Source organism: Ziziphus jujuba, chromosome 12, assembly GCF_031755915.1.
Source record: "Ziziphus jujuba cultivar Dongzao chromosome 12, ASM3175591v1".
In the NCBI taxonomy this organism is placed as follows: Eukaryota; Viridiplantae; Streptophyta; class Magnoliopsida; order Rosales; family Rhamnaceae; genus Ziziphus; species Ziziphus jujuba.
The window spans coordinates 18,404,748-18,476,836 of NC_083390.1; the positions used below are offsets into that span (position 1 = coordinate 18,404,748).

General features: G+C 30.9%; 5 protein-coding genes across 5 annotated transcripts; 4 read left to right on the plus strand and 1 right to left on the minus strand.

Annotated features, from left to right (window-relative positions):
• The first annotated feature begins 2,637 nt into the window (after positions 1-2,637).
• On the plus strand, positions 2,638-6,917 carry LOC107434447 (receptor protein kinase TMK1). Its single transcript, XM_016045919.4, has 2 exons — positions 2,638-5,274; positions 6,037-6,917. Exons 1-2 carry the CDS (start codon positions 2,976-2,978, stop codon positions 6,576-6,578), a joined length of 2,841 nt encoding a protein of 946 aa, XP_015901405.2. The 5' UTR covers positions 2,638-2,975; the 3' UTR covers positions 6,579-6,917.
• Positions 6,918-18,064: 11,147 nt separating this feature from the next.
• On the plus strand, positions 18,065-19,828 carry LOC107434444 (U-box domain-containing protein 21). The gene has a single exon (XM_016045915.4). The coding sequence runs from the start codon at positions 18,217-18,219 to the stop codon at positions 19,603-19,605; it is 1,389 nt and encodes a 462-aa protein (XP_015901401.2). The 5' UTR covers positions 18,065-18,216; the 3' UTR covers positions 19,606-19,828.
• A 15,676-nt stretch (positions 19,829-35,504) lies between these two features.
• LOC107434442 (THO complex subunit 2) lies at positions 35,505-56,144 on the plus strand. The gene is made up of 32 exons (XM_048462672.2): positions 35,505-35,857; positions 36,030-36,155; positions 37,015-37,056; positions 37,619-37,678; positions 37,802-37,864; positions 38,291-38,371; positions 38,978-39,049; positions 39,158-39,205; positions 39,306-39,374; positions 39,477-39,610; positions 40,192-40,267; positions 40,659-40,852; positions 41,208-41,288; positions 41,453-41,663; positions 41,804-42,046; positions 42,140-42,220; positions 42,350-42,469; positions 42,579-42,638; positions 43,808-43,935; positions 47,136-47,232; positions 47,316-47,444; positions 47,986-48,089; positions 48,543-48,723; positions 48,993-49,174; positions 49,512-50,118; positions 50,270-50,374; positions 51,399-51,554; positions 51,641-51,721; positions 51,797-52,234; positions 52,868-54,028; positions 55,050-55,372; positions 55,753-56,144. The coding sequence occupies exons 1-32, from the start codon at positions 35,723-35,725 to the stop codon at positions 55,820-55,822; spliced, it is 5,658 nt and encodes a 1,885-aa protein (XP_048318629.2). The 5' UTR covers positions 35,505-35,722; the 3' UTR covers positions 55,823-56,144.
• A 1,949-nt stretch (positions 56,145-58,093) lies between these two features.
• LOC107434441 (putative clathrin assembly protein At2g25430) lies at positions 58,094-59,500 on the minus strand. Its single transcript, XM_016045910.3, has one exon. It carries the CDS (start codon positions 59,498-59,500, stop codon positions 58,094-58,096), a length of 1,407 nt encoding a protein of 468 aa, XP_015901396.3.
• A 5,705-nt stretch (positions 59,501-65,205) lies between these two features.
• On the plus strand, positions 65,206-68,081 carry LOC107434448 (G-type lectin S-receptor-like serine/threonine-protein kinase At1g34300). Its single transcript, XM_016045920.4, has one exon. It carries the CDS (start codon positions 65,306-65,308, stop codon positions 67,913-67,915), a length of 2,610 nt encoding a protein of 869 aa, XP_015901406.3. The 5' UTR covers positions 65,206-65,305; the 3' UTR covers positions 67,916-68,081.
• Positions 68,082-72,089: the final 4,008 nt, after the last annotated feature.

The window sequence follows — 72,089 nt, forward strand, 5'->3', positions numbered from 1 at the left end:
ACAAAATAATCTTCTCTTATTTTTTTTTTTGTTTTTTGGTTTTAAGAACACAAAATAATGATTGGGGTCTAAAAAAATAGGTCTTTGCATCATAAAAAAAAAAAAAAGGCTAATTGATTAGTAACTGGGGGAATTTCATTTACAACATTTTAGTTTTATCATAATTATATTTAAATTTGATGATTTTGAAAAAATCATTATGTAAGTATTTCTAAGTAATTTTAACTATTACAATTTTTTACATATGTAAAAACTGACAAAATCAAAAAATAAAAATTTGTTCTGATAAGTATGTAAAACTGAAATATGGTTAATAATAATTAATTTAAAGTTAATTATGATAAAACTAAAAAAGATCTGTATAAAATTTGGGCAACATTATTTTTTATACTTTTTAAATAATTGATAACCTACGAACACTTTTTTTTTTTCTTTTTATCATTGTTTGGGAAACAATTCCCCCAAAAAAATAAAAATAAAATTATTATATCGGGAGATTGTCATTTTACTAGTGGGATATCCCTTATGATATTATAGGCTACAAACATGAATCATTTAAAAAAAAAAAAAAGAAAAAAAGCAAAGAAACAAAATTTATGCCAATACTCGTTTATTTTCAAGTAAATTTATTTAAAGGAGATTTTTTTTTTCTTTTTTTTTTTTTTTTTTTTTTGGTCATTCAACAATATTGATTTTTTTTTTTTAAAGCAAATTACTAACCATTATGTTGTAATCTGGTATATCATCGATATTCGGACATAAAAGCAACTCTCTGAATGCCAAGAAAAAGAATAATAATAATAAGAGTAATGAGTAATGCTCTTATTTTTACTATTATTATTATTATCTTTTTTTTAGAATAACTCATAGCACTTTTTTTTTTTTGGGGGACAAAACATAACACACATTACACTTGTATTTGGATTTATGACCATATATATTCAATTACCATAGATTTTTAAAAACAGAAAAAAACTACATTACATATATTTATCACTTATGGTTATAAATAATAGAAAAATTTTTATTTACATTTTTCAACTTTGTTTTTATTACAGTTAGAATCCATATTTTTAAAAAGTTATTATGTGAATATTATTTTTCAATTTTTATCTACTATAGTTATATTTGCACAATATTTTTACTTTCTTTTGATAAATTGTAAAATTAAAAAAAAAAGTTAAAAGGGGGTTAAATAAAATTTATTTTAAATAATATATTTGTAAGTACGATATTTGACATCATTAATAGTCAGCATGGTTAGTGTTACTATAATATATCATATATTATTTAAAATAAAATGTAATTTTTGATCATTAATTAGCAAAAATAGAAATACGTATTGTGGGAAAACAGCTAGAACAATTATATATGGCATTGCAGAGATGTCAGGCACTGATTAATGGCATTTGTCAGATGTTGTGTTGGCGGGCAGCGAGCGACCTTTCATACTAAAATTATAAAATAAGGAAAATGGTCAATTCATTTTGCAAATTGATTTATAATATTCTATTTAAATATGTACTGAGATAACTTAAAAAAAAAAAACAGTTTTATTATTATTATTTTACAAGTTTTCATATAAAATTATTATTCATAACTTTTTTTGGACACAAATTATTTCATTACTTTTTTTGGACAAATATTATTTTATTTTATAAGTTAGAAGTGAAAAAAATTACGGGAAAAGTGGAGTTGTAAAAGTCATTACTTGGCAACAATCCATTAATTTGAGTTACCCGATATTAAAAAAAAATTACAAGTATGTTTGTTCTTGTGCTTTTTATTTTTATTTTTAATGAAAATCTTGTGAGTAATTCATAGAATTTTTTTTTTTTAACCATAATCATGAAGATTCACCATTCAATTAAGTCATTACTTATTTGGGATTTAATCAAAAACAATATAACGTATCAGATTTTATCTTCTAATACTTTCTTAAAATACAAAATTTGATGTTATGCAAAAGATATTTATGATATGTATATATACACCAAATCAAAAAAGTAAGAAAAAATCCGAATCCTAATTTTAGAAAATCAAAACCAAATCAAAATTTCTTTGAAAAGGATTTTTCCCGATTTTCTATTTTTTTAGGGTATAGTTTAATTTTTATTTTTATTTTTTAAGAAAAACAGTTCAAAATACAAAAGATGCTGAGCTGTATGAGATTGAAATAAAAGAAAGAAAACAAAAAGATAATTTATCAAAAAAAATAAAAAATCATGAATATAATATACCCTGTTTGGCTTTGAAGAATTTAGAAATCGAAATCAAAGACAGCAAATTCTTATCCCAAAAAAAAAAAAAGAAAACTCAAGACTCATCTGTTAAGTGCCATGCTCTCCACAAAAAAACAATTGGTCATAAACTATCCAAGTGTAACCCCTCCACAATTGAATTTCTTTTCAAATTTTAAAAAACAAAAACACTTTCGTTTTTTAATTTGTTTCTGGCTTTGTTTTTGTTTTTGTTTTTGTTTTTTGGTTTTTGTTTTGTTTTATTTTATTTTTTTTAGTTTTAACCCGATGGACCCCACACGTTAACGTTGCCAACTATGTTTTTTCTGTTTCCAAACACTGACACACAGTCAATGGAAACCCCCGCCTCTACTCTTTCCCAATTGGATTTTTAGGGGGAAAAAAAATAAAAATAAATTCCAACTTTTTTCATTTCCTTTTCTTTTTCCTTCTTTTTTCCTTTACATTCCGTTTTTACTTCCTCCACCATCTCCGCCGTTTCTTCTGCCTTTCTCTTTTCCAATTCTTTTTCTTATTCTCAATCTCTCTCTCTCTCTCTCTTTCTCTCTCTCTCTCTCTGTCTCATTACCCTCTTGTTTTCCATGATCACAGAATGTGATACCATTGTTGAAAGTTTTAGTTTTTTTCCATCATCATCACAGAGGGACTTCTGAGAACTTTTTGTTTTTTTTTTTTTTTTTTTTTTTTCTTGCTGAATTTTCCTTAGAAAATCCAATGAACGAACCCCAACCCCATCTGGGTTTATGGGGTTCTGGTGTTTTAACCCCTTTCTTTATCATCCTTCTCGTTTTCCTTTCCTCTGTTCCAGTGGAGTCTCAGTCCGATGCAGCAGCCATGAATGCTCTGAAGAAGAGCATTGGAACGGACAGTCTCGGGTGGACGGATTCCGATTACTGTAAGTGGCCAAAAGTAACCTGTAATTCGGATGGTCAGGTCACGAAGATACAACTGGGTAACCAGAACCTTAAAGGCACACTACCACCGGAAATCGGAAAACTCACCCAGTTGCAACAGTTCGAGGTGCAGAACAACCAACTCACCGGGTCGTTCCCGAGTTTCTCTGGGTTGGCTTCGTTTCGTGTTCTGATAGCCCACACCAACAACTTCACTTCTTTCCCTCCTGATTTCTTCACTGGAATGACCGCCGTCGAGAGCATCACCATCGACAAGAACCAATTTGCGAAGTGGTCAATTCCCGACAGCCTCAAAGAATGTTCGACTCTTAAGGAATTCTCAGCCGTCAGTGCTAACCTTGTCGGGGAAATCCCAGACTTCTTTGGGGTTACCAATTTCCCAGCTCTTACTGATTTGCATTTGTCTTTCAATAGCCTTGAAGGTGGGTTGCCTTCGAATTTCTCTGGCTCTTCGATTCGATCACTCTGGTTGAATGGTAACAAGCTTAATGGTTCAATCGAGGTGTTGAAGGATATGACCGAGTTGAATGATGTTTGGCTCCACGGAAACTCTTTCACCGGACCTTTACCGGATTTTTCCAACTCGCAAAAATTGAAGCAATTGAGTCTCAGAGATAACCAGTTCACAGGTATTGTACCTCCTTCTTTGACGAGTCTTAAAGGGCTTACCGTTGTCAATCTCACAAATAATTTGCTACAAGGACCAACTCCTGAGTTTGGTGGTACTGTTGCTGTGGATAATGGAGGTCGTAATAGCTTTTGTTTGCCTACACCTGGTGTTCCTTGTGATACCCGTGTAGGTATTCTGCTTTCAATTGTGGAAGCCATGGATTATCCAGCTGATTTTGCTAGTGCCTGGCAAGGAAACGATCCTTGTGCTGATTGGAGAGGTGTTACTTGTGGAGATAAAGATATTACAGTTATTAATTTTCCTAAGATGCATCTTGTGGGTACCATCTCCCCTAATTTTTCCAAGCTTACTGCTTTGAAAACGTTGAACCTCGCTGATAATAATCTCACTGGTACAATACCTGTAGAGCTTACAAAACTGAATGAACTTATTACTGTTGATGTTTCGAACAACCAGCTTCATGGTAAAATACCACCTTTTAAGAGTAATGTTGTTGTTAAGACGGAAGGGAATCCGGATATCGGTAAGGATTTCGTGACCCCTCCACCGGGAACTCCTAGTGGTGGTGATACACCTGGATCACCCCCGGGTACGGACTCTCCCTCTGGTGCTAATAAGAAATCTAAGACTGGCGTATATGTTGGAGTTGTCATTGCCGGTGTTGGTGGGCTTCTTGTCATTGGGGCTATAGCATTTTTCCTGATAACTAGAAAAAGGAAGTATTCTAGCAGGGTGCAAAGTCCAAATGCGGTGGTGGTTCATCCTCGTTACTCTGGTGACCAAGATGCGGTGAAGATTACAGTTGCAAATAGGGTTAATGCAAGCAGCAGTGAACCTTATAGTCCGACGAGTAGTGGACAGAATGACATTCAAGTGGTTGAGGCTGGGAACATGGTCATTTCTATTCAATTGTTAAGGAATGTGACAAATAATTTCAGCCAAGAAAAAGTGTTGGGACAAGGGGGTTTCGGAACTGTTTACAAAGGAGAATTGCATGATGGAACGCAAATTGCGGTGAAGAGGATGGAATCCATAGGAGTGGTTGAGAAAGGTCTGACTGAGTTCACGTCTGAGATTAATGTTCTTTCCAAGGTTCGGCATCGACATTTGGTTGCACTTCTTGGATACTGCTTGGAAGGAAATGAGAGGCTCCTTGTTTATGAGTACATGCCTCAGGGGACTCTTAGTAGGTATCTGTTTAGCTGGGAAGAGGAAGGGCTTAAGCCACTTGAATGGACTAGAAGGCTTTCCATAGCCTTGGATGTTGCAAGAGGTGTTGAATATCTCCATGGTTTAGCCCATCAGAGTTTTATCCATAGAGATCTTAAGCCATCAAATATTCTTCTTGGAGATGATATGCGGGCTAAAGTTGCAGACTTTGGACTTGTTCGCCTTGCTCCGGAAGGGAAACACTCAATTGAGACAAGGCTTGCGGGAACTTTTGGCTATCTTGCCCCAGAATATGCAGGTAAGTCTTTTCTATATGTACTTCATTTGACATTATAAGCTTTGTTTGTGCCTTTCTTTTATGCGTGATTAGAAAAACTGTATTTGGCTGTGCTCAATCTACAAGTATGCCGATTAGTATTCCATTGTTTGTCCCTGAACAATTTGCTAATTTTATATTACTAAGGGAATTTAGTGAGGGAGTCGGAACACTAGAGAAAAATTGGAGATAATTGAGAAACAACACTAAAGCCATCTGCGATGTTTAACTGATCACATTTGATGTTCATTCATTGGATCGTTTTTTGTCAGATGATTGTTTCCTTCTTTGGATTCATGTGAGTTACATGAATTGTATGTGAAATAATTGAATGAGATTATTCATTTCTTTTTATGCTGCTTGCTTACTATTGTTTTAAAATTTTGAATTCATTTTTACTTAGCAAGACTGAAAGGGACAAGGCATATGTTTTTATCTGTCACAAAAATTGAGCAACCATGTTATCAAATTTTTGTTTGGATGTCTCTTCCATATTTCTTTTGCTTAGAAGCTGTAGTTTTTTCTCTTTTTTTCGTTTTGTATTTGAAAGGTTAGTTTTTCATTTTTCTTAAGAATGAACAGAAAATCTTTCTTTAGAAGCATTCTTTACAACATTGTTATTAAATGACAAAAATCTGAGTATGTCCTGTTTTTTAAGCAAATTGGTACATGTTAATTTTTTCTATCTCATTAATTGGTCAATCTTCAAGTAACTAAAATAAAATTTTGTGGATTATGGATCAGTTACTGGACGAGTGACTACTAAGGTTGATGTATATAGCTTCGGAGTGATTTTAATGGAGCTGATCACTGGAAGAAAAGCACTAGATGAGAGCCAGCCTGAAGAAAGCTTGCACCTTGTCACATGGTTCCGTAGAGTTCTGATGAGCAAGGATTCACTCCAGAAGGTCATTGACCAGACAATTGATCTGAACGAGGAAACTCTTGCTAGTATTAGCACCGTTGCTGAGCTAGCCGGCCATTGTACTGCTAGAGAGCCCTACCAGAGGCCTGACATGGGTCATGCAGTCAATGCGCTTTCATCTCTCATTGATGTCTGGAAACCGTCCGAAGCAGAAGAGTCAGAAGACATATATGGAATCAACGGAATCAGTCTGGACATGAGCTTGCCGCAAGTACTCAAGAAATGGCAGGCTTTCGAGGGCAGTGGCACCCTGGATGATTCTAGTTCTTCATCATTTTTTGCCAGTGATAATACACAGACCAGCATCCCTGCTAGGCCAAATGGGTTCGCAACCAGCTTCGAATCATCTGATGGAAGATGAAGTTATAGAGAGATAAAGTTTTGAGTCCCCATTTGAAGACTCCAGGTGGCTTGTTTTGTTAATACCCAGACCTTTGTGTCTTTCTATATTTTTTATTTTTAGTGTTTTTTTCTTTTTTAAAGGTTTCTGCTTAAGTTTCCATACCTAGTTGGAGTTACGTTTTAGTAGTTCTCATATCTCTGGTATTTTAGAAGTGTTATGAATTGTGCAAATAGGCAGTTATATTTAAAAAGTAAAAAAAAAAAGGATTTTCTTTAAGTTTCATCTTTCAAGAGCTTGGTGATTTGGTTGCTTTGTATTTATTTTACCAAAGCCTATGGATAATGATTTGGTTTACCATGATGGTGCTTTTATTTAATTTTTACTTTTCAAGTGTATCAAGCTCCAGTAGATTTTTGTGTGAGATGTTTTCTGCCTTGCCAAATGATATTTTGTGTGAGATGTTTTCTGCCTTGCCAAATGATATTTTGTGATGATATTTCCTTCATTAGACAAACTTTTTAGTAATACTAACGTTGTGGGCACAAATACATTTACCAACTATGGTAGCCAAATAATGGCATTATTTAGTTTATGTTGTTTTTTTTTTTAATTAATAAAGTAGTGCTACATCATATTCTCACATTGGTTGGTAAATTATTCATTGCGTGTAGCATTATTCTTTTAGCATTGAACAACTTTTCTAGATTCGCCTTGGTGATACATTTGGTTCATGCAATAAATTTCTCAAATTTAGGAACAACTTCTAGTAATATGTCACTTCTTCATTCTCCATCTACTTGTTTGTTACTTTTTCTTTTCTTATTTTTTGTTTTGTTTTACACATGTTGAGGATGTGTTTCCCATATTTTTAAAAAACAAAAATGAAATGGGCAAAAAATTATATTCCATATTTTTAATTCTTCAATTATTTAAGTTGCCGAGAGCAATTTATTTTATTTGTCTTTCATTAAACTACATATTTGGAAGATATGTGGTGGTTAATTTATCAAATTTGAAAACAAAAAAAACAAAATTGCATTAAGAGAGATAGGTTTAAGTTAAACATTGTTTAAAAAAAAAAAACCAACTAAAAGATTCAAATTGATCGATTTAATTATTCTAAAAGATTAAAGAAATATATAAGGGATTAAAAAAATTTAACTTGGGAAGAATGACGAAATAAAAATTAAAAAAAAAAAAACAAACAAATAAATAAAGATAAAAGGAGATTGAGATAGCCCATGCCCCCACGAATGTCTTAAAATCTATGTTGTTTAGAGGCAGAGACAGACACGTGTGAGACATGGAATAGGTGTCTGAAATGCTTGCCAGCTTGCATTTTCTTTGTCTCCTCCGAATATTCTCCAACCACTCTGACACTGACTACGTGGACATATCATTTCTCTCTCTATGATTATTTTTTCCCCTTTTTTACTCATTTTTTTTTCTCCTTCTTCTTCTGTTGACTTTTTCTTTTTCTTTTTCTTTTTTTTTTCAGCAAAATTATAAACTAATTTAATTCTTTGCTTTTGCAGGAGTTCAGCCCTGATTTCTGGTTCTGGATTTTCTTAAATCCATGGTTGAATTATTTTTGTCAGCATCTGTTTTCTTCTTCTTCTTCTTCTTTCTGTTTTTTTTTTTTTTTTTTTTAATTAAACTAATTTAATTCTTTGCTTTTGCAGCAGTTTAGCCATGATTTCTGGCTTTGGATTTTCTTAAATCGATGTTTGAATTATTTTTGTCACCATCTGTTTTCTTCTTCTTCTTCTTTCTTTTATTTTTTTTTTAAATTTTTTATTAGAGTATCTAGCATCTCTACTCTTTCAATTATTAAATTTTTACATTTAATTAATATCTGATTATTTTTTCTTTAATATTATAATTTTTAAACTTTTTCTCTTTGGGACTTTATTCTTTAATCATTTTTTTATTTATTTTTAGTAGTTTTAAAACATGCAACGCATTAAACGCAACTTACCCATCTTTTTTTTTTAGGTTATGTAATTTTATTATTTTATTATTACAATAAATGCATTATATATGCTTCCTTGTCAAAAAAACAAATAATTAAATAAAGTGCATTACAATATGCCTTGTAACAATAAAAAGTAGATCAAAAGTGGTTAAATGTCTAAAATGCAAAATCTTTTAAATTTAAAGACCAAAATGCTACAAAAAATATAATCAAGAATTAAAGTGTAAAAATTTAATAATCGAAGGGGTATAGGTGTTAGAAACGGTTTTTACAATTAATTTTAGGGAGTGTTATTTTATGCTAATAATGATGATGATAATAATAATAATAATAATAATAAAAGCCACTTGTTAATATATTTTGCTTTTCCCAACTGTGTTTGAGGTAAGCATTTAAAAAAAAAAAAAAAAAAAAAACCAACTAAAGCGTTATTTCTATTTTATCCTAAGGGGATTTTCCTAAATAACAAAAGCATTAGAACTACTGATTCACTAAAATAAAAATAAAAAAAGCAATACAGTGAATTATTATTATTATTTTAAAAAGAAAAAAAGATATTTATAACTACTATGTAGTATATATTATAATAAGATTATATGAAATGGATAACGTTAAATTCAATTGGGTGGATAATAATGAATGGCTGAGAGACTGTGATGGTTGAATTTAAGATCATCAATAGAATATATTTTGGCCCACAAATTAAACCGCAACATGTAGTTAGGCATAGATGGTAATTGTTCGGAAACAAGAAATATCAAAATAGAATAATATTACATTATTTCATTGGTCATCAACAAATTTTATCATCAATATTCCATAGACAATAAGGCCACATGTTTTGGTTGAGAGGTAGGGTCCATGTTCAGATACATCGTGAGGCCTTTTAATTAGATGTGATTGCCAACACTAAATTCTTATTTGGGTCTCACATGCCAACTCTTCAAACTCTATGAAACAAAAAACATTGTCACTATCAATGGATTTTGATATTTCATATATGATATACTCCAAATTTTACGTTTGGAATTTTCTATTAATTAAATTAGTACTCCAGCTTTATACACTGTACACAAAATTTAGCAGGTCAAATGTGGACTTGTGATTTTTTTTTTTTTTTAATTTCTCTTTTACATGGTATCAAAAAATAGGTTTCAATAATTGATTCATGTGAACCTTAGAATGGTTTGTGTCATTTGAATTGTTCTTTTTTTTTTTTTTTTTTTTTTTTTTGGGTCGAGCATTTTAATTGTTCTGTGTAGACAGCTAATGGTCATGATTTTGACTACTATTTTATCAAAAAATAAAAATGAATACTATTGATTCCATTGGACGGTCGAAGGGAATTGTTGCTATAGAAAAATATCTCCTACCTTGTAACGGGTATATGACACCTTAATTAATAATTGAAATAAAAAATCTAATACAGAATGTAAAAATTTTAGTATTTGTCTCGTTGTCATTTTTTTTAACTGTAAATTGGGAATAATTTCAAAAAGATGAAATCTAGGTGATTGAAAGTTTTTTTTTTTTTTTTCTTTCCTTAATAATGTTTTCTGTTTCTTTCCCTTGTTCCCTTTACCAATCTTATTATATATATATATATATATATATATATATCTTCTGTTTTAGGAAAAGGTTAGAGTCAATAAGCTTTTACTACAGCTGTACAAAGTGTTCCGAATAATATTTGAGTTATCAAATTTGTTTATCAAATTTATTTTCTTTGGTCCAATGTTTATCAAAATTTAAATATTAAATAATGTGGTAGTTTGTTATCAATTTGAGTAATTAACTATAGAAAATAAACCCAATATTATAATGTCATATCATTTGGTAAGCAAGTTTTTTATTAAAAAAAATTGCTAATTACAGTATAATGGAACTCACTCCTTGTCCTTAGAATCTGATTAACAAAGAAAATTGCACTTTCCTTCTATTTTAACCAAGAAGGTTTTCTGTTTTTAAGGCATTCCTCAGCCTAAAGAGTCCAGGAATATTCAAGTCTATACATATACACATATACATATATGCTATTTTGTAATTCATGAAAAAGTTTGTTCATTGTAATTTCCATCTATTTTGACTAAGAAGGTTTCTTGTTTTTTATTATTTGGCTAAAAAGGTAGGTGAAAGGGCGTGTAGGAGTTATCCCATGTCTTTCTTTGGTGGCTAAAAGAGTAAGGTATTCCTCTGCCTATATAGGTCATGAATATAAATGCTTTAATTTTTTTTTTCTTTTAAAAAAAAAAGTCCATGTAAGTAAATATTGTAGCTCGACATGTAGTTAAGAAGATCAAATATATTTTGGGTAGTAGCAGATGAACTACAGTATATAGCTTTATATCTTTCACGTAAACAATATTTGACAACATTACATTAAATTTGTGTTCACCATCTCTCTGCTAGCCGACTTGTTTTATACGAAACACAAACATTAAATAATATATACATGCATATTATACATATACATATATATATATATATATATAGAGAGAGAGAGAGAGAGAGAGAGAGAGAGAGAGAAGAGCTTAGGAGGATTCAAACGAAGAGTATGCAATGCCTATATAACTTGCTTAAAGGACAAGAGCCAGCCACATGTATTACTGTCAGAGAGAACAAACCAAACAACTCACTCTCTTTGACGCTCTTTTTTCCTTGTTAGCTAATATCTCTGTTGACTTGGTAATATATATGTATACATATATATTGGCTAAACTTGCATAAAGCTTAGAAATAAATAAATAAAATAAGATGCCAAACTGTCAATCAATGAGCTGTAAATAATAAATATATGCATATGGTCCATATTGGTCCAAGATTTGAGTACGCTATTGGTCGATCTTGAAAAATATCTCTCTCTTTTTATAAAAATAAAAAATAAAAGAAAAATCGATTGAATTAGTCTTTAGTCACCTCTTTAATCTCATTTTCATGGTTAATTTGCAAGTTTATTAAGAAAAATTAAAAGAAAAAAACCATGCATTAATTGGTTTCTCTGATGAAGTTCGTTTTTCTTATTTTATTTTATTTGTTCTCTTTTCTTCTGTAAATTACTATTTTTTCAAATTCTAAACATATTTTGAAAGATACATAATAAATAGCAAGTGGAAAGCTGGTGGTGACAACTATATGCATACATGTTATCATCTTCCAGACTCCACAACAAAATCATATCTCCGTTTGCTTAACGTTATTGCATATTCTATGCGAAGATTGAAAATTGTGTTTTTCAACTAAAATCCCTTTTAATATTATTCCTACAAGTCCCTCTCAAACTTTTTATTGTGTACTCCAGTCCATATGGATGGAATTTTGGTGTGTACTGGTAATCTTAAAGGAATATTATTTACTTCTATTACTCCCAGAATCTTTTTCCAGCAACAAAGAAATTGATGGATTCGAAATACGACATACTTTCACTTTGATTGATGGATCTCTTCAACTTTGTGCCTTTTTATGGTTCTTTTTCAAGAAAATTGTTTTTGAGGTTAAAATATATGTCATATTATTGGATATTGCGTATGATTGGTATTATTCTAAACCTTATTTATTTATTTATTTATTTATTTTATTTTTTTGTGAATAATAATATTTGTCTCTACACCGGTATGGAAGCAGTCCTCTTTATTTCCATGTGGTGTTAATTTTTTATTTGTCTAAATCTTATGGTGCTGGATCCCATACAATTAGATAATTAACAATTATTATTCAATAAGATCTTAATTAGAGGAACCACACTGGTCAATTAAAGAGTTTAAAATGGTTACAAAATTTAAAAGACAGATAAAAATTTGATGCAGAGAAGAGTGACTCAATGCTAGTATGGATGCAAATATCATCTAATTTAGAATACCAAGTTGGGCCCTCATTTTTGAAAGAATGAAATTCACTCTACTATCTACCTTAAAAGGCCTTTTATTTGGACCTTTTGGTGAGCTACATGGGTTCACTCTTTTGTTCAAAACTATGTATCCAACACTAAACTAATTGTCTAGAAGGAGCTTGTTTCTCCATTCAACTGAAAAAAATGTTCATATGGTTTTTGTGGAAAGTTGTTCCAAATTATATATATTATATCTATTACAATTATAATTTGAGATATAGTTCCTAGAATATCAAATTGTTCTTATATATAGTTCTACTATGGCAGGTTTACAAGTTTATCTTAAAGTAGATATCTCAACTTCTATCAAATGTGGTCCAACGAAGAAAAAAATTGCAGAAATTATAAGGTTTCACCAGTTGTGATAGGACGTGATATGTCCACCATAAAATAAACGTGTTAGTCCACTTTTATGGAAACGGTATATACAGCCTATTTTGCGATGTATTTAGAAATTTCCTAGTTTGCTTAATGAGTTTTAAGGGAGCATCTATATGCCAAAATAAACTGTAACACAAACTGGTCCAACCCTGAAGCAGTCAACATGATAGGACAGTGGTCAATGGCCCATTTTGAATCTACGCTCAACACACTGTGCTAGCCCAATTTCCTAGCCCATATATGCAGATAGCTTAGCAAAAAAAAGGCCTGTAGTTTTCAAGAACCACATTTCGGAGGGATTTTTTTATTATTATTATTATTTTTCCTCTTACGTTTTTTTTTTTAAATCTTATTAAATTTTCTTAAAAAAAGTTTTTCTTTATGTTTTTCCAACCTGTTATTTAAATTGGTGATTGAATCTGTCATTTTAGAACTATATATTTGTCATCATTATAAGTACTCAAATCAAAAACCTCACAAAAGAACGTTGTCCAAAACCAATGACTGTCTTCTGGAGAACTTTCCTTCTTTTACCGTACACATGTTGAATCACATATGATAAAAGTACAACCAAAATATTTTCCAGGTAAATAAATTAATGTGGTCAAAAACCGCCATCTTAAATATTTGAATACGAAATTACCCTAAAAAAAAAAAAAAAAAACAAGATTTGAATACGAAAATAAATAGTCTCCTATACAAAAGAATCACATAGATTTTTTTTTTAATTATGAAAAAATGACAATTTCTTTCGGTGACATATAAAATACAAGGAAAATTTAATTTAAATCTCTTCATTTTTTTATTTATTCTTAAATTTCATATTTCTTAAAAATCATCATTTATTTTTTAAAAATTTTTATAGCTATCAAAATATATTCATTTTTTATTTTTTACTAATTAATTTTGCAAATGAAAGTCAAAATTATATTTTTACTATATTAATCAAATATAAAAATATTAATTGTTAATTTTTATTTTGACTTTAACCGTTAAAATTAACAGATAAAAACTTATTAAAATTGATAGATACATTTGTTTTAATGGATATAGTAAGGTAAATGAAGGTTAATAATGATTTTTCAAACATCATGTATAAATGTAATTATCGAAAAATTTAAATTGTCTAAATAAAATTTATCCTAAAATATATAAGTTGAGTATATCACCCACGAAATCAAGGATATAACTTTTATTCAAAAAAAAAAATCAAGGATATAACCAAGATTTAATACTTGGGAGGGCTTGATTTTTTTTTTTTTCAAGTGAAAATCAATAATAAAAATTTGTATTAATTTGTCAACCAAAAAATTTAAAATAAAAATAAGCTATATATTAAGCTTTACCTTTAAATATGCATGTATATACGGATATTTACACACACAGAGATTAATTTTTTTATTGGGAAAAAAAAATGCAATGCAAATATACGAGATAGTGTAAACAGAAATAGATGACCCAACCCACTAAAAAAATAGTGTTATTACTTTTTAATTTCAACCAACAATCATATATTTGGAGAACAAGAACAATATTATGAAAACCATGCGAGTGCAACGAAATATATCAAAGCTTATTATTTTCTCATTTATCTTAATAGGAACTTTCTTTTCGTCCCCCCCCAAAAAAAAAAAAAAAAAAAAAACAGTGTTATTAGGTTCTCACTGTAACAAAAAATAAAAGTTATGGGGCGTGGGAGAAAAATGGAGTAGAAAAAGCCTTTAGGAAAAAACAAAAAGTTTCTAACTTTCAAAGAAGAAGAAAAAGTATATGAATAAAGAAGCAAAAACAAAAAAAAGGGCCTATTGGCCATGTGAGGGAGATAAAACCGAGAGGTAGCCTTTTTTGGAGTAAAAATAAATAAATAAATAAAAATATAATCCCTAAACATTTTAATGAAACTGTTAGTGGAGTAAAAGAAATAAAAATAAGATGGAATTTTAAATGATGCATCTATTTGTAATTACTAGGAAAAATTTAAGATACAAATAAAAGAACAGAATATCTATATCCTTGTTCTTACTTTCTTTTGTTTTTCTTTTCCTTTGAAGAAGTTAAATTAATTTCTCATCAAGATACAAACTAATCTATACTTTTAAATTTTCACCCCACCCCCTTTTTCTTTTTTCTTCTTTTTCTCTTTCTTTTTTTTTTTTTCTTTACATTATTGTTATATCTTCTTTATTTAATTAATTGTTTTATTTTATATTTATATGGTAATTAATAATATATATATATATATATATATGCACATATATATTTTCTTAAATATGTTGGGTGGGCTTGAGCTCCCAATTGAGCAAATGCTTTACTGCACTAAATACGTTAATAAACTTTCACGCAAGTTAAATTGTTTTTATTTAATTTCTTTTTTCTAAAAAGAAATTTTTTACTACCTAAGACAGCAAAAATATATGGATAGTTTGTCAATTTTTATATCCATTATCTCTTATTGTTTTGGCAGAATTAGGGAAAGTGAAAATAAAGTTAATTAACAAGTCATATCAGATAATATCGATTAACGTAATTTGGCAACATCATGGTTTTTTGATTTTGTTTTTTCCAATTTAATTTGTGTAATTTATTTAGTTCAAATATTTATTAGTGTTAATTAAGACATTTCAATTAATTATAAACTTGAATAAAAATAAAAGAAAGGTAAAATATCAACACAATTTGAAATTATATTTTGTTCAATTTAGAATATACATATATTTTATGTTCTTTTAACTTTATAATTAATTGAAATACTTAATAAATTTTATTATCAAAAGCAAACAAATATATAAATCAAAATCAAAAAATTATTACGTTATCAAACAACATTTTAAACATGCCGAACTCAAATTTCTAAAACGAATTATAACAAATCGTCTCAAACCCAGGTGGACCCAGGTGGTTCAAATTTGAAGAAGTGGAATTAAACACAATGCATTGCTAGATATCGTAATATCAACATGACAAAAATGCTTTTGTAGTGACAATTTCTTGTAGCAAAGGTGGATTTTTCTTGTTTGGTTGTTACAGCAGTGTGGCCGCTATGAAACCTGACAACTTCAAATGGATAATATATTTCATTGGTACACAATAGTTCCAATATATACTTATAGCCGAAAAAATTACAATCCGTATTACTACAAAAAAGAAAATTGAAGGAGCCTATTCAAACTTTATAAGATCCAAACAAACACATAAGCTTTTCCTACATAGCAGTATCTCTTTTTTTCTTTTTTTTTGGCCATATTGGAAATGTCATTTCAATTTTTGGGGTTGTTAAGCAACTGTCACATAAAGGCAATTTTTTTTTTCCTAATAGTTGTCCCCTTGATTGATTTGCACAAAGAAATTTGGTCCTACATCTTTTATTTTGGGCACAACATTTGCGTGGTTATATGTATATGGATATATATAATAAGACATCGGAGGAATTTATTCTACTCTTAAAATATTAAAGTTTGGTCCAGTTTCACTTTCTTTAAACTATCACATTTAATTATTTTGTCTTCTTCCTCCCTATTTAGGCCTCAAACTGCACATGGCTCTCGAGGTGTTCTTCTTCAATTTTGGCAATCCAATTAAATGAACCAAAAAAAGAGAAAAAAAAAAAATCCGAGATTCCATACAAGGCAAATATAGTATGTAAGGTTAATCACTGTTGATTGATTTGGACCAAAACCAATATTCTTTTACTATCTTATAAAATCCTCTTTCACGTTATTAATTTTTAATTCTAAGCTCCAAAACAAATGGCATTTAAAATTTGATGATTGTTTTTTAGTTTTGGTTTTCAATTTTTTTAATGGTTTTATTTAAATTTTGATATCTCAAATTCAAAATTTTTTATGTATGGGCGTGGGAATCTACCAATTAAGTCAAATAAACTTATATTTTAAATGATAATTAAGGTCCATCTGAAATATTTTATACAAAAAGGATTTTTAACTGTACAGCTTTTTATAATAAAATTTAGATAAAAAAAACTTTTATTGTAAATATAATAAGTGTTTAATTATCAATTAAGAAAATGTTTATGATAATTCATTTAATACTCTTTTGATCTTTTTATATGAATTCAAAGTAGAGTTTCTTTTTTTGGAAAAAGCCTAAAATTTTATTTCTTTAGTTTATTTTTAAAAAGCTTTTGATTTGTAGTCAAAAATATTTAAAAAAAAAAAAACTTATTACAATCAAATAAGTGCTTTCAACAATAAATTAATTTAAATAATCTACTTAACATTAAAAAAGTAGTTATGATTTTTATTTTTTTTTGGGGAGAAAAGAAACACCAAATTAATGAACTTTTTTTTTTCTTTTCATTTTTTTTTTTTTTGAAACCTTCTTTTCATTATTATAAATGAAATATCATAATAATCACTATAAACGTTGCCAACAACGTTAATTAATTTGGTAGACTAAAAAGACATTAAAATCTATGAGTGTTGAGCTGTTGATTTCTTGACTAAAATCGCATTCACAAAAAATCCTTCTAAATAAATTTTTTTTTTTAAAATAAAGGTGGTCACAAAAAGACTGCCTTTTGCCGTGGTGAGCTAGCCAAGTTATTTAAAATTCAACAATCAGTCCTCCTGGGCCAAAAAATATATAAAAATAAAAAGTATATAACAAAATTGTATTCGTGGGCGCGTCCATTGCACGTATGGTCCAGTTTGCAAATATTAATTGAAACAAAAATAAATAAATAAATAAAAGGGGTTTTAACGAAATTACGGAGCACGGCGATTGGTTAAACGTTGAAAGAGTCCCGTCCGTGTCATGTGAGCCAGCCGAGCTTCATACGAGTCGGTCAGTCCACCGACCCGGTTGACTGACTTTTCGTCAAACAGTTTGATTTTCTTTTTTGTTGATTTGATCCATTCTTTCCTCTCATTAATTATTTTTTCCCCTTTTATTATTATTATTATTTTTCAAATAACACCTCCCCTTCTATCCATAATCTCTCTCTTTGGCCTTTTATACCTATTATTATCTCTACTAATACTACTACTCAACCACACGGCGCTCCCATTTTTACCATTTCAAATTTTCAACGGTCAAATATTCAAAACCACCACCCATCTCTCCCACACCACAACTCCACCTATTTTTCTCTTTCTTTTCTAAAACCCAAAAATAATAATAATAAATAAATATAATTATATTTAATTCGATTTGTTGCCTAAGTTTTTTTTATTTTATAATTTATTTATTTTTCAAAGTTGAACCGCGTTCAACACCCGGCTTATTACATATATAGAAAACACAAACCCAATTCATTCCAAAAAAAAGAGCTTTCACCAAATACAACACCAAACACTTCCGAACATTAAATTTCCTTTTAGGACCAAAATCACATACATTCTTTGAACACCTTTGGACCATTTTTTTTTTTTTTTTGGGTTTGATACATATTAACAATGATCTTTCCATGGAGAAGGAGGAGAGCCTTCCGGAGAGCCGGCAAGGAAAGGAGGGGTGAGATCATGGGAGATAACGGCTGCGACATGGAGCTCACGATACCGAACCATTACCGGTGTCCGATATCGTTGGATTTGATGAAAGATCCGGTGACTTTGCCCACCGGGATTACTTACGACCGTGAGAGCATAGAGAAATGGATTGAAGCTGGGAATTCTACGTGTCCGATCACCAATCAGGTACTGAGAAGTATCGAGCCTATTCCCAATCATACCATTAGGAAGATGATACAGAATTGGTGTGTGCAGAACCAGTCCTACGGCATCGAGCGAATCCCCACTCCTCGTATCCCCATAAGCTCCATCGAGGTCTCCCAGATTCTCGAAATGATTGCCATGGCTACTAGGAGTGGAGATGGAGCAGCGTGCCGAGATTCGCTGGCCAAGATCAAGGTTTTGGCCAAAGAAAGCGAGCGCAACAAGCGCTGCATTGTCAACAGTGGAGCCGGAAACGCTTTGTCTTTGGCTTTCGAGGCGTTCTCGAAAGCCGACGGCGGTTTCGATAAAAACGGTGTCGTTTTGGAGGAGATTTTGTCGGCTTTGACGTTGGTTTCGCCTCTAGATGGCGAAGCCAAGTCGAGCTTGGGATCGGCTTCTTCGTTGCATTGCATGGTTTGGTTTCTACAAGGTGGAGATTTATCTGCAAGAGGGAACGCAGTTTTGGTGCTAAAAGAAGTTGTTTCATCAGATAAAGAAAAGCTAGAAGCTTTCGCTGAGATTGAAGGAGCTTTAGCGGCCATTTTTAAGCTTGTTAAAGAGCCCATTTTCCCAACTGCTACAAAAGCCTCTTTAATGATGATTTATCACATGGTTAGATCATCATCACCATCACCATCATCATCATCATCATCATCATCGCTATCATCATCATCATCATCATCACAAATCGTAGAAAGATTTGTGGAAATGGGATTGGTCTCATTGCTATTGGAAATACTTGTGGATTCAGAAAAAAGCATTTGTGAGAAAGCTTTGGGAGTTCTTGATGGGATTTGCAGCACTGAAAAAGGTAGAGAAAAGGCTTATAACCATGCTTTGACCATGCCGGTTTTGGTGAAGAAGATACTGAGGGTTTCAGATTTGGCAACTGAGTTCTCGGTTTCTATACTTTGGAAGCTGTGCAAGAATGAGAGTAGGGAAGAAGGGACCGCCATGATTGAGGCTCTTCAAGTTGGAGCTTTTCAGAAGCTTTTGTTGCTCTTGCAGGTTGGTTGTGTGGAGAGGATAAAGGAGAAGATTACCGAATTGTTGAAAATTTTGAACGCCTATAGGAATTCTTTGGAGTGCATAGATTCTATGGATTTTAAGGAGCTTAAGAGGCCCTTTTGATTCATGATCGTCAAAAATGTTCTTTAATTTTCATGATGTAGTTAGTTTTTAGGAGAAAAGAGCATAAGGGTCACAGTCATTGTTTTCTGTTTTTTTTTTAATTTTTGGGGGGCAATTTTTTGCGATGTACAAAATTGAAAATGATACACCTTTGGTATGTGCCATAAATAATGCCAAGGATTAAGTTATATACAGATCATAGATGTCAGAAAATTTTGAAGTATTTTCCTGTGTGATTTTTTGATTGTTGTGAAGAGTTTGTCAACATATTTGGTTTCGTGATTTCCGAACCCCACCATGAATTTTTGCTTAATGATCTAAAATCACAAGTGTTTTAAGTAGTAATTTGCATTACGAATTACCATTAACAACTATATATAGCTATTTTTAAGTGGTTTTGGTAGAGTTGAGAATCATGTAATTACCTTCTAAATACCTAGAATATTAAAAACAAAACTATATGCTTTAAACAAATGGAAAAAGTCCATTACTGTTTAAGCCTGCAGGAACAAATTTAATTGATTGGTCACACCATATGGTAGCAAATAGAAGAACCAAATTAAAGGCATAATCTTTATTGGCGTAGTTCTTAAGTGATAACCAATATTTTCAAAGTTTCCATCTGTTTCATGGTCATGATTTAGATATGAACCACTTCAATAGTGTATATAATTTTTTATTAAAAAAAAAAAAAAAAAAAAAAACTCATCAAACAATCTCAAGCGATCTGATGGCCGGTCATGGTCATTACTAATTAAAATTTAATTTGAACAAGTTTACGGCTAGGTTGATTTACTTATTTTTTCTCTTTAGTTTTTACCCGATTAATTTATAGATTAAATCAGCTCTCTAAATATGTTTCTCTAGCAAATTAATGCAAATAATAAATATATTCAATTCTTTGTTTTGGAAAAAGTTTTTTTTTTTATAAAATTGTTTTGGAAAAAGTTGGGATGGTCAATGGTTAAAAGTTGTCATCAAGTGCCAATAATTGAGTTAGTTCAGCATAGATTAGGTCCAAACTTCAAAATGAAGAGTTGGGTACCACTGTTTAATTAAGAACAGTTTCTCGTAATTAGAATAATGCATGAAAAAATTAGGTAGGGTCCACTAATATAAGCTTAGCTGCCTTTTCTTTTCTTTTTTTTTTTTTTTTTTTTTTTTTTTGGGTAATGGATCTCATCTAACCAAGACTATCATGTCAAGTTTGGCACCAAACTTTGCAAAAGCTAATTCAAAGGACTACGCATCTCTGTCATTGCTCTTAAATTGTGATTGACCAGCTTCCTTTTCTGAACATTTTTTTTGGCATGGATTTTTATTTGGAAAACCAAACTGAATATTACAAATATTGATTTTATTTTCTTGCAAGTTCTTACATTGGTAAAAAATTAGCACTTCAATGTAGCAATTGTTCTTTTGCGAACAATGATGACGATAATAACCGTTAATATTATATTAACCTACAGATAACAAGTTCAATAGGTGTGGAGCTGAAAAAAAATCTCTTCAAATGGAGAATTTGTAGCAAGTGGGTTTTGGTTTTTTAAGATTTTATTATAAAAACTGTAGCATTTTTAATAAATGGAAGTGAATGATTTGACATCAATAAGTTTTATGGGTTTTAATGGGAATTGATGGCTTGTCTTTTATACATTTGATTTTTAACAAAATAAGCATTTTTTGAAAACAAAGTAAGATACATTCTTTTTCAATACAGAGAAAAAATTTGAGGAAACGTTTCGCCTTTGAGGTAATGCTAGTTCGTAGTGAAATATTTTGATGGTGTCGTATCAAATATTTTAGTCATCTATATCAATGGGGTAAAATTTGTACTGCATCGTTCACTTAATCTCGTATAGGTTCTGAAATTATTTATTTATTTTATTTTCTATTTTTTTTTTTAGCAGCAACAACAACATTTTAGATCACGTATATGTCGGAAAGATTGAGACATCTGCAATAATATTTTTTTTTTCAAGCCCAAAAACATCAAAACAGAGTTTAGTCAAAATGAGGCATTGTCATTAAACAATTTAAGGGGTTTCCGAACTCTTTTTTTTCTTTTTCTTTTTTTTTCTTTTTTTTTTTTTTTCCTTTCAGTCAGAGAATTCACACCAAAAATTCAGGCCACTGCCTTAAACGGGGTGAAACATAAATGACATATGAGGCATATGACCCATGAATGTGAACATTATTGTTCGATCAATAATGTTACTTAAATTAACACAAAACTAATATTAATTTAATTACGAAATAAAGTCACAGTTTGAACTGATCAAAGATCACTCAGTTTGGAAATCTGTCCATTTGCACTATACAAAACCAATTATATTTTTTTTTCCTTTTTCTTTTTGACAAATTTTATAATTTAATTTTGAGCCATTAGTTTAAATTAACCGCTACATTTTAATAACCATATCAAGGAAACTGATATAAACTAGTCAATAATTCATATATATATATATATATATATACATATAAATATGTTAATTTAAAACAACATGTTTGACCATCTGATTTGCAAAATACAGATTTTTCGTGGAAAAATTTACCACTGCCAGTTGGAATCCATTGGAACACTAATCAATCTTGGGTCTTCGATTCTTTCCAGCTGATTAAAAATTAACTAGAAGGATATAGCAGTGGTCCTCATCGACAAATTCGTAACAAAGCTCATACGTAAACCAACGATTTTAACAGACAAAATTACAAATTTTTCAAAATTCTCAGAAGATTTTGTCATAGTAGTAGATAACGACTTCATTAATTTTCCAGAGACGGACTTTCGTTTTTGCTCCGAGATTTTATTCTGCTTTTGCTGGCAGGATCATATATCAATGTTTCACATTTAGCCAACCATCCAGAAATTAATTAATTCGGTTTTGAGTCTTTCACATTTGCATATGATAGAAACTATTCCATAATATGGACCGTTCCCATTGCCAACAGTTTAATTTTTTTTTTAATATATATATATATATATATATATATGTATATACTTTAAATTATCACAAACCCAAGTCTTTTTTTATTTTTTTTTATTTTACAAATTATCACAAACCCTTCATCTAATATAACCGGACGGTACAAAAATATGTATTTAAAGACACTGATATTTTGTTTTCATTTTAAAAACAAACAAATCTCCAATATTTCTTGTCCTTATCCCATAAATTATACCAAATATATATACAATGTGCAAAAAAATAAAAAAACAAAAATTATTTATAATTTTGCTATCAAGGGTGATTTCATATGCACATGTAATTTCAGTAATATAATTTACAAATCATATGTAAATTGGATATTCATTGTAAACTGAAGAACTGTCTATCATAATATAATTGAGAATGAATTAAGTGATATACATTAAAATTTTGAACTTTAACTTAAATCTATGATTGCGTTAGAAACTTTTTGTACAAAATATACAATATAACATAGGAATTATTTCATTTACACTTTTGAGATTTGAGATAAACATAAAAGTCATATACACTTCTCCAATTGGTCTCAATTTACAAATTTACTCTTATACCATTACTAAAGTTAAAATGTTTTTAAATTCCTTTTGCTTCTTTTTCTTCTTGTTCTTTTTTTTTTTTTCCTGGCAATAATTAATTTGAAGATTTCAATTATTTATTTTTTATTAAATTTTATTTAAACTATGCGGTAACTTTTTATTTTTTAAAAAACTATATGAAAATTTTAATTATATAAGCGTTTTTAAACAAATAAGTTATATATTTGACAAATACATTTAGTTAAATATATCGAGAAAACTATCATATATTTTGTTAAATATATTTAATAAATTATGGTATATTTTAATACATTTAGTTAAATATATTTGATAAATTATCACTTTAAAAATCTTATTTGATTAAAATCATCATATAATTTTTATTAAGAAAATTAAAAAGACTATTACATAGTTTGAATAAAATTAATTAAAAAATATAGATTAATAAAAATTTCAAATCTTCAAATTAATTTTTACAAAATCATCAAGAAAATTAACTTTTTGCAAAAACAAGAAAAAAGAAGAAGAAGGCATTTAAAAGCAAATTTGATTTTAATAAGGGTAATTTAAATAGCCATAAGGTTATGTCAATGGTTTATTAGAAGCCTGAATCGTTGTTGTATTATTCCAATTGTTGGAATGTGTAAATGAAATATTCCCTTATATATAATCATTTTTTTATTATAATGTTTTTAGATCTTTATTATCAATTTTTTTGAATTAATTTAAAAGTTATAGTTTAAAAATATATTTACATAATACATTGATTCATTGATATATTAACGGGAAAGTGAACTAACCTCAATTAAAGTCTCAATTTTTTAAACTCTAGGAAGCTATTGATGGTATGCTATCAATTAAGATGGTTATTATTAAAATATTTATAATTTATCTATAACTAGACTCAAATAGTGTTTATTTTATTTTACTAAATTAAAAACTATTTTAATAAATATTAAATTTTTATTTAAAGATAAGAGTTGTTCATTGATAGAATTGAATAATTATCAAAAGTAAATTCTTATTTAATAAAATAAAGATTTTCTTCACAACTCAAGCAATAATCACAGGAACTGATATGAACGTAAAAAGCCAACGGGAACAATCAATATATGTGTTTATTTTTCTCTTGATATGACAACTAATTAAAGTATGCTTACATCTTATTTACCAAAATAATAATAATAATAATAATGTATGCTTTACATCTGTATATATTTTTTGATAATAATTACGTATTTTTTTTGGGTAATATGATAATAAATATGCATACACCTATGTATTTAATTTATATAAATAGACATAAAAGTATGTGGGTACTGTCACCCATCAATTTACGCCGTTGAACACAGAGAAGACTTTCTAGAGAGCTAAGCAAATCAAACCCTTAGATAATCCTAAAATAGTACTAGCAATTGAGCAAAAAAAAGACTTTCTAGAGAGCCAAACAAATCAAACCCTTAGATAATCCTAAAATAGTACTAGCAATTGAGCAAAAACATATATTATTTTTTCTTTTTCGGTAACCGCAAAAGCATTTGTTTATTACGTCAAACATGGAAGAATTGTATTTTTCCTGCTTTTTTTTAATTTTTTTTTTAAGATTTGTTTTCTCATTGACTATCTGACCCAAGAATACTTATGTGCGGCTGGTTTGAAAGTATTCAATTTCATATTTTCATATATGTATAAAAATGTATATTAGTCAAAAACATGAAACAGAATACTTCTCAGAGAAGAAAAGGATGTTTCTAAATAAAATAATAATAGAATTATTGGAAGAGAATTAAAAATTAGCAAAAATTATGCAAGTAGACCTTTTGGTCTTTGCCTACTTGCTGGAGATTGATGTATATGATTTGTACTACAATATTTTAAGGTAAATATTGCATTAAAAAAATAATAGTGATTAAATTACTACTTTTGGAATTCAAACCTTGCGGATTGATGAAATTATTTCTAAGACGTACATGTCATCGTTGCTTGTGTCTTTTTTTTTGGGTAAACTTATTAATTTCAAGGTAGGTGGTAAAAAGATAAGGTCTCGGTAAAAGTGATGAGGCTTTGAACAAATGGTAATGTCCAACGATCAGTGTATGCATCTTAAAACCTTATTATATTTATGCTTAGTACCATTTTTAAACATAGCCTACTTTTTGATAACTCTTTCTGTGTTTCATATATTTGAATTTATTTGTATCATCTTATTTTTCGTACAAAATTATGCATACTCATTAATTTATCTATGTAATATAAAATTATAATTGGGATGTTGGATTGAACATGACTAATTCAAATTATTTTTTATTTAAAATAGCCTAGTTCAATTTAGCATTCAGTAAAGTAAACTCTGAATAGTCTTAATATATTTTTAATTTTCTCATTTGTAATATGGATGAAAAAATATTTCCAATGACAATTACCATTTTATCATTAGCATTTATAAAATTTAGCATTGACATAAACCTTTCAATGATTAATACCAATATCAATGTCAAATTTTAACATTATCTCTCCATTAATATGTGTTAAAAAATAGCATTGTCAAATTATAAATATTATTAAATAGTAACGAAATCACTTTTGCCAATAAAAAATAAAATTATAATAATTTCAGTATTAAATGGTGATGAATCTCACTCATTTTTGTTTTATCAATTAAAAAATAATTAAAAATTAAAATTCTTATTAATAAATAGTATGAACTCCACAAACTTTATTATATAGGAGCCATTACCAAGTTTATCAATTGCAAATTTGTTGCCACAATAATGGCATTAACAAATTTTGCAACTTGCTATTCAAGAAAGGAAAAAAAGGCTTCTATATTATAATTTAGCAATGCAATACCAAAATAGTATCCCTTTACATATGCTTCAAGCCACTTTAAGAAAGGAATTTTAAATTCAAGTCATTTATTAAAAAAAAAAAATTTAAAGGATTAATTTTTAAATAATATGTCTTTATTTTTTTGGACAATGATTTCAGCATTTCATCTCTAACACCCAAAAAAAAAAAAAAAAAAAAGCCACTCTTGATGTATAAATAAATTATATACATTAAAAATATATATGAACAAATTGTAAATGTGTGTATGAGTGTTCTTAGTAATTTTTTTTGTATGAAGTGTTTGTTGTCTTTATTCAATATATAATGGTCAAGAATCTAATCGTGTGGGTTTGACTTGGGAATTCACACTGGTCAACGCTGCTATAAAATTTGCGATGTTGAGCTCTACAGGGGCAGAGCTTAGATCACATTATTTTCATTTGGAAATTGGGGCTGGCTTGGCCGGTGACCATAACGAGTCAAAGCAATATGTTGACTGATTCTTTTTTTTATGTAAATTTATATGTGTATATATATATATATATTAATATATATGATTTTCTTTTTTCACATGTAAAAAAAATTTCAACCACTTTTATCTAGAATATCTATATAGATGATTTTTTTTCGAATATAAATTATTGCTTTATCAGTGTTTGAGAAAAAATATTCAAAAAATTTTGTAGAAGAAACTCTCTCTGTATGTATATATGCTTTTTTTTTTTTTTTTGCTTTTATATATATTAGTATTTATTTCCGTGTGATGCACAATATATATAATCATAATAAATTATATAATAATGATAGATGATATTAAATATAATTTATAATAATTAATAATATTTGAAATTTTATTTAAAATTTTTATTGTTAATAAGTATATTTGAATCCTTTATTTTTTTCAATCTATACTATAAAAGTTTGTTAAAAATTATAAATTTGACATCTATATATAATACTATTCAATTATTAAATTTAAATTCAAAAATTACCTATAAAAATTACCAATATAATTTTTTCCATATATGAAATTTTTCTATTTAATTTTTCCATCTATGAAATTTAAATGCATTTATATAATTTAATTTAAATGTATTTAAATAATATTTTTCATCTATAGAATTCAAATTCCAATTCAAATATATTTTTTAGTTTATTGGAAATAATTAATTGCCATATATCAAATACTCATAATGTAATTTAATTATTTATTATTATTATTATTATTATTATTATTATTTATCCTATAAATATTTTTTTTACCTTATAAAATAAATTATTTATGGAGTTCAATTAAAAAATATTTATTTATTTAGTTTTTTCATATATAAAAATTCAAATTAAAATTCAAATCCAAATATGTTTATATGATTTAATTCAAATTCAAATGTATTTATATAATATTTTTTTATCTATGAGATTAAAATTCAAATTCAAATATATTTTTTGGTTTTTTGTAAATAATTAATTTTCCTATGTTAAATAATTAAAAATCCAATTTAAATGAAATAATAACATCATCTATATCTCTTCTATTATCTAATATATCCGTATATATTAATTTAAGAGATATTTTTTTTATATATATTTTAAAATGTTTTTGATAAAATAATTATTTTCATTAAATTTTATAACTCATTGTTTCTATTTACAATTATCTATATCATATATAGAATATTTTATCTTGTAAATATTAGTCAAATTATGTACAAATATGTATATTTATGATTAATAAAAATATGGAAAAATCTTCAATTTTGTTTTATATTAAATATTAGATATTAGATAATTTAATATTGAATATTAAATATTAAAATTATAGATACTTATTAATTTTTAGTTTAAATTTAAATTTAATAATTATGAATTTATCTATTTTTATATTTAAGAATATAATAATATAATTATAAAAAATAATTAAATGGTAGAATAATTATTTAATAATATGATAATTCTTGTTGATAAAATAAAATCAACACGGGATAGCAATTAAGATTTGAGATAGAATAAGATCACAAAAATCAACTCAGTCATAATCACAAATCAAATTAATGGTAATTAGTCTTATACAATTTTCATTACATCGTAAGTATTCAGTTATACTTTTAAAATACGAAATCCACTTTTATATAAAATTAATTTTATAGTGATATATATTAATTAAATATTGCGATATGTATACATATATATATATATATATAAGTACATTTTGAGCATTTTTTGAAAATATTGAAAAAAATGCATCATCCATTTTTAATTTTTGATAAAAAAATCAATTTCATTAGTAATTACTATATATTAATATTATTATTTTATAATAAAATATTATTTATTGCATATCCACATATAAATACATCATAATTTCATTTAAATTAATGTATTAATATATATAATGCCCATGCATTATCCTTTAAGCAAACAAAAAAAAACAAAAAAAAAAAAGAGGAAAAAAAAAAGCCCATGCATTATGAAAATTTTCAAAAAATCAAGATCAAATTATTCCTTTCAAGTTTTATTAAGATTGTGTAATTTTTTAAACAATTTGATTTCTGAGTTTTAATTATTTATAATGCTTTTTGGAATGAAATAAAATAAACATAAGTAAATATGTGGCAATGATTTTAAGATTGTAGAATTTTTAAAGTAATTTTTTTAATGTTTTTGAAAGAAACAGAATGATCATAAGGATGACACATGAAAAAAGTTTTACTAACTCTTTTACTTTTATATGTTATATAGATGTATATATTTACTTTATGATTTCGTTATAATATATATTAGGCCACATATAGGTATAATTTCATTATAATATATGTATATATATTAGGCCATATATATGTATAATTGCTTTATAATATATATGTATACTAATTAGGTCATAAATATATATTTGGTAAATAAGATAAAATTAAATATTTTATTTATTTCAAAATTATTATCATATGTAATTTTATCAATTGTTTGATATTTATGGATATTTATATTAAAAACTAATTTTTATATATATTTGCTTATATTGTTTTATAAAAAATAAAATAATGAATAATAAATAACAAGTAATAATAAATAAAATAAATAAAATATTTTTGAAAGAAATTTAGAATAATAATATGTTAATACATAGCGGATATGCTTCTTTTTTTATATATTATATATATACTCTATTTATAATCATTCATTATCCAGGTGGTTAATTAATTATATATTCCAATTTTTGCATTATATTCATGAGTAGCATGTCTTTAATTTTCTAATAATATTGGCAACTTGTACAAAGACTTTTTTGGTTTTTTCTTATTTGTATATATTTTTTTCATGGCCCCACTACAATGAACTTTTTTTACTTTTTTTTTTTTTTTTTTTTTCTTCTACGAGGACGTTCTAGAATTTCCAAGGAAACTTTATGTATGTAATACTACAACACTTCAAGCAAAACGTCTTTCCATATATACATAAATTATAATCATGGGCTAGTCCTACGTACCATGACAGTCTCTTAATGCTTAAAATCTCTATTGGTTAAATAAGTTTTTAGTGGTTGAGGGATGGATAATTCTTGACTGATAATTAAACTCTTTTTTTTTTTTTAGTTTTTATTCTTTTCCTTTTTGTCCATTTATTTACGTCATTTGTAATGTTTGGATTTTGGTTTTTTTAACCCAATTATGGTATAATTTGCTTATTTCAAATGTATATTAGTATTATTATTCTTTTTTACATGACTGCGGTGTAATTTACTTATTTCAAATACTTATTAGTATTAATTAATGGTAGTTTAAATTTATTAGATATTTCAAATAACTATAAATTTACAAAAAATAAAAATAAATATCAAATTAAAAATCATTTAAAATTTTTTTAATTTATTTTTTTATTTTTCTCTCTTAAATTAAGTAAGTTGATTGTGATCTATGTAATAACTCTAATTATTAATTGACTTATGTTTAAAGCAGTGTCAAGGTAAGGCCATCAAGGTGTGGTCTTGGCCCCAATTAAAATTTTTATATATATATATATATATATTAGAAACATAGAAATAAAAGTATGTTATAATAATAAATAAGGTAATTTTATTTTAATCTTAAAATATGGAATTAAAAACAATACAAATATTCTAATCAATAATAACAATGTACTAATGTACTAAACAATAATTGAAGTTAAAGTATATATTTTATAAATAAATGGCTATAACAATCTTACCCGTGCTTGAAAGTGTAAATTGTAATTCCATTATCCATAGTTGATAATCCTAATTTTAGCTAATATATCTTCCTTATTTTTACAGATACTTAAATTTCAGTTTTAAAACCCTTCAATATTCATTAATTTCTCCTTCTCCATCTCTTTTGAAGCGAAAGCACTGATTTAAAAAATCATTCTGGTACAAACATTATATTCTTGATTTTTTTAGAAATAATTTTCGAGAACCAAACTTGGCACAACTTGAATAAGTGCTTAATCAAATATTATATTTTTATAAAGATTCTATTATTAAAAAAGAAAGAAAGACAACAACAACAACAACAAATATATATATAAAAAAAAATCATTTTCTAATGTTTTTAAGTATTTTTATTTCGATTATATATTTTATTATTTTGAGTTTTGTGTATGATTGTTATTTATTTTTAAGTATTTTAGTCTTAAGCATTACATTGTCTTGAAAAAAATATATATATATTAAAGAGCTAGTTAAACAAGGTTGAACCGGCCATGGTCAGCATGCAGTAGAAATTGATGCTCAAAAAAAAAAAGCATGCAGCCGAAAAATGTAAAGCAAAGAAAAGAACACGTTACTGATGTGTTAATCAATAAAATAAGAATACACATATATTAAATATATATTAAGTAAATATTTTGCTAGAGTTCCGTTAATATTACATTTAAAAAAAATAAATCCGTAAGCTAAAAATAATAATAATAATAAATCCGTAAACTTTGAATTCAAAGCCACATCTTTCGGTTATTGTCATGTACATAACGAGCTTTTACTCTTCCTGTGTATTTATAATACAAACACACCGAAAGGAACAAGTATAATTTATTCTTCAAAAGTATTTTGACTGTATAACTAATGCGTGGTCTTTCTTCATTACCAAAAAAATAAACATTTCGTGGTCTTTCTTCTCTATATAACATATGAATTTATTTGTTGGGGGATAATTTTCAATTTATCTTTGGAGACAATGCTAATATGATTTTAAAAATGGAACCCATATTATTTTATAAAAATTTAATTAGTTACCTCATGATTTCACTTTCTCATTTTTATTATTAATAAATTAAATAAAAATAAAATATTATCATATAGAACCAAGTTGGCCCAAAGCATTTGGGTTTCATTTTTAATATTCACAACAACATGTTAAAAGGATATTATCATATAAATCACTACAAAAAAAAAAAATAATAATTAACTAAAGAACTTCTAATTATGTCACGAAGAGAATCTAAGTTTATTTTAAAATTCTAGCTATCGAAAAAGATAATTTTTTTATAAGTTTATTTAATACTACATTCAATGAAAAATTCTCATCTACTCCAAAAGTGAAAGTGGGGCTTTAAAATCAATTTCAAAACACAACACTAAGTGGAAGAGGAAGACAGCTGCTTTGATTGTATACTACATTGAATCGGTGTTGGGATAAGATCTCAAGTACATGCATATATATTGCCACGCATGCGTTGTCATTTTAGTTTCTTTTTCTTTTAGAGATTAAATCATGATTGTTTGCAATCTCTCTTTTCAAGGCCAAAAAAATTAAACGCAGTTCCTTTATATTAATAGAGAGTTGGGACAAATTTCAAAGGTTTCTTACCGGACATCAATAATTGAGAGAAATCTCATAGGTTGAGAGGCTCAACAGTTGAGAGTTTAGGACCACAAATGCCGTCTTACAAAACTATTAGAATGATGACCAAATAAATGGTTGTTGGATGGATACTTTGGGCATGAGCCGCCATTAAAGGTTGGTTCCATCTCAACTCGTACAAAGATTTTCTCCATATTCTTTGCCTTCCATTTTTGGACTTATACATAGATCTACTCCACAAAATCATGCACTATATGAAACACTAGCCCAGATTTCTTACAAGCAACCATCTTTTCAATAAAAATACAAAAATAGAGGAAAATGATTGATAACTACCACAAATCTTAGAGCTACAAGAAGGTATTACTACAATACTTATACTATGTTATTTTGTATATAATTTTTAGTAATCATATACAGTATAAATCAAATATTGCATAATTCGTATAATTATATATAAATTGTTAGTGATTGATTATAAATAATTTGTTATATTAAATCACACTCATGTAACAGTTAGATTTTGATTTTTTTTTTCTTTCTAGAGCTTTATTTTTTTTATTTTATTTTTAAATTTCTTCTGCATGAGAACCACAAAATTGTACATAAATAAGAATTAATTCCCGTGACTCAAAACCGTACCCAGTTGGAAATATCAATATTTCCAAATTTGACCAAATGTGTAAGTGGGCGAAAGGGAGTGTTCATTGGACAAAAGCTAATTGAACTAGAATTAATGGATAAGTCAGAGAATTGGAATGAACTCGCAAGTCAGTCCACCAAACGTGGTTACGTGATTCTGGGAATCACTCTTCATTCAAAGTCACAAAATCACTCTTTATTATTCCCATGCACAATAATGCTTTCATTATCAAAAATATTCAAAGTCTGCTTATATATATGTATTACCGAACATGAATGCTGATGATGATATCAAACACCTAATAATTCAAACAAAACGTTTAATCCAAAGGGTGAAAAATTTGCAACTGAGTTGGACAATTTCAATTACGAAAGATAAAAAGCTATTAAATATTATTGTGCACAGGAAAATAAAGATTGAGGATTTTTGGTCATTTTTTGGAACTTGAGTGAAAGCTACTATGTATAGGGGAATTTTTATTTATACCTTCGACTTCTATTCTAATTACATTTAGACTTCAAATTTTTGCAAAAATCATTATTTGGCTTTTATTTGTTAATTTTAACAGTTAAAAGATATAATTGCATTTTCACAATATCAATTAAATCAAAAAATTAATTTGAAAAAATTAACAAATTGGTTTATTATGATAAATATGGAAAATTAAAAAAAAATGATGATTTTTTAAAAATTAAAATTAAAATATAATTATAGCAAAATTAAAAGACTTAAACGAAACTTTTCCCTATATATAGAAAAGACAAGATCAAAGTAATTTGTGGGCGTGGCTTTGAATTCAGTAAAAAAGTTTCCTGTATGGTGTATATTTGTCTCGAGTCTCAAACAAAGTACATATTTGATAATTAATCATGATACTATGTTACATAGAAACAAACAAATGTGTGAAAAAAAAAAAAAAACAAAGGTTTCACATTGAATCTGGAAAAACTGGAAAAAAAAAAAAAACAAAATCTGGAAAAACTAAAAATGTATACTTTTCTCCAATAAAAATGTGATAAATTTTCTAGGATAAATTTTCCACACTTTCACACCCATTTATGCGGTCCATAATCCAATCAAAACGATAAATTTATAAAACACATATAATTTTGACCAAAGAGTATATATGGTATGAGAAATTATAATGTGGAATATATAATGTAAATTTAATTTGTGAAGAATTGGTCATGCTGATCCAGCAGATTAAGATATATAAAAGACTTTGAAGAATTAAACGACTTGTTTTTCACGCAGCATGCATGTGAGAAATATTGCTTAGAGAGATATCCTTTTACATTTAGACTTAGACAACCACTCTAGAACAGCAGTTTTTAGAAACCCATTAGCCAATAAGAGCTTTTTTCCAAAAGTTAAAACTCACAAGAAAAAAGAGAAATCAGTGATGGAAGAAAACTATTGAAATATTGAATTCGCAAAAATTATGCATCATCAAATTTGGTTCCTTTGCTGTGATCACATATTTTGGTTGACTTTGAACAATTTACAGATTTTTGCTGCTTTTTTTTTTTGGTAAATTATTTTTGTTGCATTTGAATCTACCCTCTCATGCATCTTTTATTCAATATCCTTTTTGCCTTTGATTGCTTTTGTAAAACTTATGAAGACTTTGTAGCCAATAAAGTAACCCCTACCATGTAGCCTGCCATTGGAGCATTCATTATTATTATTATTATTATCTTTTCCTCCTAGTGCTTCAAGCATGTTTCTCAACAAAAAGAGTCTACATTAGGTTCTCTCACATGGTTTTGCTCCTTTTTGCTTGGGATGTTTCAACTACATATAATCATTAATTCTCAATTTGTTAATTTTTTCAAATTAATTTTTTGATTTAATTGATATTGTGAAAATGCAATTATATCTTTTAACTGTTAAAATTAACAAATAAAAGTCAAATAATGATTTTTGCAAAAATTTGAAATCTAAATGTAATTAGAATAGAAGTCGAAGGTATAAATAAAAATTCCCTATACATAGCAGCTTTCACTTTTCAAGTTCCAAAAAATGCCCAAAAATCCTCAATCTTTATTTTCCTGTGCACAATAATATTTAATAGCTTTTTATCTTTCGTAATTGAAATTGTCCAACTCAGTTGCAAATTTTTCACCCTTTGGATTAAACGTTTTGTTTGAATTATTAGGTGTTTGAATTCCCTATACATAGCAGCTACATGTATAATTGTAGGCTACTAATTATTTAGCAAAGAGGTCTAAAGTTTGAATCCCCACTGTCAATATATATATATATATGTATGTATATAAGAAAAAAGAAAAGTTGTGTTACAAACACAAACTTTTCAAAAAAATCCCAAAAAAAAAAAAAAAAAGGGTAAAGTAAAAAGACAACGACAACAACAACAACTTATATGCCATGAAAACGTTAGAGTCATTTGGCTTGGAGTTGCCATAAGCCAGTTTCTGGTAGCAGTTTCAATATTTTTACCTCTTTAACAGTTTTGAATTAGCACTAACATCTCTTAAAGTTTGTAAACACTTTTTAATGGCTTAATTATATTCAGCATAATATAAGCTTCGTTCATCCTGATTATAAGCCCACTTAGAAAAGGAGGATTTCTTTTGTGATATGTACATGCACTTTAATAGTTAAATAGCCACCATATGAAGGTTTTGGATTGATGTTACATTATCTATAAATTTCAAATGATGTTAGTACTAATTCGATATTATAAAAGGGTAAACTGCAAAAATATGAAAACTAAAGGGGAAATTTGAGCTTAAAACCCTAATATATATTTTTTATATATATCAAAGACGGAAAATAACCTTTTGGAGAATTGAAAATGACACATTCAAAAATTTAAAGAGAAAAAATATTAAAAATTTTTCAGATAAATTAAGATCCTTGGGCAGAGTATCGACCTGGCTTGTATATGGGCTTGGCTACCCACTAGACAAAGATTAGAGGCCCATATATATAAGCCCAAAAAAGAACGTTTGGGCTTTTCTAAACGGGCTTTCAAACCTTCCATTGAAGCCCAAAGAATTCCTGAAAGCCCGGTCCAAAGAACCAATGGAGATAGAACAGGAATATTCACTCTCCAATTTCTCCCAAACCCCTAGCCAAAGCCTATAGCTTCGCACAGATCCTCAAGAAAACCCTAATGTCTCTGCAATTTTGCTTTTTTTTTTTTTCATCATTTTTACCGATGAAATCCCCTTCTAATCCAAACCTATCACTCTCTCATCTTTCTATTTGATTCCTTTAAAACCCATAGGTTTTTTTTTTTTCCCCTTTAGGGTTTGTGAGTCTACCCTGTGAATAACAATGTCTTTACCACCTGTAGAGTGTGCGTACATTACGGAGGATTGCCTTCGGGAATGGAAAAACGGAAACCCTAACTTCAAGCTCCCCGAACCTGTACCCGTGCTTCGCTTCCTCTACGAGCTCTGCTCTATTATGGTTCGTCGTACTTCTGTTGATTTTTATATATGAACACTTCTGTTGATTTTTAAGGATGAACATATATATATATATATATATATATATATTCATGCATGCTTATGCATATTTGTAATTTTGTGTTATTTTAGGGTTTTCGAGTGACTTTTTTTGCTTTGTGTTTGACTGATAGGTTCGGGGTGAATTGCCGTTCCAGAAGTGTAAAACGGTGTTGGAATCGGTTGTGTTCTCGGAGAGGGTTTCAGACGAAGTATTGGGTTCAAGTTTAGCGGATATTGTGACTCAAATGGCTCAAGATGTGAGCTTTTATTACTTGCTATTTGTTCTTCTTAACTTTGTTGTTATTGTTAATTTTTTTCCCTTTTAATTTTTTTATATTTCAATTATGATTAATTGTTTTGTTTGGTCCATAAGAAAAGGGTGTTGTTTTTGGTTTTTTGAGTGTATGGAAGTGGAAGAAACAGAAATAAATTTTTTAAACTTTGTTTTTTATCATATGAGGCAGTTTTCTTAACTACTCAAGTAAGAAGGGGAGCTTTTTTGAAACGAGCATCGTGTAACTATTGGGAACCTCTCACTGGAAATGGATTTTAGGACCTTTTTCATCAATAGGGGTCAAGTTTTCGTTTTGTTCTTTATGCAAGTAAAATGTGTTTGTGATCATTTAATTGTCTTCTTATCCAGAAAGTGAAGAAGACATGATTATTTAATTGTCATATCCTGGAAGGGGACATGCTAGAAAAGAGTTTTAGGGTGGGCATTGTAATATAGTTTGTTTAGGGTAGACTTTCATCCTTAAGGAGCCAAGTGAGTGGTGCTGCTCATATCAAGTTACAAGTTTGGTTCTTGTCATATTGATCGGTTTTTGAATTTTGACAAATTTATTTTTTAAGCTACTGACCCTATGTTCCTCCATTTAGGGTCAGTTTGACTGATGATGGAAATACTATTATTTTTGCTGTACCCTTTTTGAATGAGTTTTTAAAATTCTTAGGCTATTTTAGGGATGAACTGGTGGTATGTACTTATTTTTTCTTTATTCAGATTTTTTAGCATCGTTATAAATGCTTTCTTAGCATGATTTTATTATCAATCACTAGCTGGTTGATTTTTAGCTATTTGTTTTTATTTACATGTGGACATTTACTACTTTGCAGCTTACAATGACGGGAGAGAACCGTGCTCGTCTCATAAAATGGGTCAGTAGCTTCTTAATACATCCTTCTAGTACCAAATGCAATATTAGATAATTATATGATATGGCATATGGTAGATATTGATACTTTACTTTTTTCTTCTTCCTTGGCTTGTTGATTGGAAAGTGTCATTGTTTTGATAATTCCAACTTAAATTTTGTTCACTTGCTATTTTAGCTACCTCTTGCCTTTTGTAACTTGTCAGTTTGCTTCAAATTTGGTTCTGGACCTATTATTTCAGAACTGTTAGTTTTGTATTTGTAGAATGTAGATTTGGTATTACATATATATGGTGATTGGTGAAAAGATCAACTCAAGAGTGCAGGTACTTGTAGATTTGGTACCTCAGGCATATTTTTCTTCTGAACGTTTGTCGTATTTTTAGTAAACATTGGTCGTTAGTAGATTAGAGACCATTGAGCATATTCTATTTTATACCATCTTGGTAATTTCTATCTCTTATACATTTATGTATATTTGTTTCCTTTGACTTAGTTTGCTTGAACTTATAGTCCATTTTATTTGTATTTTACTCATCAAAAGAGAAATTTGGTATCTTCCTTAGGCAAAATGGCTGGTGGACTCTACATTAGTTCCACTGAGGCTTTTCCAGGAGCGTTGTGAGGTGAATTTTTTAGTCTCATGTGAAATTTTTTCACATTGGTTATTTGGTCATTTGGTCATTGTTTCTTGCTTTCTGCTTTTAGACATGATAAATTTTATTAGATATGTTGTTTATACAATGCAGGAAGAGTTTCTTTGGGATGCTGAAATGATCAAGATAAAGGCTCAGGAATTAAAGAGTAAAGAGGTTAACAGATTTTTTACAGCTGTGTAGTTATATCATGGTGGCCTCTGAAATAAGAACCAACATGGAGTTCGAAATAAGAACCAACATAAAGTGTGAACTCCATGTTGAATTGTTTAATCCTTTTATCATGTCAAGTGAAATAATTCCTTTATCAACATTGAGTTTGTATTTACTTTGTAATATCTTCTTTCAACTATTAATGCAATCAGTTACATTGGACATTTGAACTTTGGATGAATTGATTGCAGTTTTGATTATTATTGAGATCTAAATGAAATACTTGTTTAATTAAACCAGTTTAGGACTTATATATAATAACATATATTCCTTTTACCATTATAAGATCAATTTGTATGTCAATTAGCTGAAACGATCATGTATCTACTATGCAATTGGCAATTGATGAATATTTATTATTGTTTACAGGTCCGAGTAAACACGCGTCTTCTTTATCAGCAGACAAAATTTAATCTTCTCCGAGAAGAGAGTGAGGGCTATGCTAAGCTGGTAAGGTTGTGATTGAAATAATTATTGTTGGTAGTTGTTTCATGTGTTATCTTCATAATGCTTAGTTTCAATACTGTGGAACCATTTTTATGTTTTTTCCTTTTTTAGCTATATATCTTATTTGTGATGTGGTTTTAGTTTTCCCTCTTTTAGATGGTTTAGGGGTGTGAAAGGATTAAGCATCTGTGCAATTTGTTACTTAAACTTTTAGAACACATATGTGGTTCTCTTTTACTTTGTTCAAGTTTCTTATGAAACTTCTATTTCATGTTGATAACTAAAATTTATTCTCTCTCGAATTTTGGGAGTCCTTTTATTTCTGGTTGGACATCTTTCATATTGCTTTTGTTGTTTTGGGTGGTGGGTGGATTTGGTCTTATCTTCTGTGTAATAACCCCCAAGTAATCTAGCAAGTTAATATCTGTTGTTTACTTTAAACTGCTCTGGTTGTAAAGTTGTTATTTAGGTTGAATACTGTTGGATGCCTATGTTATTGTAACTGATGATCTTACCTACATTCTAGTTAAAAGGCATAGTGTTTGAACCATGCAACTGGTGTAGGCTGGTTTGATACATATTTTTTGGTCTTCATTGTTTTGTATGTAGGTTACCCTTCTTTGCAGAAATTTGGAAACTTCATCACAAAATGTATCAGGAGCAATGATTGGAATTATTAAGGTTTTGTTGGGCTTGATTTTGTTCAGAGTTCTTGATTTTAGTTTTTATTTTATTTTATTCTTTATTTTTAATTTTTTCAATTATTTATGATTTGGTTGATCCTTGCAGTCATTGATTGGACATTTTGATCTGGATCCAAATCGTGTTTTTGACATTGTAAGTCGTGTGGGTTTATGTAGTTTTTTGTTGTTTTCTGCTTTTTTTATGTTTGTGAACAGTATCATTTGGGATTCTCTTGTTGTTTTTATTTGATTAGGTACTGGAGTGTTTTGAGCTTCAGCCAGATGATAATGTCTTTCTGGAGCTTATCCCAATATTTCCCAAGGTAAAAAATCTATTCAACTCTTAGTTGTATGGTATATTTGGTTGATGTTTCATTTACTGTAACATCTTCTAGTTTTCTCATTACTTTATTCTTTTTTGGCAGTCTCATGCTTCCCAGATTCTTGGTTTTAAATTTCAATATTATCAGCGGATGGAAGTAAATTTTCCTGTACCTTTTGGACTCTATAAGCTTACAGCTTTACTGGTGAAGGAAGATTTTATAGATCTTGACAGCATGTGAGCTATTTGTTATGCTTTTCCTAGAATTGTTTTCTTTTATTTGGTCCTACTTTTGTTGTATAGTCTGTAGCATTTGGGATGTTGATTTAATTCAGGTTTTGGTTTCTTCAACATTTTATAGGCCCACTTTTAAAAGTTGTCCTGGCACATTTTTCTTTTGGGTGGTCTTGAGTGGATTAACTTGGTCATCAAACTTATAGATGGCATGCTTCATATTTAGGGTTTTGGTTATGATCTTTGAGGGTTTCTTGTCCTCTATTTATGTACTGTATGACTATTATTTTAACAGTTAATTGTGACATAAATGGTAAGAACTATAGTTACGCTTGCCCTAATTATGTTATTGGTAGAGTATGCTACATTCCAACCTTACCATGCAGAAAATCAACCATATTAGCCTCATAACTGGCTAGAACATATTTCTTTATTTATTCTTGACATGTTGCTATATTATGAAGGTTAAATAAGTTTTTACATATTTAACATATTTTGGTGTCTGCCACTTAACTTTAGTGTTTTCTTTCTTGATTGTCTGAATAAATGTTCCATTTCTGCTGGCAACTTTTGGTTTGTTACAGATATGCACATTTACTTCCAAGGGATGATGAGGCATTTGAGCATTATAATTCATTTTCAACAAAACGTCTTGATGAGGTATTTGATGCTGATATGTCATGTTACTGTTTGATTTTTACTGCCCGGTTGTTGATTTATCCAAGGAGGACTTCTTGCCATTGTTTATAAATAGGTCTTTACTTGTTTTAAGCTGACTGCTATACATGTTCTTTCTTGCTTCTTTTTTCTTGCCGTATGATTTTTAACGCATTGGTGGATATTTATATCTTTATGTTCTACTTGGTGCGAACTATTGCATTTGATTGGCACTGTTCTTTACTGCTAGAGGATTCTTTTCTCTGTTGTTGTTTTTGTGATGATGGTTAGGGTTTATGTTTGACATATGGTTTGAAGTCATTACCTCTTATTAGACTGCAGTAACTAATGAATTTTGCATTGTTTGTTTGGATCTTTTTGTTAATTTGTACAGGCCAGAAAAATTGGGAAAATAAACCTTGCTGCTACTGGAAAGGATCTAATGGATGATGAGAAGCAAGGAGATGTGACAATAGATCTTTTTACTGCTTTAGACATAGAAACCGAGGCAGCTGTTGAGCGGTCTCCAGAGCTTGAAAATAATCAAACTTTGGGCTTGCTAACTGGTTTCCTTTCTGTGGATGATTGGTAGGTTTAGTGGCACTTGCACTTCTGGTTTTGATTGTTGGATATTTCCCTTACTATGTTTGTACATCACTTCTGCTTTTTCTTCATATGATTTACCAATACAATGTGGTGTTTCATTGCCTTGTTTCGCTATTCTTTACTTGATTATTGGATACACATGTATCTAATTACCATTCTTACTGTGGATAGGGTAATTAAAGTTCTGTTTATTTTCATGTATTCAATACTCATTGTGGAGGGGTTTATTAATGATCTAGTGCTAAGATCTCTGAATTTATCCTATTTGAGCTGGAGTTATGCTTTGTAATAGTCTCATTATTTTGTGTCTATTTATAAGATATCACTTGTTTATCAGGTACCATGCAAATACACTTTTTGATCGTCTCTCACCTCTAAATCCTGTGGAGCATGTTGAAATTTGTAACAGCTTATTCGGGTATAAATTTAGTTTTCATTTCTTCTTATGTTTTAACTGTAACTAAGGATGCCAACCAAATTATTTTTGTACTTAGCATCTATTATTGTGCTTTGTCATCGTGCACTTAGGTGTGGGAAGAGCATATACCTATGATTTCCATAATTATTTGGTACTTTTGCCAGGCTTATTGAAAAGTCAATCAGTTCCGCTTATGACACTGTTCATCGAGCAAATTATCAGAGCTTTGGGTCTTCTTCTGGAGCTAGTGTTGATGCAATGGATGTAGAAGCTTCATCAACCCATGGATCTTTAATAGATCTTCCTAAAGAACTTTTTCAGATGCTTGCTTGTGCTGGACCATATCTTTACCGTGATACTTTATTGCTGCAGAAGGTACCCTTTTTTTCATTTTTTCCAGCACTCTGCTAATTTTCTCCTTCTAATATGATTTTCTCTTAAAACTGCAAGGTATGAACCTAATGAACGATTTTTATTTTTATTTTTTCTATTTTCTTTTCAACTCTTTTGAATAGGTGTGTCGAGTGTTGAGAGGTTACTACAGGTCTGCACTTCAGCTTGTAAGTAGTGGTGAAGGTATTCCAAATTCTGGAACGGTTAGTGGCGTGAATCGAGCTCCTCGTTTGCACCTAAAGGAAGCTAGGTCAAGGATAGAGGAAGCTTTAGGAACATGTTTGCTTCCTTCTTTACAACTGATACCTGCAAATCCGGCTGTTGGACAAGAGATTTGGGAAGTGATGAATCTCCTTCCATATGAGGTTGGCTTTACATCAGTGTTTTATTTGTTTCTTCCATTTGAGAATTTATATGGCACGGTGGACAGTCTTGCTAGATGAATCTCATCTGCTTAGGTGCGATATCGCTTATACGGTGAATGGGAAAAAGAAGATGAGCGGAATCCTATGCTTTTGGCTGCAAGGCAAACAGCGAAGGTTTGAGAATATTTCTGCTCATTGTGTTTGGAAAAGAATGAAAAGAAGCAAAATATATATTATGTTGCATTCTTCTATGCTTCAAGTTTGTTATCTAAAAACTTTTAGTTTTATTTTATTATATTGTAGTTGGACACTAGAAGGATTTTGAAGAGGCTTGCAAAGGAAAACTTGAAGCAACTGGGTCGGATGGTTGCAAAATTAGCTCATGCCAACCCTATGACTGTACTTCGGACCATTGTTCATCAGGTACTGTTTCGTACATCCATTTGAGTATGGCCTGTTTGTTCCTTTTTTGTTATTGTTTCCAATTTTTTTCTTTTACGTACTATCAATTGTTATCTACTCTTTTTTGCAGATTGAAGCATATAGGGATATGATAACTCCTGTTGTAGATGCATTTAAGTATCTCACACAGGTGTGCCTTTCTTCTGCATTATTCCTCAGAATTCTTACTTGTCTATCAGCACTTGTAATCATTATTATATATCTAATGTGCATCATGGAACTACACCAAGTTTTGTCAGATGAGCTTTGTTCTATTTAGAGGGGCAATGGAGCAAATTTCTCCATAATACCCTGACTGATGAGCATAAGTTTCCTATTTCTGTGTCTAGAAATCCATAAAATTGCTTGATAACAAACTTACAACAGAGAAAATGGTTAAAGACTACAGTTTATCCCAAGCGTCATTATAATGAAAAATTTTGGATGAATGCTGAGGAGATGCTGTTAAGATGATCATTATGTTTCAGTAAGAAAAAGACACCCAAAAAAGTTATTTGCTTCATAATTTGACAGAAGTGCATAGAATCCTATAGAATTGCATATGAATCCCTTTTGTTCTGTGAGTAAAATGGAATGCAAAGAGCAGTTCTTTTAAAAATGAAGGGGACTTAGTTTTAAAGTATGTAGATTCTATGAATGAGACCTAAAAGAAAATCAGAGAGAGAAAAATAGCCAGAGGAACAGCTTCTCTCCTTGTTTTTATTGGCATTTATTGGTTTAGTGGGCAAAATTGTCCTAACAAATTAGTTCAATAGTGCATAAAGGCGTAAGCTGTCTGGTACTGGGCTTATCAGCTTATATCAGGCTAACACAATGGATAGTTAACAAAAGCTTACATAGAAATGTGATGTAAATAGCACACTTCATTTTTTAGATCCAGTAAATTGAACATGATTGAAAAGCATGTGATCGTTCAGACTCCTTTTCCTTAAGTTATTAAATCCGCATGGTAATTGGTTAGTTTATGTTGTGTTTTGACGTCATGTACACGCACACATATTTATTGGGTCCACTTCCTATTAGTTTAAGCATTTGCTATATATGGTAGATTATCATGGTACTAGAGCCCAGTTGCAATGTTCTATCATGCTGGTTGTTAACATGTTTCTCGTATTGACATTATATATGTTAATGTTCACTTGCAAGGTTAATAGAATTGTGGGTCATCATATGGTCTGTCCTTGTAAAATTCTTTTTATTTCTTATGTTTTAATTTTTAGTGTATATTTCTTTCTGAGGTTATTATACTATTAAATAGAGCATTGGTGGTTGACGGTAACTGCATATCGTTCTTTCCAGCTTGAGTATGATGTTTTGGAGTATGTCGTGATTGAACGCTTGGCACAAGGAGGACGTGATAAGCTGAAGGATGATGGCCTTAATTTATCAGACTGGCTTCAGTCACTGGCTTCATTTTGGGGTCACCTGTATGTATTTCTTTTAGCAAGACTATTGCTTCTAATATTATTTGATTCCACAATAATATGCTTTGTATGGTGAAGTTCTATTAAGTTTTTTATTTTCGTTTGAGTATTGTGTGGGTTATTTTTTAACAAAGTTTTATGCTAGTTTGCATATTTATTGATGTTCAGTGGCATGTTGACAAATTATATTATTACTGGTCTTAAAATGATAAGACTTAGATTAATCTTAAACCTGAATGCTAGGTCAGTATCTATTTTGGATGCATAGAAAACTTCTCAATCATGGGTGTAAAACTTTTGTTAACTATTCTGCTAATCAAACATTTTTGGTTTTCCTCTTCGTTTCTTTCTTTTTCTATCTTTGTGTATTGATGTGAATGATAGTCATTTTTCTATACTTACCCCATTCTATAGAATTTAGATGTATCCTTGGAAACTACACTCCAGTTTCCGGGTTGCGGTGTAGCCTCATCGAAGGCAGGATTACTGGAGCTGGGGATGTTGTGGACTGGACATTGAAGAATTACTGAGGACCTGTTTTTATTGTCATATCAGTTTCTTCAACTTGCTTGCCATGGTGCAGGCATGAGGAGTTGTGTATGAGACTCAACCACCGAATTTAATGTCAGATTGTCAGAATGTTAAGTGCATATGAAAATATGAAATGAATGAGGGCCAGTCAGAATCGCAGTTTGACATTTTTATTACTTTTGTTTATCTCTTTCCAACTTCAGTAGGAGATTAGACGGGTAAGAAGACACTTTTGCTAGTTCGAATGTGATACATGATGTGGGCACTACCTTTTTAGATGAAAGAATATCTGAATCAAAAGTGAATTGTGTCCAAGGAATTTGGTCATTGATCCTACTCAAAAAGGTTGGTGTTAGTTAATAAAGTATGTATGAGAGCTTCTAACAAATTGGATATTTATACCACCTTATCTGGTGAAAGATTATCTGAATCAAAGGCAAGTTGTGTCTTGGAAATTTGGTCGGTGATCCTTCTCAAAAAGGTCAGTGGCAGTTATTAAGAATGCAAGAGCTTGTAAAGTTGCGGAGGAGTCAAGTTGGATGTTTGCATTGAATAGTATAGCGAGTGCTGCATGAATATATGTTTTGGTTACCATTCAGAAGTTTTTTGGTTTTTAAAGTACATGAGGCATGGAGTGATATAAAATCAAATCTTGTTGAACTGCTGTAAAAAATTTGTATGAAGGCTTGCAGTACTTGGCACCCAATAAGCCAACCTGCCTGACCTGGAGTCATGCAACTTGATGCTTATGTTCAGCTAGCTTCTTTGTAATTATGAATTGGTGTCATTACATTCATTTTGTTGGCATTGTGAAGAGCTTAGTCTTTGGTGTGGGGCTGAAGATAGAAAGGGCTTTTCCTGTGTGTTGAAGATTTTATTCAATGGTCTTGTTCAACTTGGTGCTTCTTCCTTTTAGTGATTCCTTCACCTCTGAGTGTCCTGGAAACATTCGTGGAAGTATTTCTGGTCAAATCAGATAAAAAAGAAGATTCTTCTTAAGTAAACGATGCATTCTTTAAAAGAAGAGGTGCGTCAACTGAGCACTCTATTGTTTTGTTTCTTTCTGCATTAGCTAGATTTGATGTCAGGTTTATTGTAGTTCAGGATATCTTGGTTCTTCATGATCATATGGTCTATGAGTAGCTGAGCTCCTTTTTGGTAATAAAGAGATGTACTGATTTACTCACCCTTAATATAAGAAGCTAGAAGGGTGATTGAAGCTAAACTCATAACCTATAGAGAGCGCACAATCAGAAGTTTGCAGCCACAGCTTTTGTTGAGCTTCATCTCTCAAAGGTCTCGAGGTTTCTGGGGCCTTTCATTTGTACATTTAGTGGGGAGGTTCTTTTTCATCAAACAACTGAATTTAATTATCCTACATGTTTTACATCTATATATTTGGTTTTTTTAGATATCTGTATTATGAATCTGCTAGGGTTAATGCTTTTAACATATAAAATTAACTTACAATGTAGATGCTGAGATGGCTGTTATTAATATATGGATATTTAGAAATAACTTTGTTGCTTGCACATTACGATGCAGTGAGCAATATTTCGTTTTATTTTGTTCGTATGGTTCTTATTTTTCTCTACATTCCTTCGATTATCTGGGGGTTCACCATACAATGTCAGCCCTTGAATCAACTATCCCCTCTCTCTTGTGATATATCCCCCTGCATCCATCAAATGTTGTGCAAAGCCAACATTTTTAATTTCTTTGAATGAAATGAGAAATAAATTTGTCCAGGTTTGGTTTATCTCTTTCGTCAGTCTGACTGGTTGACTACTTTTAGACACACAATAGACCTGGCTTAACCAAAACACAAGAGACCGCCTCTCTTATTTTTACTCCAGGAGGACTATTTGTTAGTAATAATTTACCTTAAAGAAAATTGTATGCTGATTTTATGTTTGACTTTTACCAAGCGGTTATATTTACATCTATGTTAAAGTGGCAGAACAAAAGGTTCAGACTGTACAGTGTTTCCATTACATGTTATAACTTAAAACCATTATGGATTTTAACCACATATTCCTTTGTTATGTTCCTTATTATTGGTATTCATGTTGGCCGAAAACTTGAAACTACGATTTTCCATTTTGTGAATAATTCAACCACACACTTAGGAATTTGAAGTAATAGTCTAGATGAGTGGTAAATTCATGAATAGCTTCTATGGAAAACTGTGAATTATTGCGGTAGTTTCTATCTAATTTTATTATACATGGACCATTGACTTTGGAGAGAAAAGTAATTGTATCGTGTCATAAAGATAGTAGTGCTATGTGTTGGTAGTAAATCTGATAAAAAGAATGTTCCAATTGTACCTGTATTACATGGGAAATTCTATGGACTGATGAATCAAGAGTGACCATAGCCAGTTGGCTACTTGTGAAATAACATGATTTCTGATTGGTTGTGATTGAAAAGAGACCAAGTGGATTGAAAGTATAGATGTCAAGTAAATTTCAGTACAAATTGTTGAGTTGTTTAAATGGTGCTTTGTCTGTTGAATGTTGTAGTGGTTATGTCAGGTCATGAGAAGTAGGCGCATTTGCTATTGTGTCCATAATTGTGATAATTTATGTGTGTATGTGTGGAGAGGAGAGTTTAATATATGCTTTTAGCTTATAGAAAGACATGAAACCTCTAATTTTGATGTTCTTTAGGTGCAAGAAGTATCCATCCATGGAATTGAGGGGCCTTTTCCAATATCTTGTAAATCAATTAAAAAAGGGACAAGGTATTGAGCTTGTTCTCCTGCAGGTAATTTTCCATTGCTGAGATTATGAAATTTGTGACAGTGTGTGCCTATTATGAATTCATATTATGATTTATGATTGTTTCAGGAGCTTATTCAACAAATGGCAAATGTCCAGTACACCGAGAACTTAACTGAAGAGCAGCTGGATGCCATGGCAGGGAGTGAGACTCTCCGGTATCAAGCAACTTCATTTGGTGTAACTCGAAATAACAAGGTTCTTTTATATTTTGATCTTATATTGCTATTGAGCATGTTTGAAAAACTGAATTAGAGAATAGAGGAGAAAAACATGTCTACCATTCAGATCTTTTATCAGTTAGGACATATGCAAACTCTGTGACAGTTATTATAGGACAATCTAATGTGTCAGACTGCAACTGCATATTTATGAGTAATAAGGCCAAACAATGTGTACATTCCGAGGCCAAAATTTCAATGTTGGTGTAAATGAATAAAAATTAAATTACAAAAGCAGACAGCCTCTCTGGGTTCTTAATCGCGAGCACTCCATTTTCGTTTGTATGAAGCACGGCAGGAAGTTAAATAATTTATAAGTTGAAGAAATAGAGTAGGCATTTTCTAGTGTTTCCCCTCATAGGAACGTTCTTAAGTGCTATGCCGTCAAAGGAGGGCTTTGTTGGTGTGCTGTTTTTGCTTGAAGTGTTTTTGACCCCAGCTTAAGCGTTAATGAGTTTCATTTTGTTTGCCATGTTTGGCATAAAGTTGCAAAGTTTAACATTTGACTTCGTTTTCAGGCATTGGTCAAGTCTACTAACAGGTTACGGGACTCATTGCTTTCAAAGGATGAACCAAAGCTGGCTATCCCCCTTTTGCTACTTATTGCTCAGCATCGTTCTGTGTAAGCTTTTTGGAACTTGATTTGTAAATTTTTACTAAGCGATGGAAGTTGTCAAGGAATTTGATTCGTTTGAGATGAAAGCCTAGATGGGTGTGTGTGTGCTGTATCTTGAAGTTCTCAGGCTGGCTGCTTGTGTAGCTGGATCTGTACTCTAATCTTTTTGTTTGTTCCTTTTAGTTTTTCATTTGGGAGGCTATTTAGAGGTTTAAAAACCAGGCATTTATGGAAGTATTTCTTGTGTGAAAGCTTATATATCGAAGCATTTCTTTTGTGAAAGCTTATTTAGCGAAGCATTTCTTGTGTGAAAGCTTATATAGTGAATTATTTCTTGCGGGAAAGCTTATATAGTGAAGCATTTCTTTTGTTGGTCATGAAACAGCTCAGAGTTAGTACGTTCTTTATGATAATAATGATCAGTGGATTCTGAGTTCGATATGCATCATTTTTGTGCAGGGTTCTAATTAATGCAAATGCACCGTATATCAAGATGGTCAGCGAGCAGTTCGATAGATGTCATGGAACTCTTCTTCAGTATGTGGAATTCCTTTCTAGTGCTGTGACTCCAGCATCAGCTTATGCTCAGCTGATTCCCTCACTTGATGATCTTGTCCACCTATACCACCTTGACCCTGAGGTTTAACCGACTCTCTTTCTCTCTCCATCTAATGCTGAAAGTATCATATTTCTGTTTATCTTCTTCCCACTCAACTTTCTTAAATCGCCCGCCATTTAATTTAATATGGCTAGCAGTGTACTTGTAGCTATTGATAATCATATCTCCACTTACTAACAGGTTTTTTATATGCTAGGAAAAACTGTTTTTTTGTCGCTCTCATGCAGTGTTTGCTGAGTTTGTTGTTGCCTGAACATCCCTTAATACAAGTACTTTGTTCCTTTACTCAGGTTGCGTTCTTAATATATCGTCCTGTAATGAGACTTTTCAAGTGCCAGGGAAGTTCTGAGGTCTTTTGGCCTTTAGACGGCAATGAGGCATCAAGTATCACTACTGCAAATTCAGAGTCTGAACCTACAGAGCCTTCTGCCACTCTGGTTTTGGATCTTGGTTCTCTGCGGAAACCTATAATGTGATTTTCCTTTCCTTTATTTGTATTCCGTTTGATTTCTTCATCGGTAAAAATACTTGGTGTGGAATTTTTTTTTATGTTCTTTGTTCAGTCAAATGACTGTTATACTTGATATCTATAAGCTTCTGTATAACTAAATTCTATCTTTGTACCGGGCAGTGCATATCTTTACACTTTGAGTTTGCTTCTATTTTATCATTATTTGGCATGGAATTTTTGTATGTCCTATTCAAAATATATGAATGATACAAATATATCTTTTAGGTAAAAAAAATGCTTAAATGCCAACTTTGGTTGCTTTTTTTCTAGACAATGATGTGTGTCCCATTGTCTGCAGATGGTCAGATCTTCTCAACACTGTGAAAACCATGTTGCCTTCAAAAGCCTGGAATAGCTTGTCCCCTGATCTCTATGCAACATTTTGGGGGCTCACACTCTATGACCTTTATGTTCCTAGAAATCGTTATGAATCTGAAATTGCCAAGCAGCACGCTGCTCTTAAAGCCTTGGAAGAGCTCTCTGACAATTCAAGTTCAGCAATCACCAAAAGGAAAAAGGACAAGGAAAGGATTCAAGAATCTCTAGATCGCCTAACAAGTGAGCTTCGTAAACACGAGGAAAATGTTGCATCTGTTCACAGACGGTTATCTCGTGAAAAGGACAGATGGTTGAGTTCCTGCCCTGATACTCTAAAGATCAATATGGAGTTTCTTCAGCGTTGCATATTTCCCCGCTGCACTTTCAGTATGCCAGATGCTGTCTATTGTGCCGAGTTTGTGCACACTCTTCATTCCCTTGGGACTCCATTTTTCAACACTGTCAACCATATTGACGTTCTGATATGTAAAACCTTGCAACCTATGATATGCTGTTGCACCGAATATGAAGCTGGTAGACTGGGGAGGTTCTTGTATGAGACATTGAAGATTGCTTATTATTGGAAGGTTAGCTTATTATGATGTAGTTGTAAAAGGATATTATTTTTGCACTTGAAACTGTGTTTTTATTATTTTTATTATTATTATTGGTATTTCTATGATTTTTACTTTTGCTAGAAGTGTTGTTTTTTGATGTGGAGCTGTACTTTGTTTCCAGAGTGATGAATCTATTTATGAACGTGAATGTGGAAACATGCCAGGCTTTGCTGTGTATTATAGATATCCAAATAGCCAACGAGTTACATATGGTCAGTTCATTAAGGTGAGTTCTTGGGCATTTTAATTGGCTTGGTAATACTTCTTTGTACTGCTAAAGCACAAATTAAACTTCAGTATATTTGTATGTCATATCTATAGATTTTTTTCTTTATTACTAATTTATCTGGTGTTATTATCTGTAGCAGTTTGAAACTTCCCTAAGGGTTTCTATCTTAATTTTTTATATTAGGTTAAGCTTAAGTGTTTCAAAGATATGCTGATTTGACACTTCTTGAAATTTAGTGAACTCTAATCTAGATTGAGTTAGCATGTGCCTTGTGAATTATTAAATTCTCTTAAGTGTGATAAATATCTTAACATTCTGATATATATATATATATATATATATATATATGAAAATGTGTTTTAAATGACATTTTGTCTATTAAACTAGGGTTTAAAATCTCTGTTTGTATAATTTTATTGTTGCACTACAATAAATCATCCATCACTGCAAGCTATTTAAACAAATATTTATATGTCAGGACCATGGATAAGACAAATTAGTTTATTTCTAAAACACTGTTAATATATGGGGGTATCCTTTTGATTCATTACTGGAATTTCTTTCTAGGGATTGGCAAAAGTTTTAGCTTGATTCGCGCTGTCTTGAACTTCCATGACATGAGGGATAATTATAGATTTTATGCTAGGATTTTGTGAAAGCTAACTCCCAGCATTCATCTCAGCATAATAATGTGAAAGCTAGATTTTATGCTAGGATTTTGTCTCCTTAGATTTATTATTGAGTAATCTTCTTGAAAGTTTAATGTTCATGTTAGCATTATGTATGTTTCTGTTTACACTCTATAAAGTATTTCCTTTAGTAGTTTTAATTAGATAAGAATTTAGATGAGGGTGGTGATAAAGTCCAATGACTTATTGATTACATAAAGTTATTTCTTGCCGCATCTATTCTTATACAATTTGATTCATTGTTTCCCTGATTTGTGCCGGGAGTTTTGGATTGGAATGGCCTCTGATCCATTTAATTTTCATTCTGATCTCATTTGTCTTGTTGCTTATAGGTGCACTGGAAATGGAGTCAACGGATAACACGGCTATTGATTCAGTGTCTAGAATCTACTGAGTATATGGAAATTCGAAATGCCCTCATAATGCTGACAAAAATCTCCAGTGTTTTCCCAGTTACTCGAAAAAGTGGGATTAACCTTGAAAAACGGGTAAGAATATTCTGAATGGTCAACTTTGTTTGGTTTTTGTGTCTGCTGGCACTATACTTAGTTCCATTTTTCCACCTTCAATGCAGGTAACCAAGATTAAAAGTGATGAGAGAGAAGATCTCAAGGTGTTAGCTACAGGTGTTGCTGCTGCTTTGGCTGCTAGAAAGGTTTGTTGCAAATTTTGGGTGCTTGCTTTACTTGAGAAGTTTCAATTTTCTTATAATTTTTCTTTGAACTTGCAGCCATCATGGGTTACAGATGAAGAATTTGGCATGGGCTATCTTGAATTAAAGCCTGCGCCATCTCTTGCTGCAAAGTCTTCAGTTCCTAATTCTGTAGCTTTACAAAGTAGTTCTGCTATAAGTATTTCACTGAGTGAACCTGCTGGTGGAAAAGCAAGTCTTACAGATGCTGCTAATCCCATAAAAGACCAGATGCTAAAAACAAAACCTGCTGATGGAAGATTGGAAAGAGCAGAAGGAGTCTCAAATGTGAAATCTGATTCAGGAAATATTAAGCTTAAAGGTGGCTCAACGGCCAATGGGTCAGATGCTTTGGCTGTCTTACAATCTGGAACATCAAGATCAATTGAAAATCAAAAACAAGTGGATGAATTCTCAAATAGAACAGTGGATGACAATGTCACAAGAGTTGGCCCGAAGAATTCCTTGGAATCTGAGGTATTTGAAACCATTTTTCAGAATCTTTAATGGTTCAGCATGCTTCATTAATCTATCATCAATTCACCCAAATAAAAAAATTAAATAAATAAAAAAAAGCGGTCAACAGACCTATTGGCATCATAGCATTTTGTTCTGCATGTTGGCATTGAGGCACTTGCACCCCTTCTTTTTCCACAACTAGTAGTTAAGGAATATTAGAATAAAAGAATTTTTGTTAAGTTATGAACACAAACAATTAGGTTTTGACTTAATACGTTACCATCACTCCAAAAGCTTAAACCACTAAGAAGTGATCCTACTTTTAGTATTTTAAGCCAATACCACACACTAACAAAGTGCTAGAAGATGGAGAAAGTAAAATATATATATAATGAAAAGGAAGAGGAGGCTAGTTGTTTTTTTTTTTTCTCTTCATTTTTTCCCTATGGTTAAATGGGTATAAAATGATGATGGATTCCCTGTTACAGCATTTGCAGTGTGCAAGTTGAATTTAAGTTGCTAAATTTTCATGTGAGAAGCTCCACCGCTTACATAGTGCTCAACTCTATTAAGATATTGAATCTTTCATCTTTTCCTTTTTTGTTTCTTGTGGGGATTTTATCTTATAATATTCTATTTTACTGTTGACAGTCAAGAGCCCAACCAAAACGATCTACAGCTGCTGGATCACTTTCTAAGCCACCAAAACAAGATATCGCAAAAGATGATGCTAGATCTGGAAAAGCTATTGGCAGAACTTCTGGTTCTTTGACAGTTGACAGAGATAACACATCTCATACATCAGAAGGAAGGCTTGCTGGGCCTACTAATGTTGCTTCTGCAGTCACAGCCAATGGGAACTCAGTTTCAGCTTCAGCTAAAAGCTCAGCTATGTCCATGAGAACATCATCAGATGGTCATGGTAATGAATCGAAGGTAGAGAATACAGCTGCCAAGTCTTCTGACACTAGAATCTCTACTTTGAAGGATGATAGCACTGAAATTTTAGATGCACCGCGGCTTCCTTCTTCTCGACTTCATTCTCCTCGGCATGATAGTTCAGCTTCTGCTTCAAAATCCAGTGATAAGATGCAAAAGAGAGCTAGTCCTGCCGAAGATGCTGACAGACTAAGTAAACGACGGAAAGGTGATGCTGAGATGAGAGATTTTGAAGGTGATGTTCGATTCTCTGACCGAGAGAGGTCTGTTGATGCTCGGTCTGGGGATCTTGACAAGTCGGGAACTGATGAACAAAATGCCTATAGGGGTGCTGATAAATCTTTGGATCGTTCAAAAGATAAGGGCAATGATAGACATGACAAGGATTATAGAGATAGAATGGAGCGACCTGACAAGTCTCGCGCTGATGATTTAGCTGAAAAAACCAGAGATCGGTCAATGGAAAGATATGGAAGAGAGCGTTCTGTTGAGAGAGGTCAAGACAGAGGTACTGATAGGAATTTTGATAGACTCCCTGAGAAAGCTAAGGATGATAGAGGAAAAGTAAGGCATAGTGACACATCAACAGAAAAATCTCATGGTGATGATAGGTTTCATGGTCAAAGCTTGCCTCCCCCGCCACCTTTGCCTCCGCACATGGTTCCCCAATCTGTTAATGCTGGTAGAAGAGATGAAGATGCTGACAGAAGATTCGGAACTACAAGACATACACAAAGGCTTTCTCCAAGACATGAGGAGAAGGAGCGAAGACGGTCTGAGGAATCCTTGGTTTCACAAGACGATTCAAAACGTAGAAGGGAAGATGATTTTCGTGAGAGAAAGCGAGATGATCGAGAAGGGTTGTCAATGAAGGTATGTATTAGCACTTGTTTTTTTTTCCCCATGATATGTTTCTAGGTTGTTGATAATGTCTTTTTTGTATATATTCACTTAGTTATTCCTTTTAGTTTCAATTTAGATATTTTAGTACATCATTGTTTGTGTTTTATTGGTGAAACACTAATTGTGCATCACTACTTAATGCGGACATGGAAACTTTTGATTGTCATCTGATCATACAGATCATAAAAGACCTAGTAAAAAAACATGACACCTAAAAACCAATGAGTTTATTTATCTCATGGAAATAATTTTAATAAAGGTTTTGATTACAATCTGTTAATTTGTACCGCTATGAACTTCCTATGTCCATTCTGAATGTATAAATACTTGATTCATTTGGTTGTCAAAGGCCAAGCGCAATAACATGGAACCATATAAGGGAAACTCCTATGTATAAATACTTGATTCACTTGGCTGTCAAAGGCCAAGCGCAATAACACGGAACCATATAAGGGAAACTCCTATCTTTCTGAAACCTTGTAAAATACCATCTAGAAACTTCATAATGATCGTTTTTCAATTTTTACGTGCTTCCATGATAAGTTGTCATTGATCTGGTTTTTGAGGTGGATTATTCTTTCTTCATTATCAGTAGTGCTAACTGAAAGGAACCAAAACAAGTCTATTTATTTTTCATTGTTTCAGAACTCTGGCATCATGGACCTTCAGTCTAGCTTTGTTATAGCTAAAATGACATAAATAATGCAGGTTGATGGTAACTTGGTTCTGTTTTTTTCTTATTAGATTTGCCTTCCGAACTATGAAATGAAGCAACTTTTTTCTAGATCTTCAATTGCATAATTGCACTTAATTGGTCGCTGGTTGCTTATTTGATTGTCATTTGGGTTGGCTAATATAGAATTGAGTATGTCTTCTCTTGGTGATTTGAGCATATGTTCAATATGAATTACTAGCTCTTGCTGCATTTTCAATAATTTTGGAAATTTTAGGTTGCAATTTCTTCAATATTTTTGTTACATCTCATATGCAGGTAGAAGAAAGGGATAGAGAGAGGGAGAGGGATAGAGAGAGAGAAAGGGAGAAAGCAAACCTTTTGAAGGAAGATATAGATGCAACTGCAGCTTCGAAGAGGCGGAAACTTAAAAGGGAGCACCTGCCAACAGGTGAAGCTGGTGAGTATTCACCAGTTGCCCCTCCACCTCCCCCCGTTGGTATGACGACACAGTCATATGATGGAAGAGATAGGGTAGACCGCAAGGGAGCTATGGTCCAACGTACGGGCTACTTGGAAGAACCAAGCAGGATTCATGGAAAAGAAGTAGCCAGCAAAATGACTCGTCGTGACCTTGATCCGTATCCTCAAAAATTTATCTTCCTTATATGATGCTTTTCATCGTATGCATGATTTACATGATCAACTTGCATAAAATCATCATATAGATTGTGAAAAAAAATTGGTATCAGAATCTGTCACTGTTTGCATATTTTCTTTGTTTTCACTACATGTGCCAAGTTTTTCCAAACCAAGCTTTTAAATTATAATTTAGTGAGGCGGATGAAGTAGTGAAGCCAAGCTTGGTACATTCTGTATATAGTGGTTTGGTGCAATTTGATTGGTTACATAATGAAACCATAATGGAGAAAACAAATGGAACCTTATTGACATATGATTTGAAGTTTTACGAAAATGGTACATGCATTAGACATTGCAACTCCTTGACCATGTGTTACAGGATGTACGAGCGCGAATGGGATGATGAGAAGAGGCCAAGAGCTGAGCAGAAGCGGAGACATCGCAAGTAATGTAAGCGAGAAACCCTGGTCATTCCTACTGCTTGCCTTGGGCAAGATTCATGCATCCTTGTGCTGTTATGTTGTGGTTCTCAACCCTATTTCAGTTTTGTAACAAATGATCTGTAGTAAATTTTCTATACCCACACTTAGGTCCATTGATTGGGTAATGATAGTTGCTCAAACCCAATGTACAGTATTGTAAGCCTCCAGTGCGCCACTTTCAGCATTTATTTCATTGGATATTAATTCTTCAAATGTTAAATTTGGCCACAAATGAAAGTGTATAGGTGAAAAAAAGTTCTCAAAGCATACTGTTTTCTAGCCTAGTAAATTTCTTTTGGAAAGAGATCTGGTAAGGATGTTAAGGTCTCTGTTAAGAGCCGAATGTGGGGTTTTTTTTTCCACTGCGTTTCCTCTGGCATTGTAAGAGTGAGTATAATTTGTGCTTTGGCACATATGCTTTGGTGTATTTTGTTTATTAACTTGAGAAGATTGTGCACTAGAAAGTAGGGTGATCGCTAACAGTATGATATTAATTGTGATACTCCTATTTTGGGAGTGATAGAGAGAGAGTTCCACTGATATAACCAAATTATGAAAATGAAAATATAATTTTGAGTTCTGCAATTTGCAGATTGGTGGTTATAATAAAGGTTAAAATTTCGGTATCAGTGAAAAGATCAAGGGTTTAAAATATGGAAATATCAATGGAAATATTGAAAATTATTAAATATCTATTAAAATTTATAAAAAAATTGATGAAAATTTAATTTGAAAAATAATTTTTGTTATTGAAAATGTAGGATTAGTTTATTTAATTTATTAATTATCAAATTAAATGTTAAAATTGTAAAAATATTAAATGAATATTATAGTTTTCTTAATCAATCGATTTATAGTAAGTGTGAAACAGTAAAAAAAAAAAACTAATATTAATAAAAAATATAAAAAAATACAGATTTAATAAAATTATTTATTAATTAAAATATATAGAATAATTATTATAATTACATTATATTTTATAAATGTTATTTTAATACTATAAAAAAATTTTGGTTAATTGAGAATTGTTTATATCTATCTCATTCTTACTTTAAAATGTAAAATGAAAAAAGTAATTATTAAAAAATATATCTACTTGATATTTTTATATGTAATTGTTAATATATTATCGATGTTGAAATTTTAAACCTTGGTTTATAGAAAAATAAATTTCTTGTATATCTTTTAATTTTTATCTATGTTCTTATTTTTATTTATTTTATAATGAATATTTTTATTTACTATATAATATTTATATAAATATTATATTTATTATTGTAAAAAAAAAAATGGGTAGATTTGTAATTCGTGATATTAATTTTTTCTAAGAACATAATAGGTAGGTTTGTCTAATGTAATTTTGGAAATTGTTTGTTAACTCTAAATTTTTTTTTTTTATTTGTCTAACTATTGGAAGACAATTAAAAGGTTAAAAAAAAAAAATCAATATCATTAATTTGACAAAAAAATTTACTAAATATCAATAATATTTATAAAAAATTTAACAAAAAAAAATTATGGATATTTTCAAAATTTTTATAAAAATTTATGAAAATTTCATGGAAATCTACAGAAATTTTAAAAATTTCCATAGAAATTAATGATTTTTAACTAAATTGTGAAAGGGTTTGATGTGGATTTGATGATGAAAATTTTCATGGAAATTATGAAAAAATATCTAAAATTTTGATGAATTATATCAGTTTTCACTTGAAAGTTAAAATTATATCAGTTTCCACTTGAAAGTTAAATTTCGTTTCAATATATTAAAAAAATTAAGATTCCTGAAAAATTTCAATATTTTTAAGAATAGTTATAATAACAGGTGTAGTGAACAGTTTTCGGGATGGTGTTATATTTTCTTTTTGTTTTTAAACAAACGATCTATATTCTTGAACGGCTTCTACAATAAATTGCATGCTGATTCGTTGGATTTGTAACAGAAGTGTATTAAACTTAAATAATCTGGAAAATGTTTCTCAATATGTTGGAACAAAAGGAAGAAAAATTTTGAATCCAAAATTTAATACCTATTCAAAGCAACAAAACAAATTCAATTCTCATTTATGTTGTTACCATGTTTTTGAGAACTTGAAGCCATAAAGGCTGTGTTTTTATCTTTTTTCCTTACTTCCATCATATCCCAGAAAACATTGCCTTGGCCCCATTGTTTAAACCTTTTTCCGTAGCCAAGAAACAAAAAAATAACCTGTATATTTTATGGATTTCGGCATCAAATTATAGTCCCCATGGATATGTGTTATTAAAGCCAAACGATCCCTGGTAATTCGGAACCGCACATGGATAACGGACACCAGCAAGAGCATTCTGATTAGAATTCTGCATTTTAGGATCAACCTCTTGATGTTCTCCATGAAATTGACTTCTAATACCAATACCATGATCTTCTCCGTAGCCATTACAGTTATTGAAGCACAGCAAGTTTGGATGACCAGGAGGCATATTAATTGAAGCATCAAGCAAAGTCTCCCAGCTCTCATCCTCATCACCATGATCTTCAAACTTAATCAATGGTTCTTCATCTTCACCACAAAACTTCCTTGGAATTACACTCTTGTTCTCAGAAAGTGCCATGAATTTCCTGTCTCTCTTATCATCCTCCTCTGTTGAACTCGACTGAGAAAACTCCTCCACCACAGATGATGATGACCCAGATGGAGAAGTTGATGAAACTGTCAATTCCCACATACCTTTAAGTAGGTTCTCAAGAGCTTGAATCTGTATTTGTGGGATTCTCTCTATAAAAGGGTATTCATAAGATCCACATAGTCCTTTAGCTTTGCACCAGTCATAGAATTCACAGAGCTGGTTTGATTGAACGGCTGCTTTCTTGTAAATCCCAAAAGCTGATACAGAGCTCTTGTATGGAAGTTGAAAGAGATTGTCAAGAACAACAACAATCTCTTTCCTATAGGTTGTGTAGCAAACAAAACTATCTCTTATAATTTGTTTCATGGCTGATTGAACCATGAAGCTCCTAGCTGCGGATCCAAATGGACGACAATCCATTGCTCGATCGATTAGGCTCTGAAGATGTGGCAAAACTTCCAGTATTTTTCCCATTCTCTTCATTTTGTCAGATAAACTTTCTTCATGATCTTCAACCTTTTGTTCTTCTTGGTTATGATCATGTTCTTGGGTTTCCTTGTTACCCAAGGAATAATAATTGAGAACTTCATCGAGAAGTTGAGCATAGGATCTGATAAAAGCTGTGTAATCATCAGAAGCCGAGGATGATTGGTCCCGAAAACGACATGGAGAAAGAGAAATCAAACCGTTCGATCGAGTCCAGATGAGCTCGGTACGAAGAGGGCTGTTCTGAGGGAGTGAACGAAGCAACCTGTGGAGAAGAAGTAGACATTTGAGAGCTACTCTCCAACACTTAGTCTTTCCGAAACGGCGAGTGAAGCTGAGTGAGAAAGCTTGGAATGATGATTGAGAAATGGAGAAGATTTTCAAGAGCTCTTGAATATATTTCTCAGGCAATGGTAAGTCGTTGGGAGATGTTGCTTTGATGATGAGGAGGTCCATGTTGCAGAAGCCTCCAACCGTCACCATTTTCGCGTAGTTTACGGTGCTGTGCTCCTTCAGAGATGTCAATACCTTCCGAAGTCTCTTCTGCATACTGACAGAGAGAGGATGAATATCAAGAAGAAGAGGAAGAGAAAGAGAGGGATTGGTTCATTTGTAAGTAAATTACAATGGAGGAGGGCTTTTGTTGAAGGATTATAAGGCATAAAATATAACGATATAAACTATGAATATGGTGGGTTTCAGAAGATTGCTTTGCTAGGAAATTGACAAATATTATGTGCAGGTACTTATTAGCTGTTTTTTCTTTGATAGGATCGAAGCTACAATGAAAAAAAAAATAAAAATTAATGCATTAAACTTAGCAAATGCCAATAACTTGGAATATATATGTAGGAAGGGAATTTCTGTTCATTGAAAGAGACTAATGAGAATTAACTAAGTACTAATTAGAATGGGTACTTGATCACCTCATGTAGCAAAAAACAATGTATTTTGGCTAATTATTTGATAATCATATTGAATTTAATAATAGATTCAGAACATTTACTAGAGTCATCAACTTGGAATAGGAAGTGCGTTTCTGTTCATTGAAAGATAATATTTTAGTTCTATGTATTAAAAATGTATAGGTGGTTAATCATTATCATGTATCGAATTAGCAATAAAAGTTAATTAATGAGAATATTTTTTTATTCCAATTATATCCCTACTCAAAGAGAAGAATCTTGATATGAAGGTTTTAGATTGACATTGCAGAATTTACAAGTTTCAAAGAGCCCTTATGAAGGGTGAAAGGGACACTGGTGATAATTTTCTTTCTTTTTATTTTTTATTTTTTATTTTTTATTTTAATTTTAAACGAGTTTTGATTAGAAAGCGTTTCTCAATTCATATATGCTAATGAGAATTTAAGTTATTGTATGGACAATAATATTTTGTCATGATTGTTTGGGAAAAAATCATGTCTTCTGCGTTATTGAGGCCCTATGTATTTTTGTGGATCTATCTCTATTTATCAAGACCATCTTCTATTATGGAACCTACAGGAGATAGAATGAACCAAGGTAGCTTCACACTGGTGTGGTGTTATGTGATGCCTTGCCTAAAAACACTTTTTTTTTTTTTTTCAAAGAGAATGGGAGTTTAGGAGTTCAAATATATAATATAATAAAAATATCTAATAGCTTACATGAATGATTATGGTTAGGTTATATATATAATGGTTTTATTGCTTCTCTCCTGAACCCCCTTTTGGGCCTATAGTGGGAGAATGGTTTCATATAGGGAATAAATTATCCTACACAATGATAATTAATCATTTTTTTTTTTTTAAGAATTTTAGTTTGTTAAAACTTACAAGGATTTTAGTTAGTATATAAGGAGAGGCTATTCCTTCACTTGTCAGCATGGTTTCGATTTTGAGGAGGACACACACTAACCCTGTTCAAACCCAACAAAAAAGAAAAAAGAAAAAAGAAAAATTCTAATACCTTGTATCTCTGCCAAAACTTTTCCAAAAATTATAGAGAAAATTAATAAAAGTGCAATATATAAAATTATATAAGTAAAATTTATCAAATATTTTCTTCACCTACCAATCAAGTCAATAGAATTCTAGGCCGGGCTCAAATTTAATTACCGTCAAAGTTGATTTGGATTTTATAGAGGTGATAGAAGTTTATTGTAGAAAGCATATACTAGAACAATAATTTTGGTTCAGCATATAATACATATATTTTCCTTCTTCTTCTTCTTTTTTTTTTTTTTTTTTTTTTTAAATAGAAATAAGTACATGTCATTTTCTTTATTGGCCATTCATTTATCTGTACATGTCATTTTCTTTATTGGCTATTCATTTATCTATTTATTTAAGTGATATTAATTTATCAATACTGTCAAGTGGGGTTTGGATTGAGGTCCTAGTTTCATAAATAAATAAATAAATAGATAAATAAAGACTGTGGACCCTGTGGTCTTCATGACCCAATGTAACTTAGTATAGCCAATGCCGTATAAGATATGTGCAACCATTATCTTCGTTGTTTTGAAAGGAACCACCAATTAAATGTGTGCCTATACCTTCAATTTCTATTGACCCTATCAAAATCACCTAATTTTCAGTACTATAATATTTGAAAATCATCAAATTTAATTGTACTAAATATTAAATAACGAGCTGAAAATAAGTTTGTTTTAACTATATTTAATATTCAGTCCAAAAAAATTTCTATTACTTTTTTTGTTTTTTGGTCAATATAATATTACTTCAAAAAATTATGAATCAAATTAAATAATACATTATTTAAACATAGTTTATTTTCATAATAGATGAGTTTATCATATCTCACAAATTTAGTTTTTTTCTTTTATTTAGTAATAAGGATAATCCAAATTCAGGATTATTATATAAAGCAAAACTATTCAAGAAGATCAATTTTGATAAATTTGATTGATGTTTGTAATATCGTTATTTCCCAATACCCACTCCTAAGGAATGAAATTTTCCAACATTTGAATAAAAACAAAAAAAGAAAATTGAAAATTTCGATTCGATTACATAATTCAACAATTATATACCCTTATTTTTTTTTTCTCCCTTTCCTTTTATAAATTACACTCGTGGTATGCGAATATTATATGCATCTATTCATTCACAATAAAGAATTTTAAATATAATTCACTCTAGATGAGCTCAAGAGAGAGAAATTCTAAATTCACTATTAAACAACAAAGCCATTCAATTCAAAATATTATATACCTCACAATATACATGTAAATAATTAAATTATATAATATCTATATATATATATATGGAAATTCTATGGTGAAGACGGTTCGCATGAAGATTGTAATATTAGTGACGGTTTTTTATAGTATTAACGATAATTTTTTAAAAAATCGTCACAAATACTTTGATCCGTATAAGAATCATCCGTACCATAAATAGATTATATATATATATATATATATATATTTATGAAAGAGGATAATTTTTTAAAACAGATTACATATATATATATATATATTATCATTCATTTATTTCATTTAAATTATTTATTCATATATTGCTTGGCTGGTTCAACCGCCTTCAATATTATTGTTTTCATTTAATCATTTATTTTAATTATTTATTTTCATTATACTTGGCTGGCTTTGCCGCCTATCTATCTTATTTTGTCATTTCATTTCCTTCCGCTTCCATATTCATACTCTGTCTCTTCCTCTTTCATATCTATCTATTTGTTCTTCTTATGCAATACTCTTCCCTTGTTGGTATTAACTGATGTCCGAAGTCCAACACCTATTCAAAATATATTAACCAACACTGAGTTCATCTCACAATCTGATGATGGATCTGTTCGAATCTCCTTTGATAGAAATCCTAGATCTAATCAATCCTTAGGAGAAACCTCCTCCCGAAGATCCCTTAATCAACCAATCATCGAGTCCGTCTCTTCTGATAGTATATCTCGAAGAGATCATGAAATAGAAAAAGATTTACAAAGAATTAAAATTCAAGAATTAGAACAACAACTACACAAATTAAGATTAGAAAATGAACTTAAAAACCTTAGATTAAAATCAATTCACCACACTGGACAAGTTAGTCAACCTCGTTACAGTGATGAAGAAATCCAATCCACACAATCACCTACAGCTTCAGATTTTATAGATCCCCAATTAAACATCTTAGAGACACCCTTTAAACCACATTGGAAACAATTAAATCAAGAAATGATGTCTGATAAAAATCACGATAAATTAACCAAATATAGACAATCACACACTAAAGATCAAAAAGAAGAAATTAGGCAAACTTGGAATAACGGAGCTGTGAGCTAGAGAGTTTAGAGAGTTTCTGGCAGATTTCTTTTCTATTCTTCTTCTTCTCTTCTCCTCCAAGTGTAATCAAATTATTTATTCTGAGTGTTGAGTGTTGAGTGCTTGTAACATTTGGTTCTTCGAATCAAGTAAGCATTTATCATTCATTTATTTCATTTAAATTATTTATTCATATATTGCTTGGCTGGTTCAACCGCCTTCAATATTATTGTTTTCATTTAATCATTTATTTTAATTATTTATTTTCATTATACTTGGCTGGCTTTGCCGCCTATCTATCTTATTTTGTCATTTCATTTCCTTCCGCTTCCATATTCATACTCTGTCTCTTCCGCTTTCATATCTATCTATTTGTTCTTCTTATGCAATACTCTCCCCTTGTTGGTATCAGAGCCATAAGTGTTCCGATCTATATGCTTTCTACTTCTTTTAGCACCCGTAGAGTATTATATCTGCTTAATTCATTCATTTCCTTGTCTTAATTTCTAAAGGTTTATTAAGCCAACTTTATTGTTGTCATTCGTGTTCGTCCCTAGCTGAACAGTAAATGGTCCGTGTCTGAACAATAAGTCCCAGGTGAGGCATGAGAGGAGCGGTCTGAGAGGTTAAGGGAAGAGAGCAATCATATGACAATAGTAAATTTGAATTAATAGAGTTTTAAAAATTAAAATTTGAAAATGGATAGATTATTTAGATCTAATTCTTCTACTAGTTCTAGATTAAGTACTAGCTCTAGGTCATCGCTTAATGGAAATCAAATACCAGACATAATTAATGAAGAACACTATAGTTTCACCTTTAATGAATCAATCAACCCCGACTGGAATATTCCTCCAGTTTCCCCTAGTGAAATTTACCACCATAAAACTTGGTCTTTGTCCTCCTTTAAAAGTGAATCACATATTAAAACTGTTGAACAAGTTTACACAATCAATAAAGATCATGAAACCTGCCAATTACTTACTAAATCAAACATCAACCAACATTTAAAAGATGGTTACAAATTCATGCATATAGGATTAGTTCAAATAGGAATTAAACCCCTAACTAAGTTAGGAACAAATTCATCTATACTACTGTGTCTTAGAGACGCTAGCTTTAAAAATTTTAATCAAAGTGTCTTTGGAGTTATAGAAACCAGTTTATGTAATGGTCCTGTTCATTTTGACTGTTATCCCAATTTCCCAGTCAGTTTAACAGATCCATGCATTCTAAAGGTCTTAACTCTTAATTTAAAAACTTCGGGTTATCACTTCGACGAAGGTCGTCAACCCTTAGCCTTAATTTACAGAATTCATTACAAAGTCTCAGGAACTAATATGAACTTTAAAGCTAAACAACATAATGCTAAAGGTCATACTATGTTAATCCAGAGTCAATATCAAGATTTAAATATTCAAATTCCTAAATTAATCAAATGGTCAGATGTTAATTTACCCTCTGATTGGGTATTAACTGATGTCCGAAGTCCAACACCTATTCAAAATATATTAACCAACACTGAGTTCATCTCACAATCTGATGATGGATCTGTTCGAATCTCCTTTGATAGAAATCCTAGATCTAATCAATCCTTAGGAGAAACCTCCTCCCGAAGATCCCTTAATCAACCAATCATCGAATCCGTCTCTTCTGATAGTATATCTCAAAGAGATCATGAAATAGAAAAAGATTTACAAAGAATTAAAATTCAAGAATTAGAACAACAACTACACAAATTAAGATTAGAAAATGAACTTAAAAACCTTAGATTAAAATCAATTCACCACACTGGACAAGTTAGTCAACCTCGTTACAGTGATGAAGAAATCCAATCCACACAATCATATATATATATATATATATATATATATATATATATATATATATATATATATATAGAGGATAAACAAACCTTTTTAAAATAAAATATTCAACTATCAAATATAATAAATAAAATTTCTAAATCCAATTTTTTTTTTTTTTGTACAACTTTGTTAATTAATCACTGTCCATGGCGGCTTTGGACAGTTTCCTTTCTTCAAGGGAAGATTCATGGTAAGTCAATAGTCTATGCGGTCAATGCACGGCAGAGAAGTCAAATCCAATCAACCAGAAAAAAATCAATCCGCCATTAAAACCAACCCGGCATATCTTCTTCTTCCTCTGCTAATCAAAACCTCCCATTTTCACAACCAACCAAAACAATTAAAAAAAAAAAAAAAAAAAACCACCATGTCTTCCATTTCAGTGTTCCTCTTCTTCATCTTCTCTGTCTTCCTTCTCTCTAACCCATCACCATCTTCTGCTCAGAACAATCAATCATCATCTTCCTCCTTTTCCTTCTCAGACTCCCCATGGAGTCCCGCCGACAAGAAAACACTTCTCTCTCCCAACTCCGACTTCGCCGCCGGTTTCCGACAACTACCCACAAGCCCAAACCTCTACACCTTCTCAATCTGGTACAACAAAATCCCACAAAACGTCACCGTCGTGGTATGGTCTGCCAATCCCAAATCTCCAGTGGGTAGCTCCGGCGAACTTGTCATCACCAACTCCGGCGAACTCATTCTAAGAAATTCATCAAGGGGTTTGAATTTATTACCAGTAAATGCTACTGGTGGGAATTCCAACACCTCCACACTCGTCTTAAACAACGAAGGTAATCTGGTTTATGAGAAATGGCAGAGTTTCAGCTTCCCAACCGATACAATCGTCGCGAACCAAGACATGTCGAATTCAACCGTGAGAGATATTGTCTCGGAGAATGGGAAATTCAAATTCTCCCACTATAAAGAATTACTTTTCAACTCCTCTGATAGTTATTGGAAAGCTCCCAACCGTTTCGGAACTCTGGATTCCGATGGGAAAATGGAGCAGGAAAATGGAGGATCGTTCTTCTGTTCGGATTTCGGTCCCAAGGCCCTGCGAAGATTGAGTCTGGACAACGATGGGAATCTTAGAATCTTCAGCTTCGATAGCAATACAAATCAATGGGTCATCGTTTGGCAAGCGATACACGAGCAGTGCAGAGTCCATGGAACTTGCGGACCCAACGCCATCTGCATGAATGACGGTTCAAATTCAACCACTTCTTGTACCTGTCCACCTGGGTTCAAACCCAGCGTTGGTGGAACAGTTGAAGTTGAAGGGTGTTCGATTAAAATCCCATTCGACAAAGAACCTCAGAACACCCAATTTTTAAAGCTCGATTATGTCAATTTCACAGGCGGGACGAACCAGTCCTCGGTGAAAGCCACAAACTACAGCCAATGCGAATCCAGGTGCTTCAACAACCCAAATTGTCAAGGATTCATGTTCAAATATGACGGACAAGGTTACTGCGTTCTTCAGCTCCATCGGATGCTATACGGATACTGGTCACCAGGTAGCGAAACCGCCATGTTCCTCCGCTTGCATAGATCCGAAACTGACAAATCCAACTTCATCGGCATGACTGAGTTGCTCGAAACCACATGCCCAGTTAAGATAAAGCTTCCACTACCACCAAAAGAATCCAGCACCACAACCAGAAACATAGTCATAATCTGTACTCTCTTTACGGCAGAGCTCATAGCTGGTGGGCTTTTCTTCTGGGTCTTCCTCAAAAAGTACATCAAGTACAGAGACATGGCTCGGACTTTCGGTCTCGAATTGCTTCCCGCCGGCGGACCCAAACGGTTTTCTTATGCAGAGCTCAAAACGGCCACCAATGGGTTCTCCAATCTCATCGGGAAAGGGGGTTTCGGAGACGTTTACAAAGGGGAATTGCCCGACCACCGTGTCGTCGCCGTGAAGTGTTTGAAGAATGTCGCCGGAGGAGACGCCGATTTCTGGGCTGAGGTCACCATTATTGCTCGTATGCACCACCTGAATTTGGTCCGTCTATGGGGGTTTTGCGCAGAGAAAGGTCAACGGATTCTGGTCTACGAGTACGTGCCAAACGGTTCACTGGATAAATACCTCTTCCGAAAGGATCGGTTCGGGGCTCCTAACCCGGGTACGGAAATGGATACGGGGACGGAAACGGATGCTCTCGTCGATCCAAATGAAAAACCGATTCTCGATTGGAGCATACGGTATCGTATCGCGCTCGGTGTGGCGAGGGCAATTGCGTACTTGCACGAGGAGTGTTTGGAGTGGGTCCTACATTGCGATATCAAGCCGGAGAATATCTTATTGGGTGACGATTTTTGCCCCAAAATATCGGATTTCGGGTTGGCCAAGTTGAAGAAGAAAGAAGATATAGTGAGCCTTTCGAATATACGTGGGACCCGAGGGTACATGGCACCGGAATGGGTGAAGATGGACACGATCACATCCAAAGCTGACGTGTACAGCTTTGGGATGGTTTTGTTGGAGCTGGTTGGTGGGGTCAGGAACAATCAGGCGCAAGGATCATTGATGACGCACAGTGAGGATTTTTATTTTCCTGCTTGGGCATTTGATAAGGTATTTAAGGAAGTAGCGGTGGAAGACATCTTGGACCTTCGGATCAAGGATTGTTATGATAGCCGGGCCCATTTTGATATGGTCAATCGCATGGTGAAGACCGCGATGTGGTGCCTGCAAAGTCGACCGGAGATGAGGCCGTCTATGGGAAAGGTTGCTAAGATGATTGAAGGAACGGTGGAGATCACCGAACCCAAAAGGCCCACCATATTCTTCCTTGCAGATGATTAATGTTTAGTTTCTTTTCCTTTTTTTTTTTTTGGGGGGTAATTAGATGATTAATGTTTACTTAGTTAAATTGCATTTTGATTTTCATTTGGTGTAACTTTTTCCAATAAAGTGTAAAAAATGAAGTATCTCTATTCACAACCACTATGCAAAAATTGATATTTAACGATATTCATTTAGCGACATTATGAAACTAACGTATCTAAAAAAATAAAAATGCGATTATCAGGTTAATACGTCAGTAAAAATTCAATAAATATACGATGCATATAAAAAATGTCAATCTCAAAAGGTCGCTAAAAACAAAAAGCACGCGACATGTTTGTTAAGGATCGCTGAATGTGGGATTGACCAAAATCGCCATTAATCCTGTGTGTATATTTTATTTGAATTGTACTGTACATTTAAATGCGACTCATGAAAAATAAATACCAACCACTAATCTATGTTTACATAATAATAAAATTTAATTATACAAGATTGTTGTTCAATTATATAATTTTTCTTGTATAGTTTATTTTTACAAATCTCTTAAATATTATTCTTTTATTTTAACTACAAATAACCAGTAAAAATATTAGAGCGACATAATTGAGCTGTTTTTTTATTATTTTTTTTATTTTTTATTTTTTTAAATAGAAGTAACAGGCGCCGTTCAATCTAAATTGTGCATCGCCTGCTACCTTCCCTTTACTTTTTATTTTTTTTTTAAGTTCTTTTAAACAATCTAATTTTATTTCAACAATAAATAACTAGCAAAAACATTAGAATAACAAAATTGAGATTTTTTTTTTAATATATAGCTAACAGGCGATGCACTATTTTAGATTGTGCGTTGTCTGTTCACTCCTTTTTTTTTTTTTTTAGTTCTTTTGATCAATCTAATTTTATTTCAACAATAAATAAGCAGTAAAAATATTAGAGTGACATAACTGAGCTGTTTTTTTTATTTATATTTTTATTATATATGTTACAGGCGATGCACTAATTAGATTGTGCATCGCCTGTTCTCTTCCTTTTACTTTCTATTTTTTTTATAGTTTTTTAAAATAATCTAATTTTATTTCAACAACAAATAACCAGTAAAAATATTAGACTGATAAAAACGAGCCTTTTTTTTTTATATATAGCTAACAGGCGACGCACTATATTGATTGTGCGTCGCCTGTTCTCTCCTCCTTTTTGTTTTAAGTTCTTTTAATTAATTTAATTTTAATTCAATAATAAATAACCCATAAAAATATTATAGCAACATAACTGAGCTGTTTTTATTTTATTTTATTTGTTATATGTGTAACAGGTGACGCACCAATAAGATTGTGCGTCGCCTGTTCTCTCTTCACTTTTTTTAAATGCGTCGCCTTTTATTTTGAAACCCATAAAAAAGTCGCCTTTTATTTTGAAACCCATAAAAAAGTCGCCTTTTATTTTGAAACCCATAAAAAAAAAATCAAAATAAGACCATCACAAGAATTGAACCCAGAACCTCCTACACTCTTAAAAAATCACCACACCACCAGACTAAATGACTTGTATGTACTAATACAACAAAAACTAGCTAATATAGCATTAGATGACGCATTATTTAAAGAATGCTTTGCCACATAGATGAACAGGCGAATGTCGTCGTTTCTTCTTTTTTTTTTTTCAATTCTTTTGTTTAAACATTTAGAAACCCATAAAAAAAATCAAAATAGGACCATAACAAAAATTGAACTCAAGACCTCCTACACTCTCAAAAAATCAGCATACCACCAGGCTTAATGATTTATATATACTAATACAATAAAAACTAGCTAATATAGTGTTAGGCGATGCATTATTTAAAGAATGCGTCACCAAATAGATGAACAGGCGACGCATTCTTCAACAAATGCGTCGCCTTTTTTTTTTTTTCAATTTTTTTTTAAACATTTAGAAACCCATAAAAAAAAATAAAATCAAAATAGGACCATGACAAGAATTGAACTCAAGACCTCCTACACTCTCAAGAAATCACCACACCACCAAACTAAATGATTTATATATACTAATACAACAAAAACTAGCTAATATAGTGTTAGGCGACGCATTATTTAAAGGCGACGCAACACATTCTTCAACAAATACGTTGCCTTTTCTTGTATTTTTCAATTTTTTTGTTTAAACATTTAGAAACCCATAAAAAAAATAAAATCAAAATAGGACCATGACAAAAATTGAACCCAGGACCTCCTACACTCTCAAGAAATCACCACACCACCAGACCAAATGACTTGTATGTATTAATACAACAAAAACTAGCTAATATAGTGTTAGGCAATGCATTATTTATTTATTTTTTTTCAATTTTTTTTGTTTAAACATTTAAAAACCCATAAAAAAAATAATATCAAAATAGGATCATCACAAAAATTGAACCCAGGACCTCCTACACTCCCAAAAAATCAGCATACCACCAGGCTAAATGATTTATATATACTAATATAATAAAAACTAGCTAATATAGTGTTAGGCGATGCATTAAATAGATGAATGCATTCTTCAACAAATGCGTCGCCTTTTCTTTTTCTTTTTTCAATTTTTTTTAAACATTTAGAAACCCATAAAAAAAAATAAAATCAAAATAGGACCATGACAAGAATTGAACTCAGGACCTCCTACACTCTCAAGAAATCACCACACCACCAGGCTAAATGATTTATATATACTAATACAACAAAAACTAGCTAATATAGTGTTAGGCGACGCATTATTTAAAGGCGATTCTTCAACAAATGCGTTGCCTTTTCTTGTATTTTTCAATTTTTTTGTTTAAACATTTAGAAACCCATAAAAAAAATAAAATCAAAATAGGACCATGACAAAAATTGAACCCAGGACCTCCTACACTCTCAAGAAATCACCACACCACCAGGCCAAATGACTTGTATGTATTAATACAACAAAAACTAGCTAATATAGTGTTAGGCAATGCATTATTTATTTATTTATTTTCAATTTTTTTTGTTTAAACATTTAAAAACCCATAAAAAAATAAAATCAAAATAGGATCATCACAAAAACTAAACCCAGGACCTCCTACACTCTCAAGAAATCACCACACCACCAGGTCAAATGACTTGTATGTACTAATACAATAAAAACTAGCTAATATAGTGTTAGGCGACACATTATTTAAAGAGTAAATAATGCGTCACCTTTTCTTTTTTTCTTTTTTTCAATTTTTTTGTTTAAACATTTAGAAACCCATAAAAAAAATAAATTATGCGTCGCCTTTTTTTTTTTAATTTTTTTTGTTTAAACATTTAGAAACCCATAAAAAAAAATCCAAAATAGGACCATAACAAAAATTGAACCCAGGACCTCCTCCACTCTTAAGAAATCACCACACTACCAAACCAAATCACTTGAATGTAATAATACAACAAGAACTAGCTAATATAGTGTTAGGCGATGCATTATTTCAAGAATGCGTCGCTAAATAGATGAAGAATGGGTCGCCTTTTCTTTGTTTTTTTTCAATATTTTTGTTTAAACATTTAGAAACCCATAAAAATAATAAATTCAAAATACGGCTATAACAAGAATTGAACCCAGGACCTCCAACACTCTCAAAAAATCACCACACCACCAGGCCAAATCACTTGGATATAATAATACAACAAGAACTAGCTAATATAGTTTTAGGCGACGTAGTCTTTTAAGAAAGAGTCGCTAAATAGACGAAAATACGACACATTTGTCAACAATTGCGTTGTCATTTCACCCAACCAATTTTTAACTTTTTTTAATTTGAAACTTGTTTTTAGTAATTTTTTAATTTTGCAAATATGCTTCTTCTTTTTTTTTAATTTGTAGATGAGCAATCAACAAAACTAATTAAAGATTAAAAAAAAAACATGGAATAGGCGATGCGTTTTAATGTAATTGCATCGCCTGTTCTTTCAATTATTTTTTGTTTTTTTTTTTTTTTAAAAACAATTTAATAGACTTTCAATTTTTAAAAATAAGTAAATTATCATTGACCACAAACACATGAAAGTTAAGCTCATTTAATATACTTCTGTTGATAAATTGGTCAACAAATGCTTGTTGAATTAGAATTCTATATTCGGTATCCTATTTCAAATTTGGTCTTAAGATGTTTTGTGTCTCGTCTATACACATATATGTGAATAACTGAGAAGAGCATTGA

Excerpts from the sequence above, each read along its gene's own strand:
- LOC107434442 (XM_048462672.2), top strand. The coding sequence starts at position 35,723 with ATGTCTTTACCACCTGTAGAGTGTGCGTACATTACGGAGGATTGCCTT. Across the intron at positions 41,664-41,803 it reads ATACTTTATTGCTGCAGAAG|GTGTGTCGAGTGTTGAGAGG; the intron begins GTACCCTTTTTT and ends TCTTTTGAATAG. Across the intron at positions 48,724-48,992 it reads TATACCACCTTGACCCTGAG|GTTGCGTTCTTAATATATCG; the intron begins GTTTAACCGACT and ends TCCTTTACTCAG.
- LOC107434444 (XM_016045915.4), top strand. The coding sequence starts at position 18,217 with ATGATCTTTCCATGGAGAAGGAGGAGAGCCTTCCGGAGAGCCGGCAAG.
- LOC107434447 (XM_016045919.4), top strand. The coding sequence starts at position 2,976 with ATGAACGAACCCCAACCCCATCTGGGTTTATGGGGTTCTGGTGTTTTA. Across the intron at positions 5,275-6,036 it reads TCTTGCCCCAGAATATGCAG|TTACTGGACGAGTGACTACT; the intron begins GTAAGTCTTTTC and ends ATTATGGATCAG.
- LOC107434441 (XM_016045910.3), bottom strand. The coding sequence starts at position 59,500 with ATGCAGAAGAGACTTCGGAAGGTATTGACATCTCTGAAGGAGCACAGC.
- LOC107434448 (XM_016045920.4), top strand. The coding sequence starts at position 65,306 with ATGCGGTCAATGCACGGCAGAGAAGTCAAATCCAATCAACCAGAAAAA.